General features: G+C 32.9%; 1 protein-coding gene across 1 annotated transcript; it reads left to right on the top strand.

Annotated features, from left to right (window-relative positions):
- The first annotated feature begins 5623 nt into the window (after positions 1–5623).
- LOC129231425 (caveolin-3-like) lies at positions 5624–55285 on the top strand. Its single transcript, XM_054865738.1, has 4 exons — positions 5624–5769; positions 29438–29836; positions 50655–50897; positions 54436–55285. The coding sequence occupies exons 2-4, from the start codon at positions 29465–29467 to the stop codon at positions 54550–54552; spliced, it is 732 nt and encodes a 243-aa protein (XP_054721713.1). The 5' UTR covers positions 5624–5769; positions 29438–29464; the 3' UTR covers positions 54553–55285.
- The last annotated feature ends 8277 nt before the right edge of the window (positions 55286–63562 follow it).

The following is a 63562-nucleotide window of genomic DNA, read 5'->3' as shown; positions in this document are numbered from 1 at the left end:
TATGTTTTTTAATCCTTGCCGCGCGTTTTTAGAAATGAGTCAAAATATTAATATTTGTTAAAATGACCACAATCAAGAGCACAGTAAGGATTAGAGTTGAAATCGTGGAGTCGGAGTTGGGCTGATTTTGGAGTAAAGTAGTCGGAGTCTGGAGTCAAAGGTTTTAAAATGCTAGGAGTCAGAGTCGGTCATTTCTCCAGCGAGTCCGCAACTCTGCTAGGACTGCGGAGAGAGAGAGAGAGAGAGTCGTGGAGTCGGACTGATTTTCGGAATCGGAATCGAATCTTCTAAAATTAAAGGAGTCGAAGCTAGTTATTTTCCTTCCGACTGCACAACTCTTACAATAACCCTATTAAAATATTAGTTGACAGTTAAAAATCAAGAAATTATGTGTAAGCGTTAATCTGAAGGACATATTAGTAAAAACGTCGTTACTTGTTTCTGCGAATTAAGCTAAAAAAAAAAAATGTTTTGTGTAATGCGATATTGCGCAAAACGTATTAGAAAAAATGCAGATTTCATGTCGATGGTTACGAAAAATGAATTATTTGCATAGAGACTTAGAGAAACGCAATACTTAAACGCAAATTTTAGAGAGAACTCTGTTCTTCGTCTCAAGAACATACTTTCTTGAAGTTTTTAATGTTTCAGAGCAAAAAGTTTCTATCATCTCATAAATTGAATCACTGTTTGCCTTTGCGCATAAAACGTTGATTACACTGAAAATAGGAAATAAATTGCACAAATAGCTATAAAATTGCAGAGGCGTACTCAGCAATACAAGAAACCGAACTTTTCTTCCGTAAGTTCAACTCTTCGCATCGAAAAATATGGTTATTGGAGCCCTGAAAACTTTAAACTTTTTTAGAGTTTTATCGCCATTTGCACATTTTAAACGTTGCTTCAATGTATTTAAAGTGTGAGTCCCTATTACTTAATTTTTCAAACAATCTCGCCATTAATGCCATTTAAAAAATTTTTTGGCTGGCTGCATTCTTCAAGAACTCAGGCGATTATCAGTCCTCTAGCGCCGCGGCATGCACGGAAGCTTCAATAGAATAATAAGCAGTTGTCGAGATTGAGGCCTTTTGTACGGGATGACATTCCCGACTGTTATGTCACAATTATCTCACTTGAACTTTCCCGTATTTTCAAAAGTGATGAATGCTGTTACTCTGAAAGACTCATTCTCCACTTTTCCACTCTTTTGTCCCTCTAACATTGTGAATGGAAGAAAGGATGCAGCTTATGAGACTCATGAGTAGGTTCCGGTATATCTGTGTTAAAATTGGTAGAAATCATGTTAATATAAATACATTGTTTAACTATACGAGGATAAGAACTTGAAATGATGAAACGTACACATCTTCAGAGCACTAATATAGATTCCTTGTTTAAATATACAATTATACGCACTGGAAAGGATGCTGCTTATGAGACTCATGAGTTGGTTCCGATATATCTGTGTTAAAAATTGGTAGAAATCATGTTAATATGAATACATTGTTTAACTATACGAGGATAAGAACTTGAAATGATGGAACATACGCATCTTCAGAGCACTAATATGCATTCCTTGTTTAAATATACAATTATACGCACTTGAAAGGATGAAACCTATACACTTTTAAGGTACAAATATGAGAAAATTAATTAAATATACAACTAGGGCTAGGGGCTCTGCTCCCGGCTCGGTCACTCAGACATCCCAAGTCACAGTCGCCTTTCGCAGCTTTGTGTCAGTGCGTCTCGGTCGCCTCAAAAGTCTAGAGATACGAAATTTTGGTTGCACGTACCTTGGATCATGTTCTGACCCACCTAGAAGCATTTCTCCCATTAATTTAACATTCTAGCTTTAAACCAAGAACTGCAAAAGACTGCGAAGGAATTACTGCATTGCCTCAAATTTGATACCATTGATACCAATGTACCATGACCGTAAAAAAAAAAAAAAAAAAAAAAAAAAAAAAAAAAAAGACCACCGATTACGTTTGCTCACCGTATTGAAAATCGATATGTTCCTAAATTAATTAGAACAGGAGATACAAAAAGTTTTTATGTTAGACTTCGTGAAACTTTCTTTTAGACTAGTGGTACCCGCACGGTTTTGCCCGTAGTAGAAAATTAAAAGGCCATTTGGTTCTCATGTATATTTACAAATAATGGATGCTAAATTTCTCGCCAATTGGCTATGTTCATTTGCTTGCCCATTTTACGGTTCCACGTTATGATAATTTGGTAATTTACTTTTCCACGTTGTGATAATTTGCTCGGTAAAATTTTCTTAAAATTGGAATAGAAAAACAAAAATATCGAATTCACCAAAAATCGCTTCGAGGTGCACACCCCCATGCTACAAATTAACTTTGTGCCAAATTTCGTGAAAATCGGCCGAACGGTCTAGGCACTATGCGCGTCACAGAGGTCCAGACAGAAAGACTTTCAGCTTTATTATTAGTAAAGATAACAGTTAGGCTCGATTTATTCCATCGTCTATGCGATTTTAATCAGCGTAAAAAAAATATAAAAAAATGGAATAATATGTTTAATAAATTATATTTTAAAAAAAAAGGAAATCTAAAAGATAAAAAATGCACTTTATTCTTTCTAACGAGATATAATCTTTGATAGAAATGGAATTAGAGCTACTAGATGTTGAATTTCGCAAAAATTAAATAAATAAAAATATTTAAAAAAAGCTCGAGGAATTACATTTTACGAACCGCGATTGCTTTTCTTGGTTACTTTCCGTGAAAGGGTCGCCATTTGGCATTCTCCGCCAAACCAAACCGTAAGTCACGATATCGTGCCAAATTATAACACTAAATATATTGATTTATTACCTTTGAATCCACGTTTTTTTCACAAAAGCGCACTAAAAAGCATTTTTTCCGAAAGCGAATACAAATTCAATTGACCGTGAAAATTGTTTGCTAAACGAATTCAACGACACTACCAAGGATCAAAGGAACAATATATCTGTAACGCAATTTATCTTTTATTAACTCTGAAGCTGCAGCCTGCGGGAAGTAGTTGTCACGTGTATGGCCTGAGGGAATGAAAGGTTGGCTATATGTGGTTCATCTTTTTTCTTTGCTATTTGTTCCACTCTTCAAAGTAATACTTTACATTTCAAACTAGAGCAAAGCCAAGTACTCCACAAGTCCACGGAGTGGTGTAGTGGTTAGTTGGCCTCTTACGCTCAAAGAAGCAGGTTCGAACCGGGCTCCAATCAGCGGGGGGGGGGGGGGGGCAAGATGCAAAAAATCGATGGCGTCCATGTCGTATGATTGTGCGGCATTTAAGAGATCCCTCGAGAGCTCGTTTGGCTTTGAGTACGCTTGGAAAAATTAAATTCCTCATGCAGTTTCGCATCGATGAGAGCCCAAGCGCCTCCGGAAACTGGGCGTCAAACCTCTCGAGGCAATGACTTCCGCCGAAAGTGGTGCTACATAAAAGAAAGAAGGCTACACAGAGAGATCACACAGGTCTGCAAAAGGTAAGGCCTCTATCGCAGTCCCATTAGAAAGAAAGAAAGATGCCCCAGACATCTGTTCGATGGGTATTTTCTAAAGAACAAAAAAAAAATCTTTCACTGATTATGTAAGAAATCTTCTCATATCCTACACATCTTCAGGAACCATATAAACTATAAATTTGAGTTATTCTCTATCAGGCCTATCACTCAGGGAAGCTGGGGAATTCAGAAAGAAAAAAAAATGCAAGTAGGGTTATTAGATGGGGAAATGTGTGTCTACCTCTCTGCTCTGTCTGTCCCCCCCCCCCCCTATAACTTTTGAGGTAATAGTTCTATTCTAACAAAACATTTTCTGTTCGAAAGATCTCGCCACGTTCAGGACAGCTCTAGATCCGACGTTCCATACTTAATTTTGAACAATGTTTTTGTTTGATTTGCATACATAAAAAGAGTGCCTGCTGGGAAATTTGAATTTTCGGCAATATCCTGAAGTGACAGTGACTGGTGGATTTGCTTCTAGCAAACTTAGTTCAAAAAGCTCTTGACACAGAACATGTTTTTATGGGGAGGATTTCAGCATTCGCTCCACTCCAGCGGAAGAAATTCAAACCTTTTTATCTGAAAACTTTATAATGTTGATTTAAATGATTGTTGAGTCATCAAATCTCTATTTTCACCATAAATTTTTCAAATATCATTGCTCCTCCTTTTTGGCAGTGATTAAGAAGTAAAGGCGGCAAAACTTCCTTCGTGATAAAACTTTGAATTTTTCATTTTTTTTTTTTTTTTTGAATTTTTTATGGTAGGGGGGGCGGTTAAAAAATATCCGGGGGAAATATTTTTATTCAATAATTTCTTGTTAAAACTATGTCTTTTAAGGTATATTGCATGAAAATCGTAATTTCATTCTTTCTTTATTTTATATTCAAGTTAGAATTCCTGTTTAAAAATTACTTTTAAAATAATTTGGTGAAGCATTCGTCAGATAAGCAAAACTAATCGATCAGTGATTTAGAATCCCGATCTCGTAGCTGTGCCTTTAAAAGTGATCCCAAATTTTTGGACGGAAAGAATTTGCTGTTCACAGAATGAAACTCCGAACTTCTGAAAGAACGAGTATTAAAAAACACCCACGCGAAATCTAATGTGAAAGGACATAAGGCATCATGAAATAAAAAAATCGCTATCTTGCAACACTGTTTAAATTTCGAATCGTCAAACAAAAGCAGAAAAAGAAAAATTTTCAGGAGGTCGCAGTGACCTCCCCGACACCGTACAGATTCAGTAAAACGCACACGTCGAACAGCTTTTTAGGTATGAAAAATTTTACGTTGTGTTCAGGGCCGCAGAGAGGCAAGACGGGCCCCTTGTGTCAATGGTGTTGCCGAGGCCCTTCCGCACCCCAAAAAATGGAAATGAAAGGGGGGGGGGAGAAAAAAAAGGGGCAAAGAAAAGAAAAGGAGGAAAAAAAGAAAAAGGGGGGAGGAGAGAAAAGTCAAAACTGTTTACTGTAAAACAATTAATTCTACTTTAAGTGCCACAACAGTACATACCAAAAGAGTAAATTTTAGTAAATCTTAACGTTTTCTCGGAGTTGCCCCCCCCCCTTTTCTTTCTTTTTTTGTGTCAGTGTCGCCGGGCCCCACCAAGACCCGAGCCCCTAGTTTCCGACTAGATTGACGTGGCCTCTCGTCGGGCCTGGTTGTGTTAGAATAACTACATTGTCCTGTGCTTTCATTTTTTATTACTTTATCACGAAACTATTCCGACAAAAAAAAAAAAAAAAAAAATCCTACCTTTTTTTTTTCATTTCGATAGCAAGTTTTGTCTTATCTTTATTAGTCATTATATTTATGAGCATTGAACGTATGAACAATTCTCAGTGTTGACATCGCCATGATTTGAAGCATTCCCCCTTTAGCAAATTACGTCTATTTTTCCCCCCCTTCTCTCTTTTAATGAAGGGCTTGAAAATTTATTTCTCCAGACGCTTCTTTCCTAGACGACAGTTTACGCGTTTCCAGTTCTACCATCTGTGGGAAAACGAACAAGCTAGAGAGGGAAATGGGGGTGGTAAGAGAGGACTTGCTAGATTATCTTCATCAGGGGTAAAAAAAAGGGGAAGACGCGAGCTCTCTCTCGATCACGCTCCTGATTGGCCAGTTGCGTGGCCAACCGCCGTTTTCTCTGATCATTTGAAGCTGTCCCCACTCTAAGAATCACTATTACAGGATTTGTATTTCATCCAGCGTGGTCGGAACAAAATTCTCTTGTGCCTATCTCACCATAAGGTAAGTTGTCAATTCTAAGTTCATGTTTTTCCACGTTTTAAGTTGTCAATGCCTCATCAATATTTAACTCTAACGCTTAATTCTAAAAGTTCTAAAAATAACAATATTTTTAGTACTTTTTGAGACAACTGACAGTTTATTTAAATTGTATTACCTCAATTCTTTATGTTCGCTCCCCATTTTGGCAAGTTTTGTACCTAAATTATGCTTACCACACCATTAGGAAATATATATACAATCTACAATCAATATAACACAAAAAGCATAGATTTTTTAAGTGACGCTTCAATAATTGTTCTGATATTTCCTCTTATGTTCACCGTTCATTCTTTAATCAGTTATTACTTACAATTTGCATGCAGTACATTACTTTTTTTTTATGAGCGTTTTTTTTAAATTATTATTTAAGAAGAGTAATCTCTATCATCACTCTTATTTTAAATTAACCAATTAATGAGTGCTACGCGAACAATTTTATGATTGTTGAATATTAATGGTGCCTACGAGAGAAGATTTACAAAAAGTATTCTTCCAAGTTTTTAAGACTTCCCTTGTAATTTGTTTAACAAACTAATTGATGGCTCATTTAGGGTTTAAAAGCTTGACATTTGTATAATATTTAAACTTACTTCAAAAGTTTCTTGAAAGATGTTTGTTTGAAAAAATGCCTTTTTTTTAAAACGTAATTGGCATAAAGTATGATCGCGATTTGCACAAGGCAGAAAAAAAAGATACTATGCGATCAAATATTTTGTACTTTTTGGAAACTACGAAACATAGTGAATTTCAAAATTCTTTAATGTTGACAGTTCATAAAGTATTTATCAGTGAACATTCAATTGGCAGTTGGAGGGGAAAAAATGCAAAATGAAAAATTACTTTTTAAACAAATGAAAAAAGGCCAATTAATGCATACATGTAGCTTTCTCCCAAAGCATCAGCAAGAAAAACTCACATATTTTGCTTAACAATGCATGCACAAGTTACTTGTACAACAAAACAAGTCAATTTATTCAACATTATGACTCAATTCTCTTCAATTCATAAGTAATTTCATCTTGTACCAATAAGAAGAAGTTACCAATATTTTACACGATATTTTCGAGAAACTTCAAACTAAAAAATAGTTCCTAAATGTTTTATTATTTTCTATTACAATCAGCTTAAAATTTTCCTTAAGCATGAACTATAAAGATTAATGTATTTTGCTTTATGATGTATGTATTATTTACAAGTAGTTATTTTTACGAACATAAATAATTTTAACTTCATTCAGATATCTAAAAGTAATTATTGTAATATGGAAGGACATTTTATTTTTATCACATTTTCCATAAGTTCAATTTAATTAAAGTTTCTGAGAAAAGATAACATTATTTAAATACGATTAATTTATTAAAAAGGCTTTTTTTTCAGACTTAATTTTTGAAGGAAATATACAATTGTTACATAAAACAGAAAAACTTTGAGCAATTATGACACTTGTTGTACAGTAGATTTGGTTGAACTCCTTAAAAAAACCTTGAAGACATCTTAAAAAATAATTTGCCTAAGCTTTATAGCTGAAAAGCCAACTTTAATGACGCATGGTGAGATGAAGAGGAGAAGTCTGCTTCACAACAAAGCAAAAACGGCTCTGTAAATATGTTTTATCCGTATGGCTGCTTCTCTTTTCAGATCTTCACTGAAAATTTTCCATATTTTAATCGATAGTTTTCATATGAAATTATAAAACTGAATTTTTTTTTTCCAATATAAGTTCAACTAAAATCATAAATAACTCAATGCGTAAGCTTCGAGTGGTAAGTTCGTATGCAATAATAATTAAAAAAAAAACTCAATGCTTTCGCTTAGATATATGAGTTCATATGAAATCATAACTAATTCAAAGCTTAAGTTTTGAGAGGTAAATTCGCCTGCAATCACAAAAACTCAATTCGTAAGCTGCGTAACTCAGTGGGTAGCTACACTGAATTTCTTTTTGAAATATTTATTTCAACAGATAATTTTACTTCTTCAGACTTTTGAAATAATGAGTTAGGTTTCAAAATATTTCGGAATTAAAGATTGTTTGAAAACTACCAAAAAACTAGCAAAACAACATAAAACCATTGACAGAAATTTGCATTATTAATATTTTCTACATTATTGCTATTAATTTTGTTTGAGAGCTGCGTTTAAAGTGATTGATGAACTCATCAGAAAATAAATGAAACTCAAAATGCCGTATCATTAGTTATCGATTCCGGCGTAGTGTTTCATTGTTTATCCAATTTTTGGTCGCCAAAAATGCCTTAGGCTGTAACTGGATGAGTAGTTGCTTCAAGTAACCATTTCTTGAAGATGAAAGAGTAAAGAAAATAATGAATAGAGAAAATCACGACTGTTGCATGGGCGTTGGCTGGTAATTCAGTCTCCGAGCAGTTTTATGATGTTCTTCTGATGGGGCAGGAATAACGCATTATTTTTTTTACCAATAATAAAAAGCCACAAGTAGTCTAAAAAGATTTCATTAGAATTACATTTTATGATGGCTCTGTTGTAACTAGTCATGCAGGCAGTGGCGCAGCGAGGGGGGGGGGGGATTGAAGGTGAAAACATCCCCAGAGCCATTGGTTTAGCATAAATGCAAATAGTTTATGCACATGAAAGGATTGTTTTGATATTAAAAAAAAAACCTTTTGGAGGAATTTTTGATAAAAAAAAACCCTCCGAAAGGTATTTTTGATTAAAAAAACCCATCCAGAAGGTATTTGTGGCTGCGCCAGTGCATGCAGGAAAATGTTTCTTAAAGGCATCTGAATTTGTCATAATGAAAGACGAGAATCGGAATAAAATATTTATGGCTAACGCAACAAGTAACAAATTAAGGTTATTTATTTATTTATTGTTAATCTTTTTTTTTAGAAAGTAATTTATACATTTAGTATTTTACTTTTGATGATTATTCTTACTAAATTATAAGTTTTCAGTTGCATAATGCCACAAGATAGCGCTGTTATTTGTTTTAACGGTATTAAATTTGTACTAAGTTATAGACCCTTTACAATTTTATGTGAATTTTATATTCGATGGAACCAGCCTATTTACGTATTAAAAATAACAAACAAGGACTTAATTATTTGTTCAAAATTACTTGTACTATTCATTCTTCATCGAGAGCTAAATTCGTATGCAATCAAAAAAACCTTCTACAGTTCCGCTTTGAGATGTAAGAATGGAAGGCAATCGCAAAGAAAAAGCAAAAAGCTTTGTTTAAAATGTAAGAATTCGCGTCTAATTTTTAGTTTCAGTCAGAAATTATATGTCCTGCAATTCAAAAAAAAAAAAAAAAAGTTAAAGGAAAGGACCCGAAATGATATTTGGTACCCAACACACGCAACCGATTGTTTGTCTCAATGTTATAAATTTTAATAATTTCCAAACATACACTTATCTAAGAAAGTTAAAGTATAAAATTTTGTAGGGGGGCGGGAAATTTCAAAAAAAAAATATTATTATTATTTTTTTCGCTTTTGCACGTAAATTTCAATTTTCGCTACATCAAAATGTTAGAAAAATCCCCTATTTCATCTTAAAAAATTTACTCAATTGAAAATCAAATTCGACATATTATTCTCAATGTGCAGGACTTTTTAGTTGTATTGGCTGGTGTGTTGATGAAAGAAAAAAAGTCTTCGATTTCTGGCAGTACCAGCTTCCTCCTCCTTCATTTCACTTCTTAACTGTAAGGCACGCTGAATCATTTATAAACACAATCTTCGGAACTTCAACAAAGTGTAAATTTTTCACCATACCTGCAAGCGATAAAGATCTTCAGTTGTATAGATGACCCTGGTTCAAGGCTAGTAGTCACAGGAAATGGCTTTACTCTTCCGTGACGAATTACAACTTTCGGCTGGAATAATAGCGGCTTTTTGGAATATCACAAAATTACGCACAATGCATAGTATTTAAGTGCCCGCCACAGATGTCATTTTGGAAACTGAATTATACCATGCTAGAAATTTTTGATGCAGTTCTGAACAAGTTGAAATGCAAGTTTTCGTTAATGATTTTCTTTTATAACTCGTTTATTTTCGTTCTATATTTTTACGGGGTAATGACTGATGGCAGATTTTGGTTCCTTCGCTGCCAAAGTCATCACATTCGGTTGTGTCGTTTTACCACAAAATCTGGTTCATGCAATCTGTTTAAGGAAAGCACCATTTTCAATTTGACTGTCTTTAGTTTGATTGTCTAGAATTGATCTAGATTGTCTTTCTCCACAGAAATTTATAAATACCGGATAACGCTGTCTTAATTATTAAACTGCGTAATTCCAACTGACTAAATTAACATGAGAGACTTCGAGAGAAGTTTTCTGAGCTCGTATTGAAAGGGTTAGTTGCTACTAAAAAGGGTATTTTCATTGTCAACTAAACACACACATAGAAAAACCTAAAAAAAAACGTAGAATTCGTGAAGTTTTATAATTTAAGTGACAACTCATACTTTTTGGCCTATTGCGATTGATTATAAGCTTAAAAGTTTAATTTTCATCAACACTAATGTAAAATTATTGATCAATGATGTTCCCCATTCTGTTCTGCAATGCTGAAGTTTTGAACTTGTATCATTCGATTCTTTTTTGCTTTATTGGTATTGTTTCTACTATTTTCATCATTACTTATAATTATCGAGTACTGAATAAAATAAAATAAATTAATATTGAGTGCGGTGCAAAGAGAACAATTTCAATAGAAGAGAAAGACATTTAGTTTTGATAATGCTTCGCTCATAGTAAGTACGATTTGAAATGTGATTAAAAAAATGCTTTTGTAATATATTTTTAAGTAAGATTCATTTTTAAAATAATCAGTTTAATTGATATTTGTATAATTGAAATTTTTATATTACACAACGTGTGATGAAAAGTAATCATGACTTATTTAAAACGTTTTAGTATACGTGATTAAAATAACTGAGTTAATATTCTTTATTGAGCAATGAATCTGCCAAGTGAGAAATGAATCACGAAGATAAGCTGTTAATGTGATGATTAAGTGTCTTATTAGCAGTAGACTAACAAAAGTATTCACAACAAAAAGCAAGAATTAATTACGAATTCAATCTCTACATTATGATTAACAGTTAGCTCAGCGCATATATTCCGTGTTGGCATATTTCACTGATGATAACTCATTTAAGATAATAATATCCGGAAGTTAAGAATAGAGAAAAATTCGATGCGCCTGGACCGTTGAAGACTTGCTATTTATGGGCATGGGCTAATTGAGATATTGCAGTGACTTGAAAGGTGTTTACTAAGGCAATTCTTCAGAAGAACATGTGTTGCTAACTTGCTCATTATCTGATTTCTTGATTGAGAGCTGTTGTATAGTGGAGCAATTCCAGATGCGTTGCGTTAGGTGTGGAAATACCAACTGCTTTCTTAAACTCTTTCATTTGAAAACGCTATCGCAGGTAAATCAATACTCAAATGGTTCTGTCCCTCCAAACTGATCTACCAGTTCTTTCAGGTGAACCGCGTCGCCAGGGAGTTTCATAAACTGGAGGGAGATTCCAGTGCAAGTGTCCTTAAACACGCCCATCCAGCAGCTTTCACAACATTGCCTTTCCCCTCTTTTTGTCAGTCACTTCTTGCGTGTCTTTGTCAGTCGCTGCTAGCGTCGGAACTTGCCATAAATAAAGGAGCAAAATGTCTCCTAAAGGGGAATGCTTTTATTACCTTCACTGTTTTGTATTTTGAAATGCTTTTTCATTGAATGCACTTGCGCAGTCATCGATTCCAATCAATGGTTGCGATTTAACGGTAGTATTGGAAACATCACTTTTGATAGGTTGTATGTAAATGCCTTTTCACCTATTTAAGGATTATAAATAAAAAATAAAATAATGGAGCCTTCCCATGTTGCCAGTTTTGGATGAATTTCATGCAAAAATAAAATGCTAGCAAAATAATTACTTTTAACTTTGATTTGATTATCCACAAGAAACTAAAGTTGTCATTATGTTTTTTTTTTTTCTTTTTTTTTTTTTGACGAATTATTCTTGTTTTATTTTGAGAATTAAATGAAATGCTACAAATGCATTTTTACGAATTGTGTCATAGCAGCGAAAGTTTTAACTGTACGAAACTTTTTTAATCGGATGATTGATTTAAAAATGGAGGGAATCAAACGTGATGATGTGAAAGTTAATTTCTTCAATTTAATTTATAAACATGAACAGGGTTGATGTTTATTTTGCGGAGTTGCTCCAATGAAATAACGAAACTCCACTAACGAGTTATTTTGTCCGTATTTCCAGCCAATCTCGATTCAGTTCAATCCGAGTTAATTTAAGCCAACACCATTTACCAAATTAAGTCTTAATGCTTACCAGTCTTACCCAAGATCTATTTCAAAAGCATTTTAACAAAATTAAATTTATGTTAAACATATTTTGTTATTTTGTTATGGCAGACAGTTAAATTTGGGAAATTAAAGACGCTGATAGTCAAAGTTTGGGTTTGTTTTCTAACTGTTTAAATAACTAATAATTATTATGCTAGTGTTTCAAACGATTATCAAAGCACCAAAACAAACTTAGATAAGTAATGATTAGTTTTTTTCTTCTTTTGACTGATTTTTATGTAAAATACCGAACTACTCAATCAAAATTGCTATGGATGCCCCTCAAATTGTTTCTTCAAGGTTGACAACCCTGCATCAATAATAATTTCATAGTTGAACAAACAAGTAAATCGGTTTGTTGTTTTCTGTGAATGGAAATTCAACAGTGAAAAACTTTTTCTATTTAATATCAGGTTCACACCAGAGATTCCGAACTTAATAAAAATTTAAAAAATGAAATATTAATTTAAAAAACATTCATATTCCTTTCACGCTTGACATTGAAATAAAACACTCTCTTAACTTATTCTAAGAGATAACTTATGCAGCACATTTTAATTCAGCAAAAAAAAAAAAAGTAGACTCATTAAAAACAAACCGTAAATGTTTCTTTGTATTCTGTTTTCCATTTTATATAATTCCGTATTTTTTGCTGTTTCTTTCGGCCATTATTCGGGATGAAAAACCATAAAAAATGTAATTTCGTTCCTCCAGTTTTTGATGTTGCCATTGACCTCGATTAAACCCCAGCTATTCTTTTTCGTTCGTTCATTCCAACATCATCTTTTCTCTTGGGTTTAAATCAGGTGTCCTGCTGAGAACTTCCTCTATAAAACCCATGCTATTAAATAAAGAGCTCAGTTATATTTTTATGCAACTGGAAGAAAATGTTGGAACCAAATCTCTGTTTAAAGCATTGCGGGAATATAGAGCACAATTTTCGCACTGTATATCCGACATAAGACTTGGAAAGTATGTTCAAGTGTATCATAAAAATAACTAAATATGTTTCAGCATTAAAGAGAGAGATAATGCTTATGTATGCTGTATGTTTTATAGCTTTTTAAAATGTACGGTTATCAGGTAAAGTAACACAAAAACAGTTGAAACTTGCAAAATATATTCAGCTTTATCATGAAAAATAATTGAGTATTAATGAGAGATAATACTTTTATATGTATAATTTTTTAATTACATTGTTACATAAGAACAGTAAAAACATAAAAAATGCTTTTGACTTTAATGTTTGTTTCATGTTTTAACTTTTACATGTATTTAATGATTTTAATTTTTCTACCCAATCAATTGGACTCCCTCTCCCCTTTTCAAGCAATTTTTAATGACAAATACATTTTTCAAGAACTATTATTTACTATTTAATATACTTACTCACGTGAATCAAGCATTTATTTAAAGTTCAATAAAATTGCTTTAAAATATTTTTGTCGAAGGTAATTCAATTCCATAAAAACAAAATAATTTTGTTTGCCTGGATTTCACTAAATATGAAAAATGCTCATATGTTTTTTTTTTAATAAGAAAGAGAAATTAAAGTAATGTATTTTAGAAATGTGATAATTTGATAATTGAGATTCTAAAAAGAGATAGATGCTCTAAAAATATATAATATTATACTCTCGGTAGTATACAAATTACAAACAATCTTTATGAAATAATACACGTGCACAATTATATTTGAAGATCTGAGGGTCAATACAGTTTCATTAATCGTAAACATATATTGACACCAAATACATTTTTGTGAGTGAGACTTTTGTGATACATTTATAGAGATGTTTTTAGGGAGGAAAACTTATAATTCCTACATAAATATGGAAATATATTTTTCATATTAGAGATAGTTTTCTAACATACACATTGAGCATGATATTCTTACATTAAAATTTTCATGATCAATATTTTGAAGAGATTCTTTAAATCTACCTGAAGCTCTAATCTCTTAATGCATAATTAATGGATTCGCGTGGTTTCAAAGAGTTACCGAACTCGATAAATATGCTTTGAAGAAGTAACGGAACTCGACTGAAAGGTTAACTATATGTTTGCTGCTAGAAACGTGCGTTTAAACAGTGACCTACGTGAACTAAAAAACTTCGGTCGAACATCTTTCTTTTCTTAATAAGTGCTCAGATTATTTAAACAGACGGCGCGGTGTTCATTGAACTCTTTTCTAACTAAAGGTGAATAGAAAGGAACCTTTTTTTATTTTAACTTATTTCTTTGATGTCAAAAGTCAGACGATTAATATTATGATACACATGACTTAAATACTGCATGTCGAGTTGGAAAATACAAAGCTTTAAATGTAATTCCGTTTATTAAAATATTGTCTTGATTTTTTGAAAGAATTGGCACTGATTATTGAAATTTGTTTCAATATATGTGTGTTTTAAATAATAACTGTTAAAAAATTTTTGTTTTAAATATGTGGCTAATATTTATTAATGTTTTAGAAGGTGAAAGATGCTACATTAACTAGGTTGCACGTCTAACTAATTTCTGTTTAATTATTCTTTGGAAACCAAATTTGCTAATTTAATTTGCATCCTTTTAGTGTTAATTATTATATTATTTTAATCAACTGTTCATAGTATAACCTTCTGAGTTGCATGGACGATTTTTTAAATGACAAAAGTAATGTTAAAATAGCTAACTTGCAGCAGCCAAAAAAAAAAAAAAAAATATTTTGCTATTATGATATTTTATTATACTGTAAAGAATTTGGCCTTTTTTGAAATTCTGAATCATTTGTAAAATCAAGGTTTTAAACCATGAGTAAGAAAGATTTCTAAAATGAGCAGTTGGCGCAATTTCCCTTTTGAATTTTGGATTCATGCATTTTAACAAGCATAAAGCACTAGTCTACACTGGTAAAGACTTTCGTAAACAACAAAAACAGTCCCTCCCCCTGCTAATTTAGCAGTCACAAACCCGGAAAAAGAAACAGTCAGAGAAAACTTGCAATGAATGCGTCCTTGTGTCACAGTAATTAATTAGACTGAAAAATGCAGAATGATGGCACGAGCCCACCCCCGCTTTTGACCCATCTTTATTACTTCCGAAGACACTTACTTCGAGGTGAAACTTATTCAGCAGCTCAAGTATCAAGTCTCACAGTCCATCAGCAAATCTCATTCCTTCAGTAAAAAACATTCATTCAGTGACTCACCCAATGGAGGCTGATTGTAATTTAATGCACGTGAAAAATTGCGGTTCACGAGATAGTGCCTGTCATGGACTTTCTTTTCCATTAGCGTTCAGAAGATCCTTAAAAATCAATTTTTCAAACCTTGAGAGTGATAAAGTTAGTAGAGAAAATTTGAACCGTCGCGTCGTTTTAAAGTTTTAGAATAGCAATAAAAAAAAATTTTTTTTTCAAGTCATGTGTCTTAAAACGTATTTCGTAAAATTTCAGAATATTAAAGCAAAATTGACTTATGCTATTGTAATTAAATACTCGAGGTTTTTTCTTTCTTTCTTTTTTTTTTTAAATTTTTAATCGGCTACTCTATTGTGGATGCGACTTTTAAATACTTATTCCTTTAGCTCTTTTATGAAATGCACTCCCCTTTCATTATCAAACTTAGAGGAATTTAAAAATAATTATAATAATTTCGGAAACCCTCAAGTTCATAAGAAAATTGAAACAGAGTAATACTCTTACGTTAAGTATATAAAGGGTATTTAAACTTTTTTTTTTTCATAAACAGTTGATATTTACTCAGCGAACTTGAACTTGTTCGTTCAAAAAAGGAAGAATTTTCGGCAACAAATTTGTAATTACTCTGATAATTATTATTTTCAAAAAAAAAAAAACACATAGTTTGGAAGATATATTTAATACAATAGTATTGAAATGTACGTTGAGCGTTTTTGAGAATAAACTAAATTGTTCATAATCATTCTAATGTCTTAACGAATGATTTTTTTTCTTAAATACCTACTCTTTACAATAGAAAATAAAAAATCTTCAAACAACGACAATCCTTTAATAAATTAATCTCCCCCCCCCCCAAAAAAAAAGAAGCAAATCATACCTTAATGATGAGTTAACAATAAAAAGGTTCACACTTTTAGTTTGAAATAAAGTAATAAAATCTCAAAAATAAAGCCTAAATTCTGAACGCATAAATACGCGGCAAAAATTCAAAGGTGACCCAATGACAGCAGAAGAATGATTGTGGATAACTGAGCTATCCTCCATACTCAAAAAGCAACATCTTCTTTCAAATAACAGAAGATGGCTGATGGCTCTATTAAAATTTGGTAGATGGGCCAGTATTTTACAGGTCGTAAAAAGTTAACTTAATACCCTATTGACAAATATCATATTTATGGATGTTTCAAGTGAATGAATGAAGTAAGGCGTGAGTAGGAAAAGATGTCATGCACCATCGATGTAGAAAGTTTTTTTCCCCTTTCTCTTTTAATGGCGTAACAACAGGCGTAACATTTCGTCAAGCGTATTAGGCGTGGGAATTCGGAAAACGTCCGTTTCAGAAAGTGTTTTTGACGAACCAATTAAAAGAAGTATAATTATACTACCTTACTCCTATTATAAAATTCTCCGATACCGATTAATTTTGCACTAGAAAATTTCAATCATGTTTAACTTAATTGTAGTTCATTAATAATTGATTATTTTGTTGAATTACATTTTGAGTTATGTAATCCTGTGAGGATGTTATTTATAAATACATGTATGCTATTTTAGAAACAGCTATTGTGGAGATCCAATATTTTACTTCCAGTTCCATTAGTACACGCAAGGCTAATTTTTAACAAATTGAAAACAAAAAAAAAGTTCAGCAGTCCTATGTTCAGAAATTACGTAAATAGTGTGGAACTTTGTTCAAATTTGTAAAAAAGAAAAAAAGTACAGCAGCTAAGCTTTCATAAGCTTCCGCGAATTAAGCCCTGAAAACAGGAACAAAAAAACCCAACGAAACGTATGTAACACTATTTATGACCATTTTGATTTACCCTATGGCTTATAGGTTTTCTTGAAAATTTTAAAAGGAAATTTTTTCCAGAAACTGAAGGCTTTTATTCGTAAAATTAAGCTCTCGCGTAGTGTAAGCTCAAGTAAAAATACTGCAGATGTAATCATTTAACACTTACTACATTAAAATGTAGAGTGAAAATATTCTGGAAAAAAATAATATATATAGTGGAAAATTTTCTACTACAAAGCATTTTTCTCTCCACTTCACTAATTGTGGCCCTCTTGCACTGGGATCAAGTTTCGAAGCAAGCGATTATTTGTCGTATTTTGTAAATAAATAAATAAATAAATAAATAAATGACCACAACTCAACTCTTAAGTCGTCATTTCTGACACGCAAAAATTAATTTGGCGATCCCAATCTATTGCCCAAGCATTTTTTTTTTTTCACGAAACTTAAGCATTATAATCGTGATAATTTGATTACAAAAAATATCTAGTTGAATACTCATCTTAAGACATTTCAATTAGTTTACAATTAAGGGAGGGTGGCTCAAAGCGGGTAGGTTTTCGAAGAACGTTCGAAAATTGTAGTTTTTGGCTTTTATCGAAACAATTTTGGTTTTATTTCATAGCAGGGTTTCGAATTTCAAAATAAAAAGTGATTCGTGCATTATTTCAAACCCAATATTAATTTATTATCAAATATTACAGACACTTGAAAAACCCGCTTTGCCCTACCAGGGGGTCCAAAGCGGGTAAGCTTATTTAATTGTGATTTGGTACATTTGCCAATCAAATATGAAGTTATAAATGATTAAATTAGTTGACTAGCTACCTGCCGTTATAAAATATATATAAAAGTTATACTTATCCAATTTAAAGTCAGTCATTCGTTTATAAAACATAAAGAAATAACTGATTAAAGTAATAGACTAATTAATTTCCATCATAAAAAATATTTTTTAAAGTTATACTTATCCAATTGAAGTAGAAAATCTAAGTCAGCACATGCTTCAAGAAATGATAAATAAATACATGATTAAATCCTATACCCGCGTTGCCTAAAAGAACGTTTTTTATTTCAATAATTATATCCTTAAATTAATAATTAAAAAAAACGGAATGACCACCGTAGTTTATAGGTGGATAGTATCAGAATAACATAATATTATTGACAATCGAAAAAATAAGCTGGTCTTCGACTAATCACAAATTACAAAACTTCATTTTTTTAAAAAATGTATCATTTTTTAATTTTTTTTTATTTTGAGCCTGGTTGCGTCATGCCGCTTCACTGCTGCTTCGCTGGGACTGATAGTAACTCGGGGGTGTTCGGGTAAACACGACATACGTATTCATCGCCGCTTACACACCTTGGGGGGGGGGCATACGAAGGCCTACCCGCTTTGGGCCACCCTCCCCTACGCCTAAGTAAGACATTTTGGCAAATAAAAGCTAGGCGTCAATGTCGCCTAACAATTATGTCCTGATTCCGAGCCCTAATTGGTTAGTGAGATGTGAGGAGAAGTGAGGGATTAGATGGCTATATTTGATGAGAATAAGTCAATCAGTATTATATATTTGATTGTATTTTTTCGTTCGTTTATTTACTTATGTATTTATTTGTAAAAACGAATTTACCAAGAGAATAATTATTTCGTCAAATTCATTCGTCAGTCGTCACACATAAAATAATGCAGCCACTGATTATACAGTGAACACAGTATTTTCATTTGCCAAATTGCATTAACGAACAAAATCATTTTTCTCTCAGAAATTAAAAATAAACATTTATTTTTTATATATGCATATTTCTTAGCCGGTTTAAAAATAATGCATATGCGACGAGCGTGACGAGAATCGAAATTTTTGCATCCATAAAAATTAAGTATTGGCTTTGATGGAAAAAGACTTTTATACCTAACCGAAAGTACCTAAGATAGCATGGAGCATGGAGCAGCAATAAACAACAAAAAAGTACCCTTGTCCTTTTATATCGGTATAAAGGGAAAGGAAATGTGTGTCCAGATTCTTAAAGAAGCCAAACCCAGTTTGTCTAGATTTTGATCTACGCCTTTTTGAGAATTTTCAAGCACTGGCATGAACTGTCGACATAGGTCCGTGACCCTGAACCTCGAACACGGGTCAGCGAACATGAGTCCCATTGACCAGGGTCTTCGAGCAGAGGATATTTCCAAAGGTACTTTCTTTACCCGTAAATCACGTCGAATTGAGCAGGGTCGCTGTAGTGAAGGTTCGTTATGTACTTGAATGAACAGCGTGTATGTTTTTATGCTCTTTAATATTACGTTTTTAGGGAAGGGACTGCTCCGATGTGCAGTCGTGTGGAACCACAAACGGTTGGAATGAAATGACCTGATGCATGCAATGATGGTTGGTGTGTTTTTCCAGCTTTGCTTTGGTCCGGAAACGCGATGCCTTTGTAAATGTTACTGAAGTTGGTTCATGTGTATGGTTGGACATAATTGCCTCTGGCACGAGATTTTCACTCTGGTGTAGCATTTCGGTGTACACTTAAACTGTGGTTTTGTTCAGGTTAAGGCACACTTTTTTGTAGCTGAACCGCAATTTTTGTCTCCGGAAGTAAAACACTACCATAATTGCTGAATTTTCTAACATAAATATATTTGTCTATTGTGTACCATGTTACGTATGCCCACTGAACACAGCTTGTTACGTTGGTGAGATAAATTCATAGAACGGATAAATTCCTGTGAAATAGTATCCTACGGCTTAGGGATCGTCTAAAAACAAGCGATGTCACGTTTTGAGACGAGGAAAGGAGTTCATGAACTTGTGAGTTTATGACAAGTGGGATGAAGAGGACGACGGAAATGACACATTTTGGTTGAAATTAAAAAACATTTAAAAGGGTGTATTAAACAATTTTGCATTTAAATATATATTCTTTCATTTATGTAATTATTTAAAGACCAAAATGCTAGTTTCTACAGCTGATTTTCTTCTGTTTTTTCATTGATTCTATTTCATAACTAAAACCACCGATGTGGATTCAAGTTAAAATTAAGTTACATTTAAAAGTTTAAACTCAACCTGAGTATTTTTCGTTCTTAAATATAAAGATAAAATTTAAAGCAAAAATAATATCAATTTCATTTTCAAATTTTAAATTACTAGTTATTAGTGGCTCTGTTATATTAATATTTGAATACTATTTTAAATAAACGTTTGTTTTTTGTTGTAAACCGTAACCTTATTTCATATAAAATAAGTACCCATATAATTATTAGTGTTGTACTCACAAAATTGCGTGTATATTAAAACACATAGTAACAGCATGATTTAGAAATTTTTTAATGCAATTCTACCTAGGATCTGAACGTTATACGCCATTTACTCGAAACTTGAAATTGTCCACTTACACCCCTTTGCTTCTCCACTGCGTCATTTATGAACCACCTTTTATATGTTGAATGAATTCGCCAACTATAATACTTCAATTTATATTCTGCCAGTTAGAAAATGTAAAACAAATTTTCCAGATGGACTAAATTAATGTTCATTACATAGTGCGAAATGATTTAAAAAAAAAATGTCGTCACACGTTCTTCATTCAAGCTTAAGTCATATCTCTGGTGATAGTGATACACGCATAATTAACTCATGTAATTTGCCTAATTAGCTGCCTATTTCTTTTAGTTTGCCTCTTAGTCTGAGTTAAAATTTCTTTCTTCTTTTTTCTGAAACCTGTGCAAAATATTTTGCAAAAGTAATTTCTTTGCTTTTTCCTTTGACTTGTCTTTTTTTACCTTGCTTTCTAACGAGCGGTAAAGATTTATTTTTGTACGACTTGTTAAAGACTACTTATCCCTCGTCATTCTCTTAATTATTTCTCCAGTCCCACTTGAAAAAATGCATAATTTACATTACAAACTGAACGCCAACCAATTAAACTATGCAGCTCAACGTTTTTTACTACTCAAAAAGTAAGCTGTCTTTTTCACAAGTTACACGATTGAACGACTCATTTTTTAAGTCTCAAAGAAATGCAAACATATACACGCTTATTTTACTTAACAAATTCATTTGTTAACAGAATGATTTAGCCTCAAGGAATGCTAAATTTATATCCTTAATTTACATAACTTGATTTATAAACATGATCAATATTAATTTGGTTTGCGTTATTGCAGTTTCGCTATGTTTCATTCGAGTAATTAAATGATTTTAATTATGTAAAGTAAAATGATTTTTTATTTGAATAAATTTTGAATACCTATGAGGTAGTTTATGTACCGGAAACATTGTTCTTGTAGCAGACAGAATTAAGAGAGCTATGTTTATGCACCTTGTAGAAACAAGATTTTCTGTTATTTGTGTAGTCCTGGGGGGACAATAAAAGTTGTTGTGTGCTACAAAAACGAGAAAGGTAGCAATGGACCTGGACCAATTTATTTTTCGGGACCCGATTAACGGACGATCCTGCCGGACGGACCTACGCACCAAAATAGGGTAGATTTTTTTCTTTCTTCTCTTTTTTGGAAACTACAAATTTAAAAATGGGCAGATTTTCTTGTTAGAGGGGGCACTAATTTTTTCCAGAACCTGGACATTGCCTTTGTTTGATCGGGGCCGGACTTGACTGATGAACAGTACTTACAAATTTCTGATTAAAATGTTCAATTGTTGACATCTTTCATGAATTTCAGAGATGTAAATTTAGTTTAAATACCAAATTTTATACATTTCTGACCACCGGAACACGGGATTGCTTCATTTTCGCAAAATTTAGAAAAAAATCCAAAAATTTATTTTTATGATGGAGTTTCCACAAAAATCATACTTAAAATTCGGATCAGGGTCGGATATTACAACTTAGATTTTACCTGAGTGTCAAGCTATATTTTGCCCTGATCAAGCTGCAGGAGTGCCCACACCCTAAGAGCAATGGTTCACCCCCTAAATACCGCGAAGCCCCCCCCCAAAAAAAAAATACCCCCCCCCCCCCCCCCCCCCCCCGCACCTAGATGGGCACCCTTTTTAAAAGAGAGAGAGAGTAGATAAATATTGTTGGTAAAATACATAAGTTTTCAGTAGCTCGTTACGAACTAATGTGATTTTAAGATAAATGGACCTGAAAGGTAAAGTAAAGTAAGAAATAACCAACTAACGCCAAACACGTGTCTGCAGTAATCTGCAATTTGTGCTTTTTTACGTTGTTATTTCTCACTTTTTTGTCATTTTGATAAAAATAAACGCAGAATTCAAATGTACTGATTTTTTTTCGAGAAACAAAAATTTGTTTTCTGAATTGATGAAGTGTTTAGTCAAAAAAAAAAAAGAATCAAGTGGATGGAACGCGTAGCAAAGTGCTTTTTGAACTGCGCAGAAGCCATGTTTATTTTCTTGAAGTAAGCCACCCGTAAGTCGCGTGGGAAAAAAAGTGAATGAAATCGTTAGTGTGAGAAGCGGGTGTTGTCTATTCTGCAAATAAAGCCATGCGTTTATCGGATTCATTCAGATGATTCATACTTTCTCTCTGAGTCAGAAAAGAGTGGTTGCGTTTGGCGAACTGTCGTCCTATCGTTAATGTCTTTTCAATGTCAAGTACTTGGTGGTACCAATTTTGTTAATCATTTTCTCTTTTCAACTTTTTTTTGCCTGAAAGACTTCAGAAGTTGAAAAAAAAAAGTAATAAAATAAATCGAAATAATTTTTTTAATTACATTAATAATCTCGTGTCATAACTAATAAAGTGAAGCTCAATGAGTAGAAAAGCGTGATTCTCGTTCGTGTGTTTCACCTGTAAAATCTACTGGGCTAGAACACTTAATGTAATAGCTAAGCTTATAACAGAGAAGGTATTCTCTTACATTTGTACTAGATGTCTCGAAAATTTTAGATTTGGCACTTACATCCCTTTGCTTCTAACTGCTTCAAATGTAATTAAATTGTAGTGCTCCTAACATAACTGTGCAAAATTTAACCATGAAATGACCTATTTTTTTTTTTTTTTTTTTGAAAATATTTAGAAAATTTACTAATTAGTGCTCTTTATCTCCAAAATGATAGACTCAACATAACTCTGAAGATTGTTTGAATGAAATTCAGTTAGTGTTTTTATTCTAATGCTGATTACGTTGAAAAAAAAAAAGAAAAGAAAAAAAACAAGAAGAAATGTGTCAATGATAGCAAAGACAGTTAAAACTTTTTAATCGATGTGCTTAACCCACATATTTATTCTACGTATTGCTGCAGAGATTCCTCTCTGTTAAGTTTTATTTCCTTCTCTGTCACTTATTTCAGCATTATATAGCAGTCTTTCAAAACAAGGGGTTTTGATTTCCTGTAAGGTTAGATCATCAAATAGCTCTAACTTTATTTTTAACCCATAATGTTGATTAATTGAAATTGCAGTGAATCACAACAAGGAAGTGTTTTCTCCTTTGTCAAATATTTCTCATTAATTATATACTCTATAAGTCACAATTCATTTTGTTTGAATATCATTCTGTTTGAAAATAATTTGTTGAATTCTAGAACTAATCGCTCATTCAGGTCATTATGCCAAACCTACTGAGATCAGGAATTCCGTTAAATTTTGACTTAAACTGATTGCCGTCAACAGAGACGCCCCGATGTGAGGTCACTGTACCCTCCCAAAATTTCCTTATTTAATAAATTTTTTCTAACAATTAGGCAAAATTATTATCATTCTGCAAAATTTGGACTTCCATCGGCAAACTGACAATTTCCCTCTCTCAAAAATTTGAGCTCGAGGCGTCCCTGGCCGTCAAGTATAAACAGGTGGCGTTATTTTGAAGTACGTATCGGCAATCTTGTGATTAGCGGCTAGTCTGAATTTATTGCTTTTTTTTTTTTTTACAAATGGCGTTATTTTGAAGTACGTATCGGCAATCTTGTGATTAGCGACTTGTCTGAATTTACTGCTTTTTTTTTCTTACAAATTAATATTTATGTAATTCTCTCGTAATCCAAATTTTTGTTACGTTGTACTGATAAAAATTTTATGTTATTCACAACAACATAACAGCTATGCGCATTTTTTTCTGCTACTCTTTAGTTCGCAAAAAAGAAATAAAACTCAATGTGATTTAAATTTTGATGCTTTGTTCGCCATGCGTAGTAACACAGCGATGGCTGATTGATCTTCAAGTCGGGTTGACAAGTCTAAAGAAAGTCCTTCCGAAATGAAATTGAAAACTACTCATTATGAAAAAGGTTAATATTTTCAGACCTTAATTTGAAAAGCTTTTGTAATATTTGACATAAGGCCCCTCCCGAAATTAAATTTTTAAATATTCTCCTGAACCATTCGGAAAAGGAATTTTTAACACATAATCCATGGGCGCCTTGAAGGAGCTGTTCGCTAATAATGTCACGTTTTGAGAGGAAGGGGACGTGAAATTTTGACAAGGGGGAACGAATAACAAAAAGTGCGACGTCACGCCTTTTTAAAAAAATAAGAATATGATTACTTTTTTATTAGTGAACAGAGTCAGGGGCGTGTACAGACATTTTGGGGCCCGTCACAGATGTCTTTTCCAGGGCCCCCTCCATACTGTTTACTTCTATATTTCGCGCCTAGTTTTAAAAATACTGGGCCCCCTTCAGGCTCGGGCCAACAGGTGTCCCTTCTCCTTCCCCTGTGCACGCCTCTGAACAGAGTACTGATTTATGCAATACATTTGATGGTACTATACAGGGTGTTCCAAAATTATCTTTACTGTACCTGGCTTGAAATTGATTACAGATTGGAAGTGCTTACGCCTACCAACGGTGCGCATGTTGAAGTGTACTATAAAAAAACTTTATTAGTTGCGGTAATACATGCAAAAGACAATATAAATATCTTGTTTGTTTTCAAAGTTATGAATTTTTGAAGTTGTAAAGATAATTTTGGAACACCCTGTATTATGTAGTTCAGTAAGATGTGATTAGGCGTGCCGTTATTGAGCACCCTCTAATTTAGAAAAATGCAAGAATTCGAATAATTTAAGAAACAATGGCAAACTATATTTTCGATTTAGCTCTTTCGTGATGATTTTTATTTTATAGCGCTTCTTTTTATTTTTTCGCAGCAAGTGGTTATAAACAATTGCCATTTCAGTCAGAACACAACTATTAGTTTTTTTTACTGCATTTTTATTTCCAGCGAGGCAACTAAACAAGAAACTAATAAAGCAATGACTTTGTACCGTTTAACGGTCTTTTCCCTCTATCCTATTTGTTACGGTTCTTTCCTGGATAGAACAATGGATAGCGCGCCGCGTTTGCACGAAAGAAAAATATACATTCTTTTTTTTTTTTTTTCTTTTCTTTCATTTCGTAGAAAACATATCTATTGCAGGAAATAGCGCTGATTTAATTGAAGACTGCCGCTTCTTGCATTCCGTTTTAACTTATCATTTTATTGATACAAATGCCTAAGATTATTGATGTAATGGAGCAATATCATTCAACTTGGTTGAGAACTAGTGCCCATTGAAAGAGTAAAAAAACATTTTCTTAATCCCGGCAGTAGAAGTTTTTTCAGTAGTCTGCAACGCGTAGTAAAAATGAAAAACGTAAGATTCATTGTAAAACCTAAATCGCCACCGACAAATGCTTAAAAATAAGATGTTACATGCAACCTGTGGTCTATATCATAGAAAATATTGCACAAATCTTCATTAGCTGAGATGCAAGATTTTTTTCTTTAAAGTTTTTTCTTTTTTTTTTTGCCAACTTATGATTCCCAACTAAAAAATAGTCTGCAGGTTTTCTCACGAGTTAGCCGCGAAACGCGTCGCACTGCTTCTGCTATCAGGTTCCTGGTTATGACTTAAAAATTAAAAAAAAAAAAAGCATTCAGTGTTTATTAAGGTGCTATCCGACATTGCTCATAGTTGAGTAAAATAAAGAATTGAAAGTGAAAGTCACTCAGTGAAATTAAAATAATGTTTTTAATGTGTAGTATTGTATTCGCTTCAGTATATGTTGAGTTTCCAAAACTAATAAAATGTCATAAAATTCAACACCGAAACTTTCAGTAACATAGGGGAAAATGCATGTCTTCTGCTGTTGCAAGCACATTTTTATTGATTTTTGAAGCCACTCAGCTTAGCTAATCTACGCATGCGCAGGAATTCAAGATGCCCTTAAGCCCGAGGTGCACTGCCTTTTTTCGCATTCGTACATCTTTCTCGAGTTTTTTTTATTATACAGACACACATACATATTTCATTTTCACAGTCTCAAAATAATATAGAATCCGACCATGTTGTCGTTGTCATATTATGACATATTTTTATCGTGTTGGCAATACCGTTCTAGAACATTTTTATTATTTATGCTGTTCAGTTATTTTTTGTGAAAAGCAGCCTTGTTTTCTCGCTCATTTATTGAGGTAGTCAGTACAATATGCAGGTCTGAGCAAAATATTTTCTTATCATAAAATTGTTATTTACATACTTTACTTTTCTTTTATGTACATTTCTCCACTAAATTTTTAAAAATTGTGATAAATGTTTTTCGCTCGAATACCTTTCAAACAAAGCAAGTCTTGCGTAAAATTGTTCAAAATGGTGCGCTGCTATTACGCCATCAATCTAGAAAGGGAAGATCTGTAAAGAAATATCTACGTTTTGTTTTGTAATCACCTGCTTTGAATAAAAACATAAATTTTCACGAAGCTGGAATTATTTATGCGCTCTCGACTCAATGGAAAGTGATATGCAATTTTTACGTGAGCCTTTTAGAAAAAGTTTTCGAGCCCTTCGTGTTCCTTCAAGGAAAACATAAATAAAAATAAAAAATTCGCTTGGGCCTGACTCAATTAAATGGTAATATGTTTGTAGCAAAGGGAAAAGACGATGATCCGCCCGAAGAAGTCCTATGCCAAAGCAAATAATACCCGGGAGAAAAGACCTATCACTGTTATTTTGAGTTTTTTTTTTTTTGTTTGGTATAATTTACAGTGCTTATACCCTTTACCTCTTCTTCCCTCCCCTCGAAAATACTCGAAAAATGACGGGCCTGCTGTAATATATTCCATTAAATACATTTTATAAAAAGTTTCGCTTTTGAAATAAAATAGTTTTTTTTTCGCTAATCGTTCAACACAAAAACTCCCAAATTTGTAGTAGAAAGTTTAAAAAATGCGAACTATGTTACATCGTCAAATATTATACTCCCCTCGAAAATACTCGAAATGACGGGCCTGCTGTAATATATTCCATTAAATACATTTTATAAAAAGTTTCGCTTTTGAAATAAAATAGTTTTTTTTTTTTTCGCTAATCGTTCAACACAAAAACTCCCAAATTTGTAGTAGAAAGTTTTAAAAATGCGACCTATGTTACATCGTCAAATATTATACTTAATGACCATGTGACTATCAATTGATTGCACATTTTTTTAGCATCGCCCATTTCAATTTTTCCATTAAGTGACTAATTACTAAGCATTCTGGAACAAAGTAGATAAAAGTGTCTTTCATTTCCGAAGATCATTTCCTTTCAGAAGACTTTTTTGAAGGGCTTCATTAATAAAATTTCTTTCAACCAACTATTAATGTTTAAAATACACCGCCAGCTCAACTTACTACAAAATACCTTAGCTTTGCCATCAATCTTTGAGTTGAACCGCACCATTGCTGCGGTCGCTCATCTGGTTTGCTAATTCTGCATTAGCTACCAGTTTGTTTGGCTCTCTTGGCTCCCTTAAGAGATTTTTCGCCTCCAGCTCATGTGATTCCTATTCCGGACTGATGAGTGCTAAAAAGCACGAAACTGCAGTCCTCGGATGGAATAACAGAGCTGGCGGTGTATTCTAAGTATTTCTGCCTTAGCCCTGGCTTTAGGGAGTAACTTACCACAAAAAACTATTAATGTTTTCACCCTTTTCGGTAACAAAGGGAAAATGTTTTAAAAAATCGAATAAATGAAAGGGGGAAAAAAGGGAAGATATAGAAATGGAAGGATTAAGGAAATTGAAAATGGGAGGGAAGAAAAAGAATAAAATTGTGTGCTTTTCTAGTGTTGCATTTTGTTTTTCTTGTATGGCTTTGAAACTTTCCAAAAAATAATGGCTTCATGCGTTTATCTTTGAGAGCAAAAGAGTCATAATTGATAGAAGGATTATTTTCCTTAGGGTATTCGCAAGTTTTACTACGGCTTCGTTTGTGCTTTCCTTTCACTCGAGTTATGTCTCTTTTCCCTGTTAAATGTTACAGATATCTGTAGCTCGTTAAGAACAATAGTTTTCTTCGAAAGAAGCTTGAACACAATTGAGAGTTATGCCTGGAGAAACATAACTGAACAAACATAATTTCAAAATGTAAACAAAATTGTTTTCTCCATTATAGCTTATCTATTTTGAACTAAACCAATTATAACTACAGTCAAACCTCCATATATCGAACTTTCACATATCAAAATTTTCTATATATCGAAATCCCAGCAAACTTCTATGCTCATTACGTAGAAAAATTGTTTCTATATATCGAAAAATCTCTATATATCGAAAAAAAATTCGAGACATTCGTAGATTTTTTTTTTTCCATTTTAGACTTTGTCTCATGAAAAATGAAGGTTACGGGAGAAAATTATGTTCACTAAAGGTTGCTACGAAACTCATAAGGAATCTGGGGTTGAGGGGTGTGTAGATAGATCGTTGTTCCGTTCTGGCGTTCTTCAATTTCCTCAAGTTTATTTCAAGTCTTAGTTGCACTGTTGTTTCAAGCTATCCCTTTTGTCTGTTGATTATCATTCCTAGTCTTTTTAGCTTCAGTAAAAATCATTCAAGTTAAGTAGATTGATTTTTTTACTTTTCACTCGATTACATTGTCAAAACGAAAATCCCCTAATGTTGCGGATCAAGTTGAATTGCCGAAGAATGAAGATGTATGAAGGAGCAAAAATGTAATTTCTGTTAATTTTTTAATTATTAATTTTTATTTAATCTGATGCTCGTATAAATTAGAAATAGGGTTTCATACACGAAAATTAGCAATAATTTTAATCTTTTAGGAGATTTTTATGATAAAATAAGATCGTTTCCATATATCGAAATTTCTATACATCGAATTTTTTTTCCGCAATTTGCTACTTCGATATATGGAGGTCCGACTGTACATTAAAAATTCAGTGAACAAGTATGCAAAATGTGCTAAGAAAAGTATTCCTCCTCTCTGACAAATGTTCCTCAAAATAATAAAAAATAATAATTATTGTGATGATGATAATGATAAATGTTTTCTTCGAAGGTTAACAGGTCAAATTACACAAATTCACTTCAGTTTTTTAATCTTTTTCAGATACCTCTTTGAATTCCACTGAAAGCAATGGATAGCTCTAAAGACAAGAGTTCTCGCTCCAGCTCCAAAGCGAACCTCAACGAATCCAGCGTGCCTTTGCTCGACGATGAAGAAGTGACTCTGAAAGGCGGCGAAAGTAAAGTGACCATAGAAATGGATACACGCAGCTCGGACGAAAACGAAAAAGGTGATGCTAACAAAGATAAAGAGGAAGAAGCTCAAGCTGACGGGAAATCCGATGCCAAAGATGAGAAAGAGTCCAAAAAAGAGAAAAAAGAAAAGAAGAAGAAGGAGAAAAAGGAGAAAACCCACAAACGTACCACCTCCTTGGCAGAGAAACTCACCACGGGGCTTAATCTTCTAGACAGAGATGATAGAAATGTGAATGACCACGTCAATGTAAGTTTTCATTGTTTTTATCTGTTCAATGTCATGAGGTCAAATTATGTCAGGTCGTTGCATCAATTATTATAGCGTAGAGAAGTTGAAGTAAGTTTTTTTCGCTGAAAAACCTGTATGTCTCGATTATAGTGGGATGCGAAAATTTTTTTGCAAATGGCAAATTTCGAAATGTTCAAGTTTCAATTATTTTTGAATAAATTTTCACGTATAGATCAGGAGTTAAAAAACGCGTTCAAATCGTGTCCCTGCAAAAAAAAAAAAAAAAAAAAAATAACTTCATGCATCTTTTGAAGCTTCAATTTATTTTATTTTCTATTTTAGAACTGCTACAATAGAATGGTGTCAGTTCAAGGTAAAAAAAAAACCTTGCTGTGATAAGTAATTAAAATAAAAATTTATTCTGGCTTTGGCTTTCTGCAATTCGAATAAAATAGCATGTTTTTAGAATACAATGTTCCATAAATAGCTGAAATAATTAATTACAATATTTTCCTTTCTGAAAGTGAGACATTTCTTTCGGTTATTTTCGAGGTTGACTACAAAAGTGCGTAGGGGATGCTAACCTTATTCTCATCACGTTTTTATTGATTGTTTTTGTAACGATATAACTGCAAATGAATAAATCCATATCGAACTTATGGTTCATTGATTTTGATTCTAAGTAAACAATTATAACAATTTGCTGAAAAATTGAGACATTTTAAGAGTTTTTCGCTTGTGACAAATTCATTTTTTAATTTTTTTTAAGTTTTTATTGTTCCTCTAAGTTCCTCTAGCGTGCATTAATTTGTAGAATCATGCGTGGTCATTTCTTTCTGCCCGAGCACATATTTTCCCATAAGTTTTAGAATTTATAATCGGAAGAAGAGGAAATTCACTTCAAGCACAACGAGGCTGCTTAAAAGAAATTTGACATTAAAAAAATGTCGACTATTTCGGGAATGCATTTGGAATATCGGGTTGAGAGAGAGAGAATGAGTTAATAGTGTCACACGTATATGTCATATAAAAATACTGTAACAGTAGAACGCACGAATGAAGCAAGCAAATAAGTATTTTCAGTTTAAAAGTTCACAATCTTTCGAGGTCAATTTTTATGAATATATTTAACTTCCATAAAAGATTTAACCTAACTTATATAAACTGTTGTGGAAATTATTTTATGATTCGATTTAACCAAATACGATTGATATCTGAATGAAAATAAATATAGTCAAAAAGATGCTGCCAATTAAAACTCATAAAAACATTACTTCAATAAATGAATTAATTAATTAATAAAACATGATATACTCAATCAATCAAGATGGTTAAGCTTTTCAAAATGCAGTTAACAATTGAAGTCAGCTGAAAATGTTTCTCAAATTCTTCAAGTTTTTGAAAAATTGTTTTATTTTTGGAAGTTTTTGAAGTGCGGTGTATTTTTTTTAATATATTATTAGCATTTTATTTTAAAATTTCAAATTTTTTGATGATGAAGTGCTCTAGAAGCATTAGTACACAGTGGAACAATGATACTTTGAACAGTTACCATTTGAACCGAAGAAGTAGATACTGGGGGAGATAATGAAGATGGAATAGGAAAAACACAATCCAGTTAAAAACATGAGTATCTGAAAATTATTGAAGCAAGCAATGCATGTTAGAAGAGTCTGAAACATTCGTCAAGATTACTTGCTGTGGTTGCAATTATGGAGAAGGTGGGGGAATCATTTTCCAACACGATTTTCCACATTAGCATTCTACAAATGGCGATCTAGACTTTTAGTGACTGAACACATTCTGCAATGAATCGGTCATATGGGTCCAATTACTTGATCACTTAGCTAGCTAGGACTTTGTTTGGGGCTTCTTGAAGCTCAGGTTTACCATGCAGTTACTAGTTCAAATTACTAGTTCGTAATACTTGCGTAGCTGAAAGTGAATTTTCACCTTAATTTAGCTCAAAGACCAGGGTTGCCAGACGTCCCGGATTTCAAGGAACAGTCCCGTATTTTGAAAAATTGTCCCGCGTCCCGGCGAACTGGACGGCTAAAGTACCGTATTCTAGATAATAACAATATTTAACAAAACGAGACATTATTTAAAGGGAAAAGGTAAAGTAAAACAAAAATATGAAATAAAGAGCAATAAGAAAATTATGTGGTAGCAAGCACAAAAATTATTTTGTTTTAATTTGGTTTTTGTTTTGGTGGCAGACCATGAGGAGCTGAGTGATTGCTTCCTCTTTGCTCATTGACTAATGTTGGAAATATATCGTCATTCGCAATGGAAACGATTTTTATACTTTGATCGTCGACATTTTGTAAGATTTAAAGCTTTATTACGAATACGATTGAATTTTTCAGATACATCATGAAGAGACGTTCTACGTCGGAAAGCACCCCTTAAAATACACCATATCCAGTAATTGCCCTCAACCTCAAAAATATCAACCCTTCACTCCTAGAAGCCTGTCCCGTATTTACTGTTCTTAAATCTGGCAACCCTGTCAAAAACTTAACTGCTAAAATCACATGTATGAATCGTTATACTCTATAGCCTCATGATTAGGTCTCTATAACAGCGTTTTATCCCGTTTTTTCAGCATGAAATATTGTTTCACTTAAAAGGTTTTATTTGAAACAAGTAAATTTTTGCTTCTCATCTGTCATTACACGAATTTCATAATGAATAAATGGCAGTTTGGTAACATTTAATTGGAGAATGACGAAGTTTTGACAGCTAAATTCCAACTAATACTATAAAACTTTATGTAGTTAGTTTTTCAACTGGGGAAAAGGAATGAGACTCAAGGAATGTTGCGAAAACGACTGCGGGAGAGGTATAAAAAAGTTGTTTAATCATTTACTCGCTTAAAAAAATTATTGCATGGAAAACATTGAATTTACTATTGAGAAGACAAATGCTGTTTAGTATATTGAAAGAAAAATCTCATCAATGTGATTAAAGCTATTTAGTTACGAATCACGTATGTTCATGGAGTTGTTTACGGCTATAATTAGGCGTCATTTTGGCGCTCCTAAAATAAATTAGTTTTCGTCTGTCTTTAGTTTGGCATCGAAAAAAAATCAAGTTCCATTTTTAACTGTTTTTGCACTTTCAGCATCAAGATTTCGAAATGATGATCTGGAATTCTGTTTGAAGGTTATTTGTAAATACCATTTAGGATGTTTTGTATTTAACCTTTACGGTCGTTTCTGACGTTTTAAATTATTTTCGGGATTAAAATTACCATTTTTTTACAATCTAACGAAAACATATCCAATTTTGACCAGTTTTGAGGACTGAATTATCTGGTTAGAGCCGGATTGTTAGCAGGTAGAGAGTAACTTGTAATCACAGAGCTGCCACTATGGCCGCATTCTTGATAGCCTAGCCTTCTTTCAATTCATAACAACAAGTCATTAAGAACAGCTGCGGTTCCCCCCTTCCAGGACTATCCTTCCTTCAAAAAAGTGTTAGTGCATCCACGAGGTCATGCAGCCAGCCACTTGCGCTTGGGGGTACTTTGGGTTTGAAGGTCACGTTCCAATCCTTGCATGAGTCATCGTCGCGAGTTGGGGAGAAGAGGACATTTCTGATCCCGTCGTCATCTTCAACCGTAAAAAAAGAAATAATAACTAATGGAAAGAAAAACATTCGACGGACTGTTTCTCGGATATTTGGTTCCATCTACGACTGATATTGTTGTCGGTTGTCAAGTTGCCGCTCAACGCTTTGATGTCATAAAAGATGTTGTTTCAAAGTGGATTGGAAAACTCGACGAGTAATCTCAGCTTCGAGAACTCCTGTAGCTGAGAAATATCTTGGAGCTCTTTTCAAACGCGTTGGCTTGTGCTCAGCTTTCCAGAATTGGATTACATTTCTTGTTGAAGTTTTTTTTTCTCTCTTTAAGCTGTAAGCTCTAAGAAATAGTCTATGTATTTGTTCGGTTGAGTAGCTTTACATTATTTTCTTTCAGTTTTTAAAATCCAGTGACAGTTTGAGTTGCTATGTCCCAGAAAGTTTTTTACATTTCTGTCGACACCATGTGCCAAACCTTTTTTCTGATCAATTTTTTGACACATGGTTGTGCTTAACTCTTAGCTGCTGCAATGAAGTCTTGTAACAAATGTTGCAATTGTGGTAAAATGTGCGACAACTTCAATCAAAAATTTCTTTTCATACATAAGTTCACATATTAAGCATTAGAGGCTCCATGTACTCCAAAACATGCGTCTGCAATCTTTTGTTGATGTTTTTACTTTTGACGTTATTTCTATTCGTACTGAATAACATGTTTCATTTGTTGAGCATTCAGTTTTTTTTTTCTTTTTAAATTTCTGAAAAGACAATTATGAATGCCGTGACTTCTATAATCGACCAGAGGAGCAATGTTAAGAATTATTAGCAAATTAAAAAAAAATAGGTCACTCTAAATATTTTTCTCCATCCCTCTAAAGAGAAAAAAAATTCAAGGACGTTAAGTTTAGATTGCTGAACTTGGCAATGATGAAACAATCAATCCCTTCTATAAAGGAGAACACCTTGTTCGTAGCGCTCTGCTCAATGCATCGTTATTTTATTTATTATTCTAATGACTATTCTTACCTTAGTACTGCAAGTAATAGATTCGATTCTGGCCTTGTAAGCAGGGAATATCTAAAAGCGGAAAGATACTTCCTTTATTATCACCCCACGTCCTTCGATTTAATGATGCCGACATCGCGTCTTCAGTTTTAAGCTAAACGATTTCTGTTGGTCTCGCAGAATTAATTAGATAATGTTTTTCGCATTGTTTCTTCACCATCCTCAATTGAGTCTTCTAACGCGATTTTAAGTCACGTATTTGAAGGGTTGCTGGGACATGTTGAAACTAGTATTGTGCAAAATGTTAATACTGTGTCGTAAATATACCTAGATAGAAATACCTATCCATTCTAGAAATTTGTGGTTAGCGATAAATGTATAGTAAAAAAAATTATAATAAAGAGAGTAAAACATAGCCACCGCTCTATTGCTGTCATTCTTTTAATTGTTTTTCCTCTGCCGGAGTTAAATGGACATTAGGAAATCATTCAATCGGAGCATTCACGTTTTGAAAGCTGTTTCCTTTTTTCAGTGACGAGGGAAAAAAGCTTAATTATTTTTAAATTATCTATTCTTAATTGTAAATATATTCTTATTTTGTTCTAGATAGAGACCATAAAATTGACGTGTAAATGCAGGAATTATTTATTTTCCAACAACAGAAGTACGCATATCCTAAAGTCTTCAAAACTTAGTTAAAATTCCATTTATAAATATCCGCATTCGGTTCAATATGTAAGAATTCACATAAAATTGAAAATAGTTACAGGACCTGAGCTCCCGTGAGCTCTTAATGCCAATTAAGCGTTGGTATGGTGCAGTATGAAAGCAGGGTGCCTCAAATTCAAATTTTCGGGAGGGAGGGAATTCTCAATTTGTCGAATGAACTACCAAATTTTATCGAATGGTAAAATACACGCATGTACATATACTTGCTCCTAATGAGACGAAACGTTAGGCATCTTTTAAAAAAAGAAATGCTAAGTGCACTGTTGCAATACTAAATTTCCCGACTCATCATTCAAAAATTTACCAAAAATGCAAAAATTTACTGAAAATTTTTGGGAGGTCTTAATGAGCTCCCGTGACCTCCCGTCGCTGAGCCGTTTCATGAAAGTGTTACAGTTACTAGCACACGTAACTTAACATTTGTAAACACGTTTTTGACGTTGACTTTACATTTTTTTCTTTAATCTTCTTCTGGTAAAAAAGTTGAAAAGAAGGGATGGACTTTGAATTCTCATTTAGCATTTTTGTTGTTAGGGGGGAGGGGGGATTGCTATTACTCATTTAATGCGTTACAGCTAAAGTTATTTGCGACAATCTTCAATCATTGCTATTATGTTTTTATGGAGGTAGTTGATAGACTGAAATTTGAGGTTTCCATTATTAAAGTTAATTATGTTTGATCACTGAAATTGAAAATTAATCATTTAAACCACTATAAGAACATCACATATTTACTACAAATTGAGCTTTTAGATTTTAACTTAAAAATAATAATAATAACCTGTTTAACTCAGAAACACATTAACTATCAGCTTTATTTTAAATTTGATAAAAAGGAGCATTTTAACTTTGAAAATAATCTGCAGCTTGTGATAAGTATTCGTAAATATGTACTGGACCCTCTCCGGAACAGAATAAGCGTATAAAAGAAAAACTGTACTTCACTGTATGCTTGAAAAAAAAAAGAAAAAAAGCTAATAAAATAAGTTAGCCCTAGCCGAATTATGATGTATGAAAAAGATGTGTCCCAATTTTATCTACTTATCTTTTTGATTTTTGAGTTGCATGAAAGTTTCTGAGAAAAAGTGAGAACAAAGAACATGACAAAGAAAATAAAATAAATAACGAAAAAAGAAAGAAAAGAAAAACAAAAACAAAAGACCCAATATATCCTACTCCGCTTAAGGTAAAATCATAATTTCGCAAACTACATTTTTTAGCAGAAAGTCCAATATTTAGTTAATAAAATAAAAGTTAAATATTTGTCCATTGACTCAGGCTTTCCTAGTGTGTACATATATTCCCATAAAATATCGTAAATATTTGCGCCAATACATTTTGTATTCCTTTATTTAATTAGCAAAATTCCTCCACATATGAACATCAAAAACAATCATAATTCTTCATTGATATTACATGCGCATCTCATCAATTTTGTTCCTTTCCATAAAGATGAAAACTGGACTTGACGAGGTTTCGCCGTTTCCCATTCCTTAGTATAATAAACCGTAAATTATCTTTTGAAAGAAAATAAAAAAAAAGTAATTTATCGTCAATTGTGTCCGTAGGGAGTTTTTTTGACCTTCCGCCCCGCTCTGACGTGGTAATAACTTCCCAGTCTGCACCCCCTACGAAAAATTCATTAGTTCTTCCTTCACGCCACAACAACACGTAATCTACACCCTAAACAGGACCTCTGACCGGGCACACCAAGGCTGCTAGACCACTTTGGGTGAGGAATAAAAAAAGAAAGCGAATTGCAAGATCCTTTCATTATCTTTCATTCCTATATATCTTTTCCGTTTTTACGTTCTGTCATTAACTTCGGTTTAACTAGATTTGCTGGTAAAAGTATTTTGGATTGTCAATACTTTTTAAACTGAATGCAATCGTACCTCGTTAACGCGAATTCGATGAATCACGTAATAAATTGATCGGATAAGATGAAATACGGTAAACATGAAATAATTATGATGGTCCCGTGAATTCCGCTTTAACGAGGTTCGACTGTATTGTGTATTTTCGGAACGTGACGCTTTACCATTTAGAAGGCAATTTGTATTAAAATTTGAGTAAATACGTACGTAAAATTATATTGACAAAGTGATGCAAATTTTGAAAGTTTTTTTTTTTTTTTTTTTTGAGGGGAAAAGGAAGTATACAGACAAAAAAAAAAAAAAAAAAAAAAATCCCATAACAGACTGCATTTATTGTTATCATATCATTTTATACTAATAAATTGACTTTCACCACTTTTGAAGAAAACAGTTTATTTATTTGAAGGAATGTGTTCACAAAAAATCCAACATAAAAGTTTTCGCATGTAAATCTATATTATGCCCCTAAAAGCAGACTTCGTTTGGAAGACAGTTAAGCTCTTATCCGTTATCTTTCTTACTATGTCTTATTTTCCTTCAAGATTTTGGCATAAACTGCCTTCTTCGCATTTGTTATTTTTAGTCTCATGTTACTCCCTTTCCCTTACTCTTGACGAGTACCAGACGGTAGATAAGAACTCCGGGGTTTATAGCATCCTAATCATCCATATGTATAATTTTTTTTTATAAATAAGCTTTACCCGAAATCAGGCTTTTTTCTCACTTATCACCCTCTTTGCCTTGTTTTTACTTGTTTATGTTGAAGAACATTCCAAAGATTTCCAGAAATAATTCACGAAAATGACTTTACTAATCTATATTGCGAGGATTAGGAAGAAATACGATTTTGGGAGTTACTATTTTGTACTTGTCTTCCCTTTGTTCTGCTGTGCCATCAGCAGCCTATACTAGGAAGAGGCAACCTAGATTTAGTATTGAACGACTTTTTTAGTAATTGAAAAATAGCGTGTCCTCACACAATGTCCCTTCCAGTTCTGTTCATGAAGCATTTTTCCCCAAGTATCAAATTTAATGTGACCTTTCAGTGCATAAAACTTTTTCATCCGTGCTCTATACTTGTTTACCGTGTTTAGAAATAGTGCAATAGAAATATTCAACACACAGTGCTATATTAATGTATGTTCCATGAACATTTACAGAAAGAGTTAACTTTTTAAGACATGTCTTTTTTACTTAGTCATGCAGGATGGAAAACGTCAATAAAAATGTAGTTTTTGCAATAGGCATTAGGACAATTCAGGCTAATAGAAAATTCTGTGGAGGAAAAGGCAGAAATAAAACTTTTTTAAAATACATTAGGCGTTACAACTATTACCAATTAATATTGAACTTTTTTTTTTGGGGGGGGGGGAGCTTTTCTGATCCCATTTATTCGCATTTTCTCCCCGTTTATGGCACTAAGCCTTCCTTGTTTTCTAGTTATATCAAAGTTTCAAACAAACCTGAAAAACTTAAAATCCAATTGGGACGGAAAAACGAGTTTTGAAAGTGGGTTTTTAGAGTGTATCGGTTTTATTAAAAACGCCGAAAGGATGTCACCCCCGGCAAAAAAGAAAATAATAACCAAAACCCATGCATATATTTCGAGCGCAATTCAAATATCAGATCGTATATCACTCTTGTACTAAGAAGGAAACATGGTTTGAAGAGCATCAAAAGCGGTTTTTGAAAAACATATAAGCATGAATGATCGGCCATTCACCGTTCAGAGTAATTTGACGCCATTAGAACCGTCATTTCATATATGTACTCGCTTCCACTCTACCATATTTCATTATTACACTATCAAGTCATCGCTCTCCGTGGTAAAAAGAATCCCCCCTGCATAAAATATCTCCAAAATAACAAATATTAGCTAGATTTACAGCTTTCTAAAAAGTATCAAAGCTCTTTGTTGGAACTTTGAGGAATATGACATCAGCGATGTGAATTTATGTTTGGACAGAGTGGGGAATAACAGGAACACGTGCTCGTTAACGGAGTCTGGGAATTCTGACAAATATCTTGAACTGCAATTTGTGAGGGGTCAAAAAAACTTCATCGTTTCGCTGTGGAGAACGGAAAGGAAGGTTTTTATTTTTAAAGCTATATTTTCTTCGTAGTTTGACATTCTGAGATCGTAAACTTATATTATTTCTCATTGAGGTTTGAACCCGAGTTTACATAAAGCACGTTTCGCGATTGAAAATTCTTCTGGATTTTGAAAGAGTTACTTTTTTTCCTTCAAGTTTATACCATCCATTAAGTTAAGGTTAAACTAAAATGGGGATGATTTTTTATTGTTTCTTGTTTCTATTTAACGTTGTGACCTGACCTTTCAAAAACTTTTTTTTACGACTGAAAACGTTTAGTGGAACGTAAAGATTCCAAGAATGCTGAGAATAAAATTTACTTTCCGCTTTGCATATGTTCTATTACATTCAGTTAAAATATAAAACAAGAGTTGAAGTTTAGTACTTTTGTTGATATTTGACTTTGACTCAAACTTTTAAGCGTCAATTTTCGCTACTGAAAACCCTTAGAAAAGTTAAAATAATATATTTTCACAGCTACATATCTTCGTTTTATTAAATTAAAATCAAAACCTAATGCGAAAGCCTTTATATTTTTCTTCTAATGGTTCAAATTCGACCCCTTTCACTCGTTTATCTGCAAGTTTTACAGTTGTATTTATTTTCAATCATCCGTACATCTTATTATAATTCGATTAAAATATGAGCTTTATTCTTAGAAAGTTTAATTTTTTCCATTTCTTGTTGATTCATGTTTACCCAAATTTTACGACTGAAAGCTGTAAGGAATTTCATGTATTTTTCAATTACAGTTTCATTAAAATGCATACAGAATGTTTTAAATTTGTGTCTAATTACTTTAGCACTGACGGTATGTTTCATCGCGACAGGGGGTTGGTAGTACGAGTTAGTGACAGTGCTTTAATTGGGAAAAAGTGTTTGTGGGAACGCACCCTTAATTAAAATTTTTGCATATCCTGCAATCGAATGTATGACCGGATGAAACGTAATAAAACAGCTTGCTTGCGTGTTTAGCTATTGTAGTGGCTTTGTGGTTTGTCGACACTTGCCGCCGTAGTCCTTAAACCTGGATATCGCTGCATTAAATTTAACAGAAATGTCCGTTTCCGCGATTCGATTAAAAATAAAGGAAGAAATAATTCAAGATTCTTTTTTGAAATAATTATAATTACGCTATAATAGGGAAGTTGCAACCTATTAAATGTTCATATTTTGGCAATCGGATATTGTTAAGTGACCCTCAAAACTAAAAAATTCACCATCGCCGAATTTTAAAACACCGTGGTTGATTTGTAATGAATTTTTAAAAATCCACGCGCAAAAGTGCGCGCTTCTGAAACGTCACGAGCCTACGTCACAGGGCGCGAATGTGCAGCCTTCCGCCGAAGATCCCTTGTTTTCGCTAAGAAGATTTTGAGCGCGCTGATAGAGTTATTTTTTAGAAATTCAATAATCCTTTTGAACAGACTATGGAGACCGGATTCGTTAAAGCACAATCTAAATAATCTTCCTCATGTAACATCAATGATGATATTCGAATATTTCCGAGAGGATGAGAGGTTTAATGTTCCAGAAACGCGAGGAGTTAATTGCGAGGAGATAAGCCTTTTACGTTTCGTCTTCGAAGTCGAATGCGTGACCTTCGGCTTCTCCCCTATCGGAAGAGCGCAGGACGTCACTTCCTATGTCATTTGACGTCACAAGTGCTTGAACTTTAAAAATTAATTAAAAAAAAACTACTTATCGTATCGCAAAATTTTTTTCACCTATGATGTTCATACATGTTACTCTATCATATAAAAATAAAATTGAAAAATCGAAAACTTCCCTATTGTATTAATAACAAATAGCTCATCTAAAAATTACACATTTTGACCATTATAATAACAAATCAAATGCATGTAAGGACGGTAATCCCAGGCGTTTCCACCCAGCTAAAGCAATGGATAGCAAAAAAAAAAAATATTCATCGGGTGTTATGGAATTGCAAAGAAGGTTCCACCGTGCAAGTGAATGGAACTACACCAGAACAATCGACATTTTTTTCTTGTAGAACTCCTACTCCTTTTCGATCTAAACGTCTCAGTATTATCATTTTGCTTTGTGCAACTAGTCAAATGATGTCACATTGAAAGTAAAATGAATACGACAAAATATTTCATCCTTTACGCTTTAGATCCTTTAGATTTGTTTAGAATCCTTTAGATTTTTTTTTCGTCAAATGATGTCACATTGAAAGTAAAATGAATACGACAAAATATTTCATCCTTTACCCTTTAGATCCTTTAGATTTTTTTTAGAATCCTTTAGATTTTTTTTTTCGTCAAATGATGTCACATTGAAAGTAAAATGAATACGACAAAATATTTCATCATTTACCTTTTAGATCCTTTAGATTTTTTTTAGAATCCTTTAGATTTTTTTTAGAATCATTTAGATTTTTTTTTTTTTCGTCAAATGATGTCACATTGAAAGTAAAATGAATACGACAAAATATTTCATCCTTTACGCTTTAGATCCTTTAGATTTTTTTAGAATCCTTTAGATTTTTTTTCGTCAAATGATGTCACATTGAAAGTAAAATGAATACGACAAAATATTTCATCCTTTACCCTTTAGATCCTTTAGATTTTTTTTAGAATCCTTTAGATTTTTTTTTTCGTCAAATGATGTCACATTGAAAGTAAAATGAATACTACAAAATATTTCATCCTTTACTGAAATTAAAATTTCTGCTTTTGATGAATGCATATACCCCCCCCCCCCATGTAGTATAATGCCAGCATCAGAAACGCAATACAATGGAAGGCTGTCACACTTAAAACTGTGGATAGAAATGTGCTAAAATAATCAATAAAATATATTAATTTTTCTTAAACTATGTTCCGAAACTCTTCAAATATTTTTTCGAAGTAGGAGAAAGAGATAAACTGGTTCTGGTTTTGCAATCGTGCATTAATTATGGATCAGATCCAAGCGCATTCACTTGAAGTCTCTAAACATGGGTGTCTTGTTTTGACGTTTATACCACGTTTTTTCTTTTAAAAAAAAAATTAAAAAAAAAAAAAACGATGACTTGAAAGATTGAATGACCCGGCGGAGGAAATGTAATTTCGTTTATAAAAAGACCCCAAAGTCGACGAAGGACATCGGCACTTGCACGTGTATGTTGAGTCGGGGTAATGAGCTGACATCTTTCATACAAAGCACAAGCTCTTTTTTTTTTCGACCTTAAGTTTCTTTTTCAGCTGAGCTCCCACTCTTTTAGGCGAAGCTGCCTTTAGAACCGGAAAGTTGACTCATTCCAACTATGAAGGTATAACATGCTTGTATTCAAGAATAGTACAAGTATACAAGTATTTCCCCCCTCTGCTTGCTTTTGAAAGCATTTTTTCTCTAACTTTTTGTGAAGTCCTTTAATTGAATTTTTTAAACATAATGTCTATCTTCTCTTAGTACGAAATGAATAAATAGTAAAGCGACACTTGTATATGTACACACTGCAACGCTTAAGAAGTTTATATGTATAAATATATTTTTTTTCCTAAATGTTAGTTTTTCTGTTTCTTAACTGTTAGTTCTACATTTGCTATGTAAAAATAACTGTTTTAAAAGTTTTTCTTCTTCATATTTTCTTTCAAAAATTCAATCTATTTTCGCTAGCGAGATTTTTTTTAGTCTACTTTGATGTGAATATATTTGTTCAAATTTTATTTTCAATCTTAACTTTAGAAGAGTTTTGCAAACAGAAATGTCTCATTGTATCGTGAAGTGATATACTTTTTGACAATTTATGGAACTGATTCTGATAGGTTTATAACTAACATAAATACCTTTAAAAAGAAAGAAAGAAGGAAGTCAGAACAGGTGGAAACTCTGTTCCAAGAAGAAAGCCTTGAACATCCTTGAATGGAAGGAAGTTCAATAATCTAGACTTGGCAGGAATTTCTTATGGCAAGAAGAAGAAAATTTTCTTCCTTTTACCAAACGATATTTGAAACTGAACTATCATTGCAAAGGGATGGAATTTTACATTCTTTTTTCACAGAAGAACATAGTTTTTCAGAAATTCAAAATTGCAAATAAAACCGTTCAATTTATACGGTGATAAACATTTTGTTGTGCACAAATTCATAGAGATCTTAAATTGCTGTCACAGGGTCCAAAAGGTCTATTCGCCCGGTTGAGTAAAAAAAAAAAAAATACTTTGGCGACTAATTTTTCCAGGACAAGAATAATTCAGAGGACATGTCACATTGAATTTTCCCCTAAACCCAAAGAAGTAACTTGTCTTGCTCGTAAGATATTAATTCTTATCGCGGTCCAACAGTATTATATATATATATATATCAGTATAATATTTATATAGTTACAGAAAATGCTGAAGCATTTAGAAAATAAGAGTTAAATACGTCTATTGTATTCAGTTTTTTTTATTGAAATTAAAACCCTGCTTCTGCGATTTCTGCTATTAAACTTAAACCTTTAGGGAGAGGGGGTGGTAGGCGTATATCACTAGGCGCAAATGTCGCAAAAATTTCGCATTTTCAAGAATAAATACGATTTACCTTCTTTATTGGCAGGAAACGAAAAATAAATATAAATAAAATCGCCGTGCATGTTCTTAAAATGTTTCTTGCATATTATTTTTACAACAATACCATAATCACAATCAGACAGAAACTTTCAGTTGACGTTTATTGAGAAAAAAAATATCTCTTTAAACGAATAAACGTTAACAATGAAGCAAAATATGTTCATTTCTAACTTCTAATGATAAACAAACACAACGGTTTATTTTCTCAACAAAAACGAGGTTATCAGCTACATCCAGCATTTTTGTAGACAATCTCTTTCTGTTTATCAAGATTTGGTTTCAAATTTGTTTCTCTCTCTGTGGTGCGTTCCTGACTATTCGAATTGAACAAAAGAAGGAAAGAAATCCAACAAATGATGCTTTGTTAGGAGTTTGATTCTCCCACTTGACCTCCTTCGTCACATTTAGGGGGGCGATCTCATTAGAGCGCAAGATCTCTTCGAAAAATAAAAAAGAAACACCAACACTGAGCCATTCTCCCTTCAGATTTTGTGTCATTTTCTCTTCATTCATATCGCCTGTCATTTTAGCAAAAATGTGATCTTGATGAGATTTCGAGTGTTTCGTGCTACTTTTCACTTAATGGGTTTCTCGTACTGTTTGGCTTCTTTTGCGATTTTTATCAGTTTTTATTTGCATTCTTTTAAATCTACCGCTCAGTTAGCGGAATTAGCTGTACCCTAGTTGCTGCAAAAGCAAACCAAAAACAGGACTTTCCAGATTATGGTATGAGGTTAGTTTGAAGTAGACAAAGAATGGAATTCAATTTAGTTCTGGAAAATGTTAGCAATTCCCTCTCGTTCTGCTAAAAAGCTGGTCTTCATCATCGTGAGTGTTGTTAACAAGCATTTAGTAAACAAAGCTATAGACGGTAATTAACATACTTGCGATAAAATGGCCTCTTTGTTTGAACCTCCCGCTGGTGACAAAGTGCTACGAGTAGTCCCGAATATTTTAGAAACACCATTTGGTAAGAGATACGTAAATGCCTGTTTGGCTAAAGTAAAATAATGTAAACAACAATGGAACACGCTTAAAAAGTACAAATGAAACAACTTGAAGTAAATTGGTGTAAATGCTAATTTCCAAAAATTGTAGAAAAATAGCACAGATCTTGGAGATTAAACTTAGCACACGTTTCATTTAAAACTAAAAAAAAGTCCCTTATGCTTTTTTTGCACTACTTCAAATTAGCAAAGAATTGCAGTCATGTGTTAGAGGAATTCAAAAGGGCTCTTATTGGATATAAATGGGCTTTATGTGTAAAAAATACGAGTATATTCGATCAAAGGGGTCGTCCACAAATAATGTCACGCTTTGAGGGGAGATTCAAGAAATTGACAGTTTGTGACAAGGTGTAGAGAGGGGTAACAAGAAGTATGACATCACAAATTTTGGTTAAAGTAACAGGCTTTTTATGTTACAAAATGTTTTTATATCAATTATATCAATCAGTTTAATATCAATTCCCCCCCCCTTTTTTTTTTTTTTGCAATAACTTCACCGTCATCCGTTTTTAAATTTTATTATGTTAGAAATAAATATTAAGAGAGAATACGAGTAAGCAATTAGTTTCAATATTGCTTTATTGTTTTTGAATCATTTGCCTGTTGTTCTTTTGATTGATGCGAGTTTTTGTGCAGCGCTTATCATCTTGTTCATGAGGATGACTTTTAAATTATCATTTCTTAATTTGGCCACAATCTTTTTTAATTAAATGGCTATTTTGTTTTCGAAGTATTTTAACACTACCGAACCCTAACTTGACCTATATAGAGAATAACAATCAGTGAAACAATTGCTAAATAATTAATATCGTCAGTCGCGCAAAACAATGGTACATACATGTATATGTACATTAATTTAATTAACCATATTAGCTTAAATTCGTGCGCTTATTTATGTATGTTATTGAGGCTTAGACAATCATTCGATCATTTCCATTGTGTAAGTAAGAATGTCTTCACTTACAGCAGCGTTTTATTTGTTTATGAATGGATTTGTTTTTCTGTATAGTCGCTGTTGCTGCTGCAGCGATATCCGGTACAGTGGTAACTCCTTCTATAACTACACAACATTGTGGCTCCGTTGAATTATATAAAAATTGGGGCCCGAATTTGGGGTGCGGGAGGACGGGATTCCTTGTAAAATATCTCAGTTAACCCGTTACATTTCGTTTGCAGGAAGACGTACGGGTAAATATTTAAATGGTACGCATTTCGTAAGCAGAAACGGACAGATAAATATTTAGACCAGTTGGCGGAAACTGACGGGCCGCGGGTCCAAGTCCGGACATAGGAAAATTAAAAACCGACCGCCTAAAATACTTTTAAGTATAAATTGCACAAACACATTATTTGAAAATATTTTTTAGTCGGCAAAAGTATCTTTAGCCTAAAGATACTTAAATACTTTAGGCACCACTTTTACCACCTTTCCTAATGCTTTGGAAGTAATTGTAGGAATGATTTAAGTTTTAATGGTTACTGTAGAATATGAGAGTTTCTCTGAATCTATATGTATCCGGACTCCAACTAAAATTACTTGCCGACTCCTGCTCTAGACAATACGTGTTTCGTTGGCGCTAAGACGGAGGGATAAATTTTTAGAAAATACGTCAGTGGCGTACATAGCATGGGTGACACCAGAGGCGGTGACCCCCCCCCCCCCCGGGAAAAATTTCAAATTTGTAGTCTTAAAAACGCATTTTAGCTGCACATTTTTCAAAAACTTGTAATTTCACTTTGGGTGTCACCCCCCCTCCCAAACTGGTGATACCCGATGCGGACCGCTCCCCCCGCCCCCGTAGCGACGCCACTGAATACGTATTTCGAAAATACGTATTCAGTGGCGTCACTGAACGGAGCGCGGAGACGGACGTATGAATTTTTATTAGTCGGACGAGCATAGCAAGAGGGGCATTATGTACCCATCAAAACGTGCGCCGGAGTCAATTGCATTCAGTGTGAATTAACATGGTTTGCCAAAGCAGCGTGTGAATTCTGCTTCTGAGTCCATACGCTGTGCATGCTTATGAAAAGAAGGGTCGAAAGGGCATGCTTTTGACAATGCTTTGTTTCATTTTGGCTTTTTCTTTTGCGAGAGCTGTTAAGATGTATTTATTTTGTCGTTTGAGTTTCGCAGTTGACCTCAATTAGGGAAAATGAGAGACAATTGGGTGCATGTTGTGAAGAGGAATTTGCTACGGAAGAAGAGGACGAGTGGCGAAATTTATTTTAATTCGAGGTTATTTAATTTGTGAGCATTTCGGTGAGGAAATTTTCGTGAAAAATAGTAACACTTTTTTTGTTATTTTGCTTTTGAGGGGAAGATATTATTCACGCGTGTTGTGGATAGGGTAGTAAAATTATTTTTCAAGTGTTGATAAAAAAAGGTGGACGTTATAATAGTAGAACACTTTAATGGGGAAAAAACATGTTTAGTGTATTTTTCAAGAAGTAGAGATTTTTGGCCGATTTTCGAACTTTTCTAGTCCTGTAAACAAAACTATGCTGTAATAAATAAGCAAAGATCTGTAAAAAATGAAGAAATTAAGTTGGAATGACTACTGATACCGAAGCAAAATTTACGTAAGTTTTTTTTTTTTTTTTTTCCGGCTTTTATTCACATGGGTAATTTAAAGAAATACCAGGACTATGGTATTTTGTAGAAAAATTCAATGAGCAAAGTAAACATTTACGGAAATGATGAACATGTAAAAAAGAAGAGGTTGACGAACCTTGTTGAATCCAAATTTTGTTTAAAATTTTTCTAGTCTATCTAAGTATTCCTCAAATGCACTTTTTTTTATAAAGTCCGAAAGCATTTATTTAAATTTTCCAAATTTAAACCATTTAAGTGATGTAATGAGTATATCTTGTCTACTGCTGTTATCGATGGTCGACTGTATACCGATGTTAAAATTAAAAAGTTCCGAAAACAAGAAATTCCCGAAAATCACGATCAAGGCACAAATTTATGATGACAATTAATAGCAAATTGTTCCCTCATATTTACTAGTCTCCTAATTTAGTGTTCAAATTCATTACGATATTTAGAAGTATCAATTCCATTAGAATTTTATCATCGCTTTATTTTCCTTCGAATTCTGACTTGCAACAGTTTGTTGTTCAGTTAAAAAATAACCAAATTATATTTTTCCCGACATCCCTGAAAATACTTGCTTTAAGGCTAATGATAAAATACATGCCAGTAAAAATGTACCTATGTATTCAATTCAACAGTAACATATTCAAGCTAAAATTGCGATGAATGTGCTAATAGGAAGAAATGAATATGCTTAGAATTCCATCATATATGAAACAATTCTCATTCATTAAAATGTGAATGGCTCGATTTGCTGAATAGCCCATAAGATGCATAGGATATTTATGTGCCGTTACACATAATATCCTCACAATAACCTGAAAAAATAAAAAAGATCTTAGAAGCTTCTATAAATAGATCTGAACTTCGCAGTAAAAGAAGATATGCATTAGGATACAAAAGAAAGGGTTAGGTGAATATGCAATTAAGCTTTCGTTATTAATTATATCCGATTTTAAACTACCCATTTGTATGCATTTCCTAGTCTTTTGTGCCGTAAGGAATGCGTGCTGCTTCAAAGGCTGCACAATGCATAAGCAACCTTACAATGAAATCCATCGTTAAGCATATGATTTTTGAAGGTGGTGTTGCTGAAGAAAGCCGTACTACTATTCCACTGTTGATCTGGTTACTTCAGCATTCCAAGAGGGCAGGATTGGTGAACGTTGACCTCCCCGAACAATAGAAGCCCCTCTTTCCACTGCCGTGGGAATCACGCACATCTGACGTTTGGCATCTGCTCTACATTCCAGGGGCTAGACACCGCCCAGTGTGTAAAAAGGGGCCTTTCTCCTGCACCTACACTGTGATCCAAACTCCTTCTGGGAGAGGGGGTTGTTCTGTACGTCATTCACAAGGTCACCGAAGGAGAACTTTCTAAGGAAGAAATTATAGTCTTATCTGTTGTTAGTTTGCAGTGACGAAAAATTAAAGCACCTGAAGTTTCTTCGAATTAATTCAAGTTCTGGCCTTTTTTTTGCCGAGGTATGAAAATTAAAGGAACAATTACACATTTTAACCAAATCAGTGGAAGTTGATTTATTTTACAACTTACCTTTTCGGTTTCTTGGTTAGATCTGTCAAATTTGCATTATTAGTCACACCTAGAATACAAGCAAAATCTTTCTTATGAAACGTTCTCAATACATTACAAAATACATTTAATATTCCGAAGAGGAAATTAATTTACTGGAAAAACTAGAATTTTTTCAACAGGAGAGCAATTAAAAGATTAAGTAGTTGGTAGAAGAAGCGTTTGTGGAGTGTTCAATAAAATCCTTTTACAGAAGAAAGGGAGTTTAATTTTTATGTGTGAAACTAATTTCTACCCAATCAAACATATGATTCTATGTTCACTAAGTTTCAGTTTTCGACAGAAAGCTTACTTACCTAAATTAATACAATTTTGTTGACCGAACGATCAATTAAAATACTATCCAACAGGTAGAACTATATCAAATATTTCTAATAAAATCGTTTGCGAAAAAGAGTTTTAATTGTGAAACCAATTTCTGTCTTTTTTAAGCAAGTTTCTATATTTATTACTATTAGTATACATTAGCCTATCTTAATTTGATAAGAATTATTCAATGATTGATAATCTTGGACGTTAAAATCGATATTTCGTATCGAGTGTTCACCACTAGCCTCTAAGTATTTTTTCTTTTTTTTTAGAAATAAATACACCATTTTCCCACATAAAAAAAAAAGATGAAAGTAAGAAATTGCCTCTCCTACAGACAAACTTAACCTCGACACGTAAAAGAAACAACACTAAGGGGAAATCGTCTATCCATACTAATTATTGATGATGTGATGATACCGATCATTTTGAAAGTTTAAAAATCAATTTTTTCTTCTGTACTAAATGCAGAATCTAAAATATTTAGATTTTTTTCATCAGCAGAGACTAATATCGACGAATTTAATGCCCCTTTATAATAAGAATTATCACTTATAATTATTACAAATAATTCTGCAATATAAAAGCAAGGTAGCGTAGTGTGCTTGCATGGGTATACTATTAAAGGCTGTGCGCATCTGTCTGTGTATCTGTAACCCTATCTCCTCGAACTGACAATGTCATTTAGGTCAGTACTGGTACCGTTTGATCCAAACTTCTAAACCTCTAAACTTCAAGGGACCAGACATTTAAGGGCAAAAGTTTTAAACTTATCAGTTGTTTCCCACCGTAGATGGCTGTGTCACCACAGGTGGCGACCAGGGGTTGCTGAGCGAAGCGAGCAGGGGCAGAGCTGCCTAGTTTATAATTAAAGTTAGTTTAGTAATTACAAAAATGAATATTTATACTTTCAATTTCATGCCAATGCCGCCCGTGAGCTCTTTTAAGCGTACATCAAAATCTAGGTCGAGTGCATTAAGTCAAATTATGGCGTAAAATACAGGGAAGAACGAGTTTTTAGGAGAGACGAATTTGAAACTTCGAATTTTAATGAATGATAAAGACACTAGGCATAGAGAGTTAAAAATGCAATAAAGTCAGCAAATAAAAAATTATTGCATTTGCTACTGCCTCCAAACTGCCTACTGGGCACTACTCTTTCCAAATTTGCCGAAACGTCAAACAAAATTTACAGTAAAAAGAGATTTTTTGGGGAGGTCAGTGACCTTCCATCGGGGTGCCCCAAGAAGCACTGCCCTAAAAAGTTGAAGGAGTGCTATGTACGCCACTGGAATTTACTATAGTAAAATGAATACAAGTAAAAATTGTAACAGGGTATTTTATAATTGAAACTTTAAAAAAAAATTACTTAATTTTAATTAATTATAAACGTTGCTCATTTTTTATAAAATTGTTTGATTTTTGCTGTGTTCAACTCAAAGCAATTAATAATAATCTTATGAATTTTCCTTCATAGATTGTTTTTGAAGATCTGCTGGCCGAACCCGATGCAAGCCATGGGTTTGATGCTGTCTGGCGAATGGCGTTTATTGTCTTTTCTGGAACCAAACTATGGGTTTACAGAATAGTGTCTGCTCTACTGGCCATTCCTTGTGGATTTTTGTGGGGAGCTGTGTTTTCCATTTTAACATTGGTCAATGTCTGGGTGATTTCCCCCACTCTCCGCACTTTTGATGTCTTCATGCATATCCTACACAGGGTAATTAATATAACAGTTTGATTTAATTACAAATTTACCCATTTGAATTTTATGCAATACCATTTCAATAGTTCTTGTTTTCCTTTAATGAACTTATTTTATTTTTTAACATTTCAAAATGGGAATTAATTTTGATGTTTCAATTGCTAGGTTCAGTTCCATTATTTCATCAGCATTATTGTTATTATTACAAAATCAGCATTATTGTAATCACAGTCGAACCTTTTCAGACAAAAATCTCGTGGAACGAACTTTCACTTAATATGAAGAAAATGAGTTTATCTTATAAAAATAAATCTTTTGAGAAATCTTGCAGATTTTAAGTAAAACATATGCATAAATTGTTGATCCTTAGTTTAGGAAACAAGAAATACCCTCGCCGCCTCCCTAACACCAAACTGTAACACCTTTCTTTAGAATACTACAACACAGCCCGTCTTGGTATCACGAGGGCAAATTCCTTTTTATCAAAGAGATTGACCGTCAAATTTGACTTGTTCCAAGGAACATGAAAACCTCAAACCCAGACACATTTTCACCGCTTTGCAGGAGAGCGTAAAAATGTTTGTTTGCAGTATACGAAGGCTCAGAATCGTGCTCTTAAAACATTGCTAATTAAATATGAAACACGCATTTCAGTAAAAACCTGAAAATAATTTTTAGAAACGTTAATATGACTCTAAAGTAGAAATATATGAGAGAGAAATGTCTGTAAGCTATACAGAATTATGCATTCAAAGTTAAATAACCATCCTGTTTATAAAACCATGAAATTACGACTCGTCAAACATTTTAATTTTCTGAGGATTTCGTTTTTGAAATCATAATCAGTATAAAGCTCTTCACAGCTCGTCAATGATTGCCAGAAAACATTCTTTGTATCATCGCTATTGAAATAAACCTCGACTAACAACTAACAAATACTGATATACATCTAACTTAATTTACTATATTTTGCTGAAAATAGAAATTAATTTGAAATCAACAGCATCAGGTGCGATCTTTCCATGTTGGCAGCAGCATGCATTACTGAATTAAATTCTGAAAATTTCAGAAAAATATTTAAAAACGTAGACTAAAAGTAATTTTAGAGCTAACGCACATGAACGAAATAGAATCAATCGTCAGGGCCGCAGAGAGCCAAGGCAGGCTCCTTGTCAGTTATGTCCCCCCCCCCCCAAAAAAAAAGGAACATAAGAAAAAAGAAGAAAAAAAATCAAAAACTGTTCAAAACAAAACAATTAACTCTATTTTAAGTACCACAACAGTAAATACCAAAAGAATAAATTTTACTTTATCTTTACGTCTACGCTTATTCGGAGTCCCACCCTCCTCATTTTTTCTTTCTTCTTTTTTTCTTTCTTTCTTTCCTTTTTTTTTTACGTCTGTGTAGCCGGGCCCCGCAAAGACCCGGTCCTCTAGTTCTAGTTTCCGACTAGGTTGACATGGCCTCTTGTCGGATGTCTATAGTGTTCCACAAAAGCTAATAAAACTGGCAAGAAAGCGCAAGCACTATTTAAAATATATATATATATAAAGAAAAATACCCCCCTCCCTTTTTTTTTTTTTTTTTTTTTGAATGTATAAAAAAATCTTCCATTAACTTCTTTATCAAATAACCATGATTCTGAAACACAAGATATTCAGATCCTTCGCTCTTTTTTTCTTCCATGATTACAAAAAGCACTAACATCTAAAGATGTGAATTGAGTAAAAATTGCACGATTTTTTGTCCTTGATAGCTAATTTAGATTGATTTTTTTTTTTTTTTTTGTAGTTGTAGCAAACTACCTTAATCTCTTTAAGATATCGGTAAAGGTTACAAAATGATAATTGAAAAAATTATGTATATATACATTTTTATTTTGAAGGCTAAATTTAGAAAAAATGTTTGTTTTTTTCTAACGATGAGCCATTATCTTTTCTTTTTCATTTTCAATCTATCAAAAAATCTTGCTGCTTTTATTTTGCTTCAAACTTTAAAAATTTTATTTAGAAACTATTATTGGTTTTCATATTATTATGTTATTATTTCTGCCTACATAATATTTTTTAAACTAAGACATTAATTTATATCTAAAAAGAGCTTATAGCTCTGAGAGAAAGAAAACAAGCCTTGCACAAAGACATTTTTCAAAAGGTCACAACTAAAAAATATAATAAGAAGTAATGGGAATTTATGTTTGTAATTTCATTTGTAAAATTTCTACTACATTTTTCACCAAAACCTGATGATGTTTTTGCCTGCAAATTATAAAATTTTAAGTGTTTTGAAAATGAAGACAGTATTTTCTAATTAGCAATGAGCTGTTAATAGGAAATATCTTAAATCTGAGATGGCTGTATTGTTGAACTTTTATTATTTTGTCTTGATACAATAAAGAAAATAGATATTTTTAACCTTACGTTCTTGTTACTCGGCTAAAAATTACTGCAATTAATTTTATACCAACTAATGTAATACCTTAAAGTGTTGAGATGGTGCTAAAAGATTTTTTTTTGAATGGCTTTGACATGTTATTTATTTATTTATTTATTATTATTATTATTTTTTTTTTTTTTGCATGCATAGAATTTCAGCTCTTCTTGATTTTTGCCGCAGCTATGGCTGATTAACGAAAGTTGTGTTCTTAGAGATGTCTAATAATGATCAAAGTTATTCTTTGAATTGAATACTTATAGCACATGACAAAGGAGTAAGGAGTAATATTTTGTTGAGCAGGGCTCTTTAAAAGAAGAAAGTCCTTATATTTTAATCATTGAAAGTTATAATTATGTGCCCCCATCTATGAATGCTTTGAGGATCTGCATTAAGTACTGTTAAAAAAGGGCACAATAAGGATTAACTTGCCCGTTCCGAGAAACGAAGAAAAAGAGTTTATTAATGATATACATTCTCATTAAGGCACATGAGATCTTTTTTACTAAAATCATTTAAAATTTGTGAATTAAAAAACATTGATTTGCATTTAATTGGAATGAAAGGTCGATTAATCAACTGTTATTATGGAAATCCTTGAGTAATGATAAACAGTATACTGGGGAATATTTTTTAACAAAACATTTATGTATGTATTTGTAAAGTAAAAAATTATGTAAATGGACGCTTTCATCATTAAAGGCTATTGTTGTTTTACTGTGACTAAAAGATTTTGGTTGGGAGGTTAGTTTGGAACTAACGTTTTTGGACACGTTAGTTTTAGAACTTATCTATTGCTATTAGTAGACAAAATTACAGCATACTTTTATAGTTCAGCTAAGTGATGTCCGAATATCCGTTATTAAAAATAAAACTTATGCAAATATTTTAAAAGCTTAAGGACATTTTGTGTCCCATAACAATATAGGACGCTTTTTGTACTGTAGTAATCCATTTAAACTTTAATCCCTTTTGTTTCCAAAATATCAGGATTAATCAACTGTATTTTATAACAGGTAGTTCATGAACGTGAATGATTCAATATTTGTAGCATTTTACAATTTTAAACAATCTCAAGAAGTATTCTTGTTAATAATGAACTTTTTATTTTTCTTCTAGGTATGGAGTGCCGTTGTTCATACATTCTTGGACCCAATCTTTCTGTCTGTGGGTCATCTCTGTTCAAACATCAATATTAACAACACTTCAAGACAAGTTCTTGTTCAAGAAGCCTAAAAACGTTATGACAAAAATTCTATTTTTTGAACTACGAAAGAATGTTATGTTAATATAAAAGTGCCTTTTGAAATATTTACTTATTGAGTTTATTTTTTAAGAAATTTTAAATTTATTTTCTGATTTTGAATTTTTCTTGATTTTATATGATTTTTAATTTTTTTTCACACATTGTTTTGTAGATTTCATAACGTTCAAGATATACATAAATAAATACCTACAGCAATATTTTTCTATTTTTATATGTAGCATGAAGTAGGTTTTATCAAACTATACACGCTATCAAGTACCTGCAAATATTTTAGCTTTAATTCAAAGAAGTTACTTTTTTATATGAACTGCATTTGTAGAATTTTTAAAGAAAACAACAGAATCTCATTTTTAACTTCAAAATATAAACCTTTTATTGCTATGATGTACTATTCATTTTAAAATATCATTTGACAATGTGTCGCAAATATTCATCTCTGCATACGTTTGTCTCACTGTATAGTTACCTTCAACTGTATTTTCATTGTCATGAGGCAAGAAGATTCTACATGTCACAAATAAGTATTATATTTGTGCTCATATTTCATGATCTGATTTTTCATATACTCATTCAATGTGAAAAAAATTTCATACGTTAATTTTGTATTGCTCTCCAAGGAGATTTACTGTATATGTAATAAGAATTTTTGATAGTTTCATTTACTTGTCTCTATTGTGCTGAATGTAATGTAGACTAAATAAATGTAGGTTTAAAAAATTCTCTATTCTTTTGAAAATTCTTCAGAATTTATTTATCACTCACTGGATGCATGCAAATACATTCAATTAAATTTCATTTAGTGCAAAACTTTAGGGTTTTGATATTACCAATTCAAACTTTCAATCTTTGTAAATATATAAATGGATTCTTAATTCCTTCAGTAGCTTGCTGCTGTAACTTTAAAATTTATAATTTGTCTAAGAAATAACTTATCTGAAACTGTTGATGCAAACCTGCATTACTTTTCAACTAAAACATAGATGCAGAACAAAGACATTAAGTTCGTGGACATTATTAGTATAAAGGTTGAAATAAAAGTACATATCGTCGCCTCAAAGCAACAGTAGGATATCTTACTGTTATTCCTGGGATTAGATGTCTTACTGTTGCTCCGAGGCGACGATACGAGGAAAAACAAATTACAATGTCATTATTCGAACGGGAAATTGTACACTACTATGTTCTTTCATTTCAGCTCGACTGTAGAACTTGTGTAACTTGACATAATTTTTATTTTCGTGGTAGATCAAGCAGGGTAATAACAGAGCTAGTAACATTTTAAAACACATTTCTTATTATAATGTCTGCAATATTTTCAGAGAATCAAATTCCATTTGAAATTGAAACTATCAGTAGCACTATATCTGTGACACTCGAAAAACTTAGTATTTTTGTTCATTCTTTACAATTTTTATGATTATAAACTAATAGGCACTCCTCTAAAAATTTAACTAATAAATTAAAACAAAGGTAGATAAAATGAGAATTTGAAACTTTTTTTTATTTTAATTTTTTGCTTTCTGCCCTTTTCTTACCATTTACAGAACACTTGAAGTTAACAGAAATTTTTAAAATATGTCAGCAACAATGCTGTATTTGAAATTTGACGACTGATCTAGAAACTTGTTTCAAAAGAATTAATTACATTATTTAATAGGAAAATAAAATACGTTCTCCATCATACCTCTTAGTTACTTATGATATTGGTATAAGTTCTATTTTCTAAGAATAAATAAATTTTATAAAATTTATTTACATACTGTATCAGTTATACTGTATAAGTCGAAATATATTTACTAAACGGATTCATAATACTGGTGAATAACTGCATGAAAAAATCATATTTTGGTCAAGCAATAGCATTCTCAATATTTAAACAGTTTTGGAGTTTGAGTTACTTGGTTCATCATTGATGATCCGATAAGTCCATCTAGCTCATATCTTTCTAGTATGTGTTACCATACTTAGATAAATATCAATTCTCATACGCACTTAGAATCAATGAAATTATAATTTTATATTGTAGATATCACAGTTAAAAGAAATTAATCATATTATTTGCCTGAAGTTTACGAACACTATGTTAACAACTTGCTACATGACTATGACATACACTTGTTATTCAATTAGAAGTATTGCGATTCTTAACCTTTATTATCAGCATTAGATTTTCGCTTTTTTTTTTTTCATTTTATTATTATCATTTTTAAAAATAAATATTACAAATCTAGAAATTATTAGGACAGTACAAATGCATCTAAAACAGTAATATGTGTTAGAATCTGGGTTATTCTCAAGAAAATATTACAACTCATATGCAACACTTACCAACTCATATGCAAGTCATTAGTCACTTTTTTGATTGATTATCCATTAATTTGTGTAGCACTAACTAGTATCAATGTACATGTGTAGCTTACGAAGGGATTTTAAATATTTTTTCCTCTTCGTTGCTTAAAGAAGATGGAATCACGGCGCAAGTTGCGCCATCAAAGTTGGGAGGTCCACTAAAGGTGTATGTGTGTATGCTTTTTATTTAGAAGTAGCGACTACATCTCAAAAGTAGTTAGTAGTGACTACATTTAAAAAACTAGTTGTAGTTTATATTTTAAAAAAAGTTATAGAGAAAAAAAACGTAGTTGTTCCAGCCGTTATGGATCCTTTACGACCATTGCTCCAGCATTTCATGGATCCATTTACAACGGGAAAAATCGATAAGCAATGGTTTTAAAGTTTTAAAATAATGCAGTATTTAGCCATTGACTGAGCAGGACTGAGCTTACATTTTCTTTTTAAAACAAGCTGTAGTTGATGTAGAATTTTTCATTTCACTTTACTCCCATGCTTTTTCTCGTTTTTGAAATGACAGTTCTTTTAATTAGCCATTAGATAATTTTTATCAAATTTTGAGCTCCGTTGATGGAAACAGAGCAATTTGATGTATTGTATCTTAATCATTTTTTCAGTAATCATTTTCATTTTTTTTCTCTGTTTAGTGCATTGAAGAGAGATGAAATTCGCTATCCATGAAAATTCGCAAATTTGAAGTTTTCGCGCTGAATAAATAATGAACCAATTGGATCATTTTTGGGAAATACCTATCTCTGTGTACCTGTGTAAGACCGATTTTTTTTTTTTTTTTTTTGCAGTTGTTCGTATTTGGGACTTCAATTTCGAAAAACTTTTAGAACAACCCCTCTCACCCTCTCAGTAATTAAAGGTCGTCTAAAATTTCGTTTTTAGAACATCAATTTCAAAAAGATTCCGGAGGAAGAACCGAGAATCTCCTTTTTAATATCTTTAATGATATTCCTCTACAATTGTTTGTGGGATTTCAATTTCAAAAAATTGCCTGTGGAGGGCCTCTGAACCTCTCATCCCATTTACATTACAAACGTTCATCTAAAAGTATTTTTAACAAATTCGAAATTCTCTGACGAAGTAAAACCCTCTCCCCCTAACATCATCGAAGGTCGGCTAAAATTGTGTTTTTGAAGCTTCAATTAAAAAAAATTGACCGACACCTAACATTACCTAAAAGCACCTGTTTAACCTTTAAAGTCAAAATATTTCCGGGAAAAGCCACCCGAACCCCCCTTTACCTAACTATGACGAAGGCTATCCACAATTGCACTTTTGTAGCTTTTACCGCCGGAGGGGTCTACCAAAAATCCTCTAAAACAGCATTTTTTAGAACTATAATTTTGGAAACGTTTTGTGGGAGAAATGCCCTCCTCTCGCTAACATTACAAATGATAGTTTAAGCTGCGATTTTGGAGTTTCAATTTCAAAAAAATGCCGTGGAAGGGTCACCGAACCTTTTCTCTACTATTACTAAAAATGGTCTAAAACTGCGTTTTTAGAACTACAATTTCGAAAAATTCTGGAGGAGAACCTTTGGGCCCCCCTTTTTCTGCCCTAACCAAAGCAATTCACAATTGCTTTTTTAGAGTTTCATTTTCGAAAAATTCAAAATTGCTGCGGGAGAGCCACAGAACCTTTCCTTTCCCAAACAAAGATCGTCTAAAACTAAAATTTCGAAAAATCTCTACGGACAAACCCCAGAAACACATATTTCTGAGTCAATATATTGCTTAGAACTAGTAATGACTCTTTCTTAAATCAAACGCTGAATCCAGTGTCTCTCTCTTTGCGCATTGTTCTTTGTGTTCATACATGTGTTAGAGAAAAGAAGGTGTGGGGGTTGCTAAAACTCATCCTTCTTAGTTTTTTGACTTTGCGGCGGCTCTGAAAAATGTATTTTTCATTATTTTAGCTGGTATATTTGTAAAGGGTGCCCCAAAATTAACGCAAGATTTGAATTTGCCGCCATTTTTGCAATAAATTGTGGGCAATCTTGAAAAAAGAACAATTTGGCAGCTGAGGGTCTAGGGTTGTTACAAATGGAGCGTTTTCGATTCTATAATGCGTTTTCATTATCGAACAATTATTTGAAAAATAATGAAAGTTTGGGCGGGTCAAGCGGTTTACTGTTATTGGCGCTCGATATCGCAATTAGGTAATGCGCGGGTGGTTGTGGGATTGCTGACATAGACGTTTGACTTCATATAACCCCATAGGAAGAAGTCTAATGATGTAAAATCACAGGATCTAGGGTACAATTCGTATCACCGAAACGAGAGAGTACACGAACAGGAAATTCCTTATGCAGTGATTGAATTGTTTCGCTGACTGTATAATAGCATAACACTCCATTTTTACTAACCCTAAACTCCCAGCTGTCAAATTGTTCTTTTTCCGTGGCTGCCAACAATTTACAGCAAAAATTGTGGCAAATTCAAATCTTGCGTTAATTTTGGGACACCCTTTATAAAGAACAAATATCGCCGAGACAATAAATCGCACGAATCTAGTAGCCGCAACACTCAAATTAAAATTTCCGAGCAAGCGGCAAAACTTATTAGTAGCAGCGATCAATCGCAAGATCCCGAATTTGTAAAAATCATGTTATTGCTTACAATATGTAAATGCTGTTGTAACTTCTTGCAATTGCAGGGTACGTGATTCACTCCTCATCTTGCACTGAGTACCCCTAGCTGATACAATCATATTTTTAACACTTTCGAAAACTCACGTAGTCAATGTCGAAACGATTCCGGGTGAGGACTCCATCTCTTATTCAATCCCCGAAAACCGACTAATGTGTATTTTTAAAGCTACAATTTTGAAAAATTGTCACAAGTTATTCCTCGAGGTTTCAATTTCGAAAGATTTCCGGCAGAGAGTCTGCTCTTGTTATCTAACATTATCATAGATAGTTTGAAATTGCGTTTTTACAGCTAATTGAAATTGAAAAAACTGCCAGGAGGGCAACCTTGAACCAATTCCTTCCCATTACCAAAGATACAATCATGTTTTCAAAACTTAAACTTCGAAAGTGTTTTGGGGTTGAGTACCCGAAACTCCTTTTTCTCTAACATTCACAAAAAGGTCTTAAAATTGAGTTTTTTTTAGAACTTATTCGTTCAGAAAAACTCCTGGTTCTCCCTGTCCCCATATTTCTGCACTAAACCTGCACTTACAACTGACAACTAGACTTGTATTGCTAATGTAAAAGTGTGATTAAGCTTCTTGTCTTTGTAACGAAAGCTACATATATTACTAAAACTGTAAGTTCCTTTTAATTCACAAAAGGTTTATAATTTGAATGATGACTTTAAAAAATTGAGTTTAAAGGGTGGCTAAATTTGCCTTCGTCCCCTCCTAAGAATTCTCCCACTTTAACTGGATCGTTTTTTACTTAGTTTACTTTCGGACGGGGTGGGGAGGGGGGAGGAGCTAAATGTTTTACATAAGTTTGGGGGAAATTGAACACATCCCTTGAGTAAATCCTGCGTAGTGCGTAGGCCATTGCACACACAAATGCATATAATGAATATTGTTTCCAAAATCTGTAGGGAGGGGAGGGATTAACCCCCTGATATCTCAAATGTCGGCCTTCTGCCGTCAAGCCCCCTTCCCTTTTGGGCTGGATAAACCCCCTTTGTGCAAATGCGCATAATTACTGAAGTGAAATCAGTGGCGTATACAAGGGGAAGGTCATGAGGGTAATACCCCCCCCCCCCAAACTGTCGATAACAGTATCCGTCCATATTGTGTTCAAACACTTTATGCATAACATGTAAACGATCACCGCCACTTTTCAATTCGTTATTCATTTTTGAAAGTAAATATTTGAACTACTACTTTTTTTCATTGCTTATGAAATTAATTTGCAACGTTTGTCCCCATTTAGGTGCCTTATTTCTTACGTTTTTGGCACTTTTTATTGACCCCCAAGCAATTTCAGAAATTTTTCGCACCCAACAGTTGGTTCGTTCATGGGGAGGGGGTACTCTTCAGCATGACCCTTTGCCCCCAAATGATTTTCCGTATCCGCCCCTGAGTGAAATCAAATACCGTAGCCTACGAGGATGCAACGCAGTTCGTTAATGCTTTCATAATCGTGAAATATGAAATCAGCTATTCACAGATGGCGCCACAGACATTTGACATAAAGCCAAGCTTGAGAGTTTTAGGCTGCGGAGTCGGAAGGAAAATAGCAGATTCCGACTCATGGATTTTGAAACATCCGACTCCAACTCCGACAACGGCTTTTTTTTTTTTCAATTTTTTGGTTTTAAATCCCCCCCCCCGCATGGGACAGGGAAATAACCCATAACAAGATATTGAAGTATTAATTCCTTTTTAATGAAATTTTCGCGTTTTATTTTATTGTAAACCTAATGCATTCAACGTTAAAAATTCAATTTGAAAATGAAATTTTCCAATAGTTGTGACTGTAATACTAAGATAATTCAAAAATGCCATTTTTAAAAAGAAAGATGAAAATTAGTAATTTGCTTCCCTTTAATGTTTAACAAGTAGATGTTGGCCCAATCCACCGTCACGTGTGGGACAAAAATACGCTTAAATGTCATGAACATTTTGTTATATCTCTTAATATTTTAATGAAACAGGGGTAAGCATTTTTTTAAATCTTTACATTTGATACAAAGATACTCCTGACACAATTATATTTTTATTAAACAATTTTGTTTTTTAAAATAAAATTTATTTACATGCGTCATGTGAGGGACATCCAAAGCCAACCTGTGGTAACTTGCTTATGGATAAGCTAATATTTTTGCTCCATTAATACAGCAATGACGAAACAAAGTGTAGATTTTGAAAGCTATGGTTCCAACATAAAGGAAACACATCTCATTAGTTTAGAAATAATTATTTAAACCACAGGAAAAAAATATGTATATGCCCATTCCATTGAAAATGGTCATTTTGTCCCGCACGTGATGGTTATTATATTTCATAAAAAAAGAAGTATTTTTGAAGAAAGTTTTTGCTTAAGAAGTCACACATGCGTTTGTGATGTCTTAAGCAACAAAAATTTCTTCATCATCCTTTTAAATTATTATTTTTTATGAAATATATGAAGCGTCACGTGTGGGACAAAATTAACATTTTTCCGTGGAATGGCCCTGTTGATCAAGTCGTGTGCTTTCAATTTTTGAAATCTGTAACTTGAGAGAACAAAAGCTTTTTTGCTTTTTGAACAAAGTCAAATTTTTTTTCTTGAGAGGGGCGGTTCGCCTCGAGTGACACTCATTTGGAGGGTGACACCCCAAGTTAATTCCAGAGTTAAAAGAAAATATAGATTCTTTAATTCTGAAAACAATCCCCACTAAATCTTAAATTATATTTCATTTAAAAAACTACAACTAAAATAGGACATTATATTGCGGAGAAAGGGCGGATACATGTATGCCTGGGAAAATTTTGCTCAAAATGCGGCGGTAAAGAGCTTTGTACGAATAGTTTTTACTATACCTATATGTCTTCTTCCCTCAATTTTTAATTTTAATTTATTGGCTGCTTTAGAATTAACCTTAACATAAAGGTTTTAAGATTAAATGCAATTATTGAGTGTTGTAACCATGAAAACCTATTCTTACTTTACTTGATACATTTTAGTGAGAAGCAAGCTTATATAGTCTTTAGATTAAAAGAAAACAGATAGGGTAAGAGAGAGAGTGCTCCAATAGTCAGCCACAAGGACATAACTGTTATAAATAGAATATATATAACTCAAAATCAGATATGATGCATTCCCACATTTCTTTACCTGTCCCCAATTATCATTCAATAACAATAAAGTTGCAAATAATTTTTATTAAGCAGTAATGAGTCATTTTATTTTAAATGGTGTGACCATCATCCTAACTTGTGATTCTGCTCATTTTTTTTGTTAAGAAAACACATTATCTTTAAATGTTAAGAACCCTTCTTTATTTCGTTCTACCGTAAATTTGCTTTTGTTTATGCTTTGATGGATTGTATAGAATAAAGTTTCAATTAAAAAATAAACTCCTTCTCAGACTCAATTATTTTTGGAGGAGTGACCAATCACTGGTTACTGAATTCTTATGCATTTTCAATAGTCGGCCATGGCAGATTGACCACTGGTTCTATACTGTTTGGTTTATCTACCCAGTAGTCGACTGCGTATTTTATATGGATTTTCTAATGTTCATCAAATAGTAATTAAAATGAAGTATTGATATAGCGGTACTGAATTCTTATGCATTTTCAATAGTCGGCCATGGCAGATTGACCACTGGTTCTATACTGTTTGGTTTATCTACCCAGTAGTCGACTGCGTACTTTATATGGATTTTCTAATGTTCATCAAATAGTAATTAAAATGAAGTATTGATATAGCGGTAATTTAGCTGTTTTGGGTAAAAATTCCCTTTCTAACGTTATTTCTTCAAAAGAAAATGTTTAAATTTTGTGCCTTAACTTTTTTCGACAGAGAGAGTCGTTTCATCATTTTACTGCTTCTAATATTGATTTTAGTTTAGAATTCTAAAAAAACAGGGTTAAAAACAGGTTGTGAATTCAGTCCGTCGTTGCGTTTAGAATATAAGTTCTAATACTCAACTTGTCATTACGAAATGG

The sequence above is a fragment of the Uloborus diversus genome, chromosome 10, assembly GCF_026930045.1.
Source record: "Uloborus diversus isolate 005 chromosome 10, Udiv.v.3.1, whole genome shotgun sequence".
Lineage (NCBI taxonomy): Eukaryota > Metazoa > Arthropoda > Arachnida > Araneae > Uloboridae > Uloborus > Uloborus diversus.
This window is presented reverse-complemented; position numbering and strand designations above follow the sequence as displayed.

Coding starts and splice junctions, on each gene's coding strand:
- LOC129231425 (XM_054865738.1), top strand. CDS start 29,465: ATGGATAGCTCTAAAGACAAGAGTTCTCGCTCCAGCTCCAAAGCGAAC. Junction 29,837..50,654: donor ATGTGAATGACCACGTCAAT/GTAAGTTTTCAT, acceptor TTTCCTTCATAG/ATTGTTTTTGAAGATCTGCT. Junction 50,898..54,435: donor TCATGCATATCCTACACAGG/GTAATTAATATA, acceptor TTTTTCTTCTAG/GTATGGAGTGCCGTTGTTCA.